Source organism: Sceloporus occidentalis, unplaced genomic scaffold, assembly GCF_023333645.1.
Source record: "Sceloporus occidentalis isolate IW3139 unplaced genomic scaffold, rSceOcc1.0.p SCAF_380, whole genome shotgun sequence".
Lineage (NCBI taxonomy): Eukaryota > Metazoa > Chordata > Lepidosauria > Squamata > Phrynosomatidae > Sceloporus > Sceloporus occidentalis.
In genome coordinates this window covers 287,227-359,315 of record NW_028317360.1, presented here as the reverse complement: position 1 = coordinate 359,315, position 72,089 = coordinate 287,227, and the positions used below count along the sequence as shown (strand labels likewise).

At 40.0% G+C, this 72,089-nt stretch overlaps 3 protein-coding genes across 3 annotated transcripts; all 3 read right to left on the bottom strand.

The window, feature by feature from the left end:
* Positions 1-12,200: 12,200 nt before the first annotated feature.
* On the bottom strand, positions 12,201-24,796 carry LOC149273393 (prostaglandin reductase 1-like). Its single transcript, XM_089506377.1, has 9 exons — positions 24,691-24,796; positions 20,948-20,993; positions 20,128-20,187; positions 18,355-18,522; positions 14,974-15,091; positions 14,142-14,297; positions 12,716-12,821; positions 12,434-12,552; positions 12,201-12,314 (listed from the first exon to the last, which is right to left on the bottom strand). The coding sequence occupies exons 1-9, from the start codon at positions 24,794-24,796 to the stop codon at positions 12,201-12,203; spliced, it is 993 nt and encodes a 330-aa protein (XP_089362503.1).
* Positions 24,797-33,026: 8,230 nt separating this feature from the next.
* On the bottom strand, positions 33,027-39,901 carry LOC149273392 (prostaglandin reductase 1-like). Its single transcript, XM_089506380.1, has 9 exons — positions 39,796-39,901; positions 39,172-39,217; positions 38,606-38,665; positions 37,152-37,319; positions 36,459-36,576; positions 35,266-35,421; positions 34,792-34,897; positions 33,436-33,554; positions 33,027-33,137 (listed from the first exon to the last, which is right to left on the bottom strand). Exons 1-9 carry the CDS (start codon positions 39,899-39,901, stop codon positions 33,027-33,029), a joined length of 990 nt encoding a protein of 329 aa, XP_089362506.1.
* Positions 39,902-46,944: 7,043 nt separating this feature from the next.
* LOC149273391 (prostaglandin reductase 1-like) lies at positions 46,945-56,197 on the bottom strand. Its single transcript, XM_089506379.1, has 9 exons — positions 56,092-56,197; positions 54,998-55,043; positions 53,613-53,672; positions 52,658-52,825; positions 51,760-51,877; positions 50,551-50,706; positions 50,126-50,231; positions 47,876-48,000; positions 46,945-47,055 (listed from the first exon to the last, which is right to left on the bottom strand). Exons 1-9 carry the CDS (start codon positions 56,195-56,197, stop codon positions 46,945-46,947), a joined length of 996 nt encoding a protein of 331 aa, XP_089362505.1.
* Between the last annotated feature and the right edge of the window lie 15,892 nt (positions 56,198-72,089).

The window sequence follows — 72,089 nt, the reverse complement described above, 5'->3', positions numbered from 1 at the left end:
CTGCTGCAACACAGGACCGATACAATGAGGGGACAATGTTCCTGCTGAAAGTGGAACGTGACGGAACTGTATATTGTGGAGCCACAGCCGCCATCAATTGTTTGAAAGGCTCCCCTTCGATCATAGAGAAGGATGCCCCTCCAACAGCAATGAACTGACCAATCAGTCGCGTTACTTTATAGGCCTGCTGTTTGGGCATTGTTCTCTTGGAGTGGAATGCCACAAATTGTTCCAGGGTGGGCTGGACATGCAGTGCTCCAACCTGCCTTGGTCCCTACAAAGGAATGAGATCGCTTTGGTTTGGGACCCCTCTGAGTCTTGCTGCTAATTTGGCTCTGCTTGGTACCTTGTATGCTGCTTGTGGATGGGGAAGATGCTGCTTGGGGCAAAAGGCACTTCTTTTTAATCACTGGGCTGGTACTACTTGTGCTACCCTTTAACTTTAAACGTGCTTCTGGTGCTTTAGGCTTTCCGTAAAAAACCATAGAGCTTGTGGGCCTAGCCGCACTACTACTGCCTGCTTTTGGTGCCTTTCCTTTACTTGATGATCCTTCAAGCAATGCTTCCCCAAATGATAAGCGAGAGCTTGGCCGACTAGACTGACGCAAAGGCTGCATCTTAGAACTGGTGGTGGTGCTGGTGGTGGTGGTGGTAGATGGAGCTTGTCCCTCCTTAGTCCCAAAAGGAAAAACGAATTAAAGACAAAAAAATTAGAGGAAGTTCTCTTCAGTGCTACTGCTTAAAAAGTAAAACTATGCACTACTGCACTGTGCTGTTGTGTGCAATCTGCCAAAGTGCTAAAATTATTTAAATTATTAACTCAAGATTAACTATTTAATAACTAGCAGTATTTTATTTTTAATTTGAATTTACACGGGCCTAAGAGTTTAGCCTACTACTATGCTAGCCTAAAGCTACATTTCCTCTAGGCAGACGCTCTCAAACCCACTAAACTAAAGTGAGGTTAAATCAGATTCAGTATATGATTTATTAATAAATATTAAGTTATATAATATTAATAGATTAGAAATAATTACCTATATTATGTATTATAGATAGAAGAATATAGATTATGAATTAGAATTTAGAATTAGAATTACTTATATTATAGATTATGAATTAGAATTTATATTGTAATATATTATAGATTAAGATTAAAGAAGATTAGAATTATTTTAGTACTACAGCTAGTAGCTTGAAGCTTTGCTTAGTACAGCTCGTCACAGTCAATTTTTCTTGAAAAGAATTAGAAATAAAAGAAAATGTCACAGCAAAACAGTTAGCTTCACTGCTTGCTGAACAAAAACACACAGCAGCACTTATGCGGCTGCACTCACTAGCCCAACAAGTTCACTTCACTGATGGACTGAGGTGAGCAAAACAAATGAAATAAAATGAAAGATTATTCATTATGAAAAATTGACTTGGTCTCTTGCTGTTGCTAAAACAAAGCACAAACTATAGAGCTGCAGCACCAGTACTAATAAGATTAGCTGAACTATACGCTAGTAGTAATTAATTAATATTATTACTTTTATTTATAGCTAATTTAATTAACTATAGTTAGAAGAATTATAGAATTATTTATATTATTGATTTTAGATTAGACACTAGTAGATGTCTTGAATGTCTACAGTACACTCTACACTAGTATACTATTACTAACTATAACTGACAAATATATATATAATTTTATAATGAATTCAATTATTAATTATATTAATATTACTGATTTTAAATTAGACACTAGTAGATGAATGTCTACAGTACACTCTACACTAGTATACTATAGTATATATATATATGACTGACAAATATATATATATATATATATAATATTATAATGAACTATTAAATTATAGATTCTATTAAATTATTATTTATAAATTCTATTTAATTTATTTAAGCAGGACAGGCAGTAGGCACTAGTGCCAGCCCAGGGCAAGGGCACCCCAGTGCCACTGAGACACTGGGTGCACTGTCAACTCAACAGCACTTACACTACAGTTGATGACAAATTAAAAAAAAAAAAATGTAAATTAATCAAATTATTATTATTAATTATATTAAGTAGCACTGAAGTGAGGATGAAGTACACTGTGAGAAATGGCAGGCTAAGGCTTACCAGTCTCACACAGAACAGAACAATCTCTCTCTGTAAGGCTCGGATGCAGCACAGCAGTGTTGCCAAAGCAGTCACAGCGAAAAATGAATGGATCTCTCAGGCAAGCTCTGGTGTTATAAAGGCGCCTTCAGAATTAAAAAAACAGCAGCACAGGCATTGGACGAGACCCTTAGCGTGACGTCACAAGAGTGAGCTGATTGGACAGACGAGATCAGCTCACTCCTGTTTGAAATTTTGGTGGCTGCGCGGCAAAAACGAAGACGAGTCTTGGTTGTGAGTCTTCGTCTTCGCCTACGTTTTGCCGGCACTGTATTCTCTTCGGCGTGTCTTCGGAACGAACAAAAAAACGGCCTCTTCGTGCTCGTTTTCATGTTCGCCCGAAGACGAATGCACAAGTCTAATTGTAACCCTGTCTTCTGCGCAGACAACTCAGTGCTACTTTAGCGTGCAGTCTAGCAGTAATCTGTGGTATACTTGCGGTCTAACGTTAAACTGCCGTGCATTAAAACCGCCGTGCATTCTGTCTAGTACAAGTACTAGTATGAAGTTGCATTTTTAAGTGAATCCAATCTCTTGAATGCACCACAACACACAGAGCCTTGTCACCCATGCGGCAGTGATATGCAAGAAAATAGGGAATGTGACAGAGGTGGGGAATACAGACATGTGGTTGTCAATGTGGTCGTAAATGGTGCCAAATTTTATGTTCTATTTGAAAAGGATGGTCTTCATATGGGAATCTAAATGTCATTGTTTACCATGAACCATCAAGAAAATTATGTGGATCCAGTGACAGGAGCAAACATGCAACCAATTGAACGGTCACGGTTGGATGGCAAAATACGCATTTTGAAGAAAATAAGGCGTTCCCAATGAACTTTTTCAATCACACCATAATCCCATTTGCTGGAAAGTGCTAAGAAAGGAGGCAGAAGATTTGTTTTTGGCATTCCTGAAGCACATACGGTGTGTATATTGTTTAAAGTATTAAAAAGTAAATACATTTTATTTGTATGTCATAAAATTAAATATACATTATCAAACAAAATAAAAAGCAATATTGTTCATTGCTTTTTATGATAAATTTACAGATAGAACACACTCTTAAGTAGAAAGCAAAAACTTTAGACTCTGTGAGCCACACCACCTATTTTACAACAGCCTAAAATGGAGGCGTAGATGAAGAACATTGTCCAAATATTGGACCATCTAGGTCAAAACTGGGTGTCTGGTGGTAACCCAACCTGTGCAATTTTAATTGTGTGTGTTAATGGTTGAGGACAAACTGGCAAGGAATAGCAATTTAAATCATAACAATGAATTCATATTGACACTGTTATAGAGGACAATTATTTTTATTGTTGTTCAGATAAAACATTATCCTAGACTTCCTATCATGGATAAAGAACTGGGAATATTGGATTTACTGGCGAAACGGTGAAACAAATGTATTTAATGGCTCACAGGCACATCTTATACCCTTTATATTAAAGGTTGACATTAACAACCTAAAATGTGAAGCTTAACAGATGTCAAAGGGAAAACAATGGTATGAAATACATCAATATTACTCATCCAGAAATCACTGCATACGCCTACTCTGGTCTTTCCACTCCTGGGGTATAGATGAAGACAGCTCAGATCGGATTTAGTAATACCTAGTCTGCATGCCCCAGGGCCTTTGGAAAGCTCACATAAAGCAGGAGGCAGGCAGGCACAAACTATAGTGCTTGGAAGCCTCTTGTCTGGAAGAGCTGAATCTGAAATCTGGTGAAGATGAGCATGCTCCAGCTCTATGAGGAGGTATTTCTGATTTGTTAATATACAATTACTGTTCTTTATTAGAGAGTTTATTTTTAAAGATCTACGTCTAATGATAATCTGTATTGCTGTTCTGAAATATATATACTTTTAATTATTTTGATTGTTCTCGTAAATTGTTTCGATGTTAGGAAGCTTCTTAAATTATGTATTCAATCTACCTATCTAGGTAAGAAAATGTTAAAACAATTACTGACTTGCTGGAAGAAAAACCTTCCAGTAATCAAATAATATGTTGCAAATCAACAATAGTGGGATAATATTATATATGACAATGCAGCTTCATGCGTTGCTAAAGTACCTAGATCTATTAAATGTTAGTCACTTTTGTAAATTAATGTTTTATTGCATATAAACATTTTAGGAAAACAGTAAAGTATGACCTACAGGGTTTTATGGCAACATTTAAAATAGGCATGTTTTTTAATGCTCAAAAATGGGGAGTGGAAAATGAGGGGCATTAGGTGAATACCTTGGAACTTTCTGGCTTTGGCTACCCTTAGCCCCTCTTTCAGGATGTGGGTAGGAGTCTGAAGTTGTGGTTGGTCCCAACCATGTCAGTGGGCGCTCTTGGCAACGTCAGGGGACACACGCTATTTTTAATGGGGAAGTGGCCAGGAGTGGGGTGTGCCTTATGGCTGCTCCTGCTTCACCCGGAGTCTCTGGGCAAATCCCATAGAGCTCCCAGGTATGATTAGGTGCTCAGGTTGCTACCTCTTGCTCCTTACTTGCTGCAGTGTAATTTATACATTTGCCTGCACTGCAAAGCAGGAACACAGTACATGTTTTGGTGGGTGCTGTTGGGGCCCATACAGGTGCTTACTTGGTCCTTAGGGCCCTTCTTCTACAGAAGGGATATTTGCAGAGACAGACAGACTCCATTTCTGGAGTATGATCAGTGATGACTGAGGTACTAGTTGAGAGTCCCTGTAATCACAGAAGCAGATATACCCTGTACAGGTAGTTGATTGGATCTTTGCGGATGGAAATGTGTGTGTGTGTGTGTGTGATTATGTGAGGATGTCTTTGTATAATGAATGTGTATGCATGTATATAGATTATTCCTTTGTATGTCTATATATATGTCACTTTAACAGCACAATAAATTAAGCAGGCATGACATTTTCCTTTATATACTGTCTTGTCTTAAGAAGTTACTTTGTTGCATTTTGACTTTCAGTGAGCTATTATACCTTTTATATAGCTTTGTAGGAACAAAAACTTTTGCACGACACATCACAGTCCCTCTAGCTTTTCTTGCTGTTCCCTCCGTGTCCTATAAATATGTTTGCTGGTGGCTGAGCTGTGTATCCGTGATAAAACAACTCCAGAAATGGAGAAAGGAAACATAGCATCCCACTGAGCAGCCAATGGCTTGGTAATGCACTGACACCATGGGGTATGTATGTATGTGTGTGTATATATATATATATATATATACTGTAAATACAATATATTGATAATTGGAACTGTGCTGCCCCATGACCCCAATCTTGATCTGCCCCTGGGTATGACATGGTGCAAGATTATACAGTAGGAACCAATAGCCTGAGAGGATGTGCCTATGGTGTAGCCTTCTGTAGCTTTTGCAAGATACCGAGACTATACCCTTTTAACAGGGGTGCACAACTCCAGTCCTTTAGGGCAGCAGCGTGTCATAAAAACATGATGCTTAAGTGTCATGCTATAATTAGATGTATTGCAAAGAAGTTAACTGTTGGCCAGGGGAACATTTTGTAGCTACAACTAGATAAAATACACAGGGGAAATGCAGAGGAAAAGTATAAACTAAGTTTCCCCATTAATTGTAGATATTCCAACTAAACAGGAAAAGGGTTCCAAGTTAACATAATGTGTCCTATCTCTAGGCCAGCCCTCGTGTCCCCATACCTATTCATACAGAATGTCTCTTTCACTTCTTTATTCTATATAAAGCACAATTTATTTGTGAATATATGCAGTTTGACTTTTTTACTAGTAGATTACTCTTATAATGACCACGGTCCTATTGTGACATGATTATAGGCCCCAACTACTGTAGCATGGAGAACTGTAGCAATCATCAAATACAGATCGCAGTTGATCACACCTTGATAATACTACATAGCTTGAAAAATACATGGGATAGCTGAGTCCTTTATGAGATCCGACATGGTGAGCGCATCAGTGGACAAACTAGGTCACCGAAATATTGTCTGTCTGATCTTATCTGGTGCTGTCTTAGAATAGTAATCAGAAATGTATTTTAGCAAATATCTGATAGCGGTTCCATTTATATTTAATATTCTCTAGGTTTGACAACGTATTCCGAAAACACATTTTAAAGATGTGAAAATGAATGGTTAGCTGCTGAGGTGGTTTTTCCATCACACTGCAGAATGCAGATCAGCAAGTGCATGTTGCTTTTTCCTTACCACTAATTTACAGCCAACCAAATCTGCTTATGACAGCATTACTATCAATGTAAATATACATCTTCCGTAGCAAATTTTGGGTGTTCTATTTTTCATTAAGTATGCTAGACCCACAGGAAAACCAGTGTCAAAAACTGAAACAATTGTCAATTTTTTTTCTCTTTTATAGGGTGAGCTGCAAGATGCACTAAGAAGAGCAGGTAGAAGACTTGTAGTTGTTGCTTTCACATCAGGAAAATGCGGACCCTGCAGATTAACAACGCCGTTTCTTGAAGTAAGCTAGAATTAGCTGACCATGTCTGAAAGTATATTAAATAAAGCAATATTTCCACACACACACATAAAAACCGTGTAAACAAACTACACTTTTGAAATATAATGTACAATACTACTGAATGTGTGCTAAAATGATGTAGCTGCCAAACAACACTATAAAGGTTTCACTACATTCTCGTTATATTTATTAACTTGTGAATGCCATAGCATATCAATATGGCTGCCAAGAAGGTTGTGCACAGGTCTGGCCTCTGTCTGCTGGACATTTGGCATAATGATTATTCTAAAGCTGTTTTTGTTCTACCATTTACTAACTGGCCACAGAGTACACAAGATAAATGGCAGTGAGCCACTGGATCTGTTTTTCAGACATACAGGGTACGTGTCACTTGATCTGTGGGAGGCCTAATTTATTTCAGTCTACCACATTGTTACTGGGTGCTTTTGATAATATCATTGTATTTTTGCACTGTACAACCGTGCAGTCTTGATATGAATACAATTTTAATTAGAATTTTAATCATAACAATGTTTTAATGTGATTGGACACATTTGCTAATAAAAACTTTCATTTTACAGGGTCTGTGTCCAAAGATGCCTGATATTATTTTCATCAAAATTGATGTCTCTGATTCTGAGGTGAGTGGTAAGGAATGTATACAAAAAACAGACTGGGACTATTATATAAAAGTATCTTATCTGCCCATAATTGAAAGGATGAACAGATATATTTTTCTTCTCTCTCTAGTCTTCCTTGTTCTCTTCCTCATTATCTCTCTCTTTTTTCTTTTCTCTCCTCCCTGGGGTTTGAGTGGGAGTTGGCAGCAGAACTATAGTTTTGTCTCCATAACTTCACCTTACATTATGAAGGACAAACCCCAGGGGTCCTCCCAGGGCCGGCCCGACAATGGAGCCGAGTGGGGCAACCACTCCAGGCTGCACTTTTGAAGAGGCGGCACTTTTTTTTTTTTTAAAAGCGAAAGAGAGAGAGAGGGGCGCTGAGTGGTTTTCGCTTACCAAACTGTCAGTACCCGCTCGGCGCCCCTCGCTCTCTCCTCTGCAGCGAGTCTTCCTGTTCGGTCTCGGTGCCGGCTTGTAATGCTGAGTGCCGGAAGATTTCCGGCGCTCAGCATTACAAGCCGGCACCGAGACCGAACAGGGAGACTCGCCGCAGGACTGCTGAAAGGTAAGTACAAGGGGGGGGGGACGGAGGGAGAGGAAGGGTAGATAATGGGGGGGTCGGCAGGGACGGAGGGAGAGGAAGGGTAGATAAGGGGGGGGGGCGGCATTTTAAAATTCGCCCCAGGCGGCATTTTGCCTTGGGCCGGCCCTGGGTCCGCCTCTCACCCTCTCTTCTTTCTTTTCTCTACCTCTCTTCATCCTCTAGATATATATTCTCACTTTCTTTATGGAAATCAAGTCCATAGGTATTTTTTCTTCTACTACTGTTTCTCCTCTTTCCTCTTCTCCCATGATGTGAATTATTAGTCATGCTGGCCAGCAAATGCCAAACATGCACTTGGCCAACATATCCACATTAGGAAGGCTTTTATGTATATAGTGAGTAATATTCCTGTTTTTGTTTGTAATGTTTTGGCTTTTACTCTTTTTAGGATTTTGTCGAGCATTTTCAGATCACTGGAATACCAGCCTTCTATTTCTTTAGGAACGGCAATGTGGTATGCATATTCATATTAACAAACCTATTTATCCCTCTGTCACACTCTCTGCCACTCTATTCTGCAGACGTTCCATCGAAACATTAGATAAACTAGGTTAAATATTCATATATATAATCACCTAACTTGTAAGTTAACATATCACTATATAAATCATGCTAATTAATTTTATGTAACTTCTTATTAGTTACAAATACAGTCATTTCTAAAATAACGACAACATTCAATAATCTTTGAACATGTTCGTTGACCTACTGCATTCAGGAGTTAATTTCTCATTATCACTGGTGCAGGCAGCACAAATCAGCACAAATCGACTAGAAGTAGTGTGCAATGATATAGAGCATCTGACATTTCCTGAAACATACTGGAATGTAAAAGTGGGTTCCTCAAATTATTCACGGTAACATTGTCCAATCGTGGGCTTTTTCAGGACTCCGTATTAAATCTACACATGGGTGATACTATATTTAGGGCTGGTTTTCAGGACAATACATCAGTGAGCAATACCCACAATTAAATGAGCTGGTGTCTTTGGCCTTTTGGCCTTGGTGCCTTTGGCCCTGCATACCAACGCTGGTTTTTCTTTTTTTTTTTTTTAAATAGTTTTTCATTGACGTTAATAATTTTTACTGGGCCAATGTAAAAAATGCTTGAGGGTCTCAGAAGTCTCTTCTTCAGATTGAATCAAATGAAAGATATTAGAATCGCAGCACAATGGTGGATTTTGGCAACTCACTCCATTTGGCTTTATATTTTCTTTTTGTTTTTTAGGTATATCACTTTCAAGGTGCCAATACGACATTTCTCGGGAATAAAATTGAGGAACTCAGATTCCAGATATAAGTCATGACGAAGTACTGATTTTACTAGCTTTATAAAGAAATGTTGCTATAATACAAATGTAGCATGAGTATGTTTTTGCAACACTGCTGGACGATCAATTTCAAAACCTTGTTCTTAATTAACGAAATAGTGCAGGAGCATGAAACTGTATGTGTTATAAAAACTACTTTCCACCCAATAAATGACACATATTTTAATTAAATGCAGTATTTGTAACTGAATATTTTTACATAATTTACTTGGATATTTCCAAACTGGCCCATGATCCCCACTGCCCACAAAACTGGGACAAAAGGCTGCTACAAGTGCCAAATTGAGACTGCCCCACAAAAAACCATGACACTTGGGAGCTATGATAAGATCATCACTGATGGTATATTGTCTGTGAAAATTGAAAAGTACAAACTGGAGCCAAATATACTCAGTCCCACTAATGCCTAAATACTAGTCAGTCCTTTAAAACTTGAAAGGACTTTCTATATAGTGTGGATGAGCAAAGCTTGACTCATGTGGCTCATATCTGACTCAGCGTCTGCCTCACCTACATTAACCTGTGATTGTCTGGCAGTATTTGGATACTTAAAATCTGGGTGAGATTCATGTGGATAATGGTTCAAAACTTGTAGAATCCACTTTTATTTTAAATTGTAGACATAAGAGGGTATGATTTATATACTGAAATAAACATTTGGGAAATACTAAAGATTGCTCAGCTGAAATAATGTGGTGTTTTGAAAGATGTGCTGAAGAAATGAGGAGCAAGCTGAGATGAGTAGGCATCTCCTTTGGTTTTTTTTCGTCTTTGTAGGCGTCCATATTGAGATTCCTTAACTTATACAATCAAACATGTAAATAGTCTTTAATAACATTGTATAGAGCAACACAGAAGAAAACCTGTCACATGTACATAAATATGAAAAGCTTTGGTAGATCCAATAACTTCTAGAGACACCAAAATGATCTGGTTATTTGACATTCTTTTATATTTGAGATCACAGTAGAAATTTTTATTTCAATATTAGTTGAAAAACCAAATATATCTATGAAGTGTATGCTTCTACAGAGTACAAGGCCTTTTCATTCCTTTCTTAACCGTGAATGAAATATTTGGGTGTGTCTCAGTTTTGCCCTATGAAAAAATAATTTCTGGAGAACAACCACACCTGACAAGCTGGAACATGGAAGTATAAAACAAAACAAGGTGTGATCGCAAAAGGCCTTAGGTCATGGAACAATAATGACGCGGTGCTGCGAGTTACAACACTAAAAACAAATGTAAAATGTAAAATACATTTTTATGTTATTACTTTAACAGTAGATGAAAATAGTTCAAAATTCAAAATAACAAAGTTTCTCAAGAAATTCATCCCAACTGTTAACGTGCTGTGTGTCATCCTAAGGATAGCCTTGATTTATGATTACCAGTGATGCTGATTACATGTATACACAGAATCAAAGGTTGGAATACAGCACTCAGTAGTGAGATGGTGCACGAGCCAGGGTACCACCAAGTCCTTCAATAATTCCAAAATAAAGAAGCAGAGGCTCAGCACTCAAATGGTAAGGTGAGTTTATTTCACACAGGCAACGTTTCGACACACAGGTCTTTCTAAGGCTTGAGAAAGACCTGTGTGACGAAACGTTGCCTGCGTGAAATAAACTCACCTTACCATTTGAGTGCTGAGCCTCTGCTTCTTTATTTTGGATTTGCTGATTACATGTATTGACAGCTGGTCACATGAAGATTTTTAATAATTCTGCATATTGTTGTGAATTTGGGGCAGGTTGGGCCATATCTTCTCTAAAAATTAATGTGGCCCACGCACCCATATATTTCTGATTAAGTGGCTCACAGCAGAAAAAAAACACTCCTGTTGGTTGGCTAAGTTTCAAAATGATGTTGGCGTTTGTGTGGTCAAGTCGACATGCTTTTAACAGCATAAAGCAAAGGTGCTCACCTTACCCAACAAAAACTACCATTCTATACACATCACATGTTGGCTTTATGGTGATACAAGTGATCACCATAACTAATAAACAGAAACTGAAATAGTGTGAACATACCTAAACTTGCGAGAATCATCAGAAAGCAAGAGATTGCTAAAAGTGGCTGGTGTTAGATCCAAAGCAGTAAGGAGATGACAGCCAGCAGATAGTCTTTTTAGGGAAAACTATACAGCACCATTACGTACATAAGAGAGAGATGTATGAATAGTATCAAAAGGTACTCTCATCAAAAAATATACCTGTCTGTGTAAGCATTATTTATATATTTTGATGAATGGCTGGGAGAAGAAAGACAGAGACTATGGTATGGATTTTGTGAAAATGTAATAAGAATTACACCATGACAACAAAAAAAGGGTGACCTGTGAAGGAGGTCTCAACCATAGCTACTTCTATTGTGAAAAAGAGGCACAACTGGTGCACAGCCCATATAAATGTGGTTCACACCTTGAGTAGTGTTATAAACCAGCTTTGAAATGCATGTTAAGGTGCTACAATAACACTAAACACATCATACTACTTGTTCAATTTAACCATGAAGCACAAAGGATGACAAAGCACCCAGGTGTTGTGCACATAATAAAATGAGAATACTTCCCCTTTAAATAAACACAAAACACTGCTCTTGTCTGTGTATAATATGGTTGCTGATGATCATTATAGGAAACTATACTTAGTTTATAAGGGAATGATTACACTATGATTGTTATACTTATATTTTTTCATGTTTGTTACAAAATGGTTACAGTTCATTTGAAAAGAAAAAGAGGAATTTATGTAAAGGGAAATTATTCCCATTTTTTTTCATAGCTACTTCTACTGTTTACACATTAAAAAGGTGCCATACCTTAACTGGGTGCTACAATGGCATGGGCATACATAGAAATTTGGTACAATTCTAAAATCAACCCAGGCATACTCTGACATAACTAAAATGTGAAGGATTGAAATATTCAACAAAAATGTTGTACAACATGTAATATTTATTTCTGAACAACTCAGGACACATAGGAAAACATTTAATTGAGATATTTATTTAGCTGTTATGATGGCTTTTCCAATGTTATCTCCTTTAAGCATTCCAATAAATGCAGCTGGCATGTTGTCAAATCCTTTAGTAATGTGCTCGTGGTACTTCAACTCTCCCTGTTGGAAACCGGTATATATATTAGTACTGCTGTGTAATCAGTACATACAAGATACAACATATTACATTCTAATAAAGATAAGCAATAGAAATAAGGGGTCAAATTAAACAAATATACCTCTACAACCCACTGCATGAGCTTTTCCAGGCCTTCATTGTATCTGTTTAGCCAACGCTGCACTGTGAATCCTTCCATGCGCAGCTCTTGGAAGATTAAGGGGAAGTGAACATAAGGCCCTGGGGAAACAGAAGAAAGGACATAATGCTCAAAATAATCGTCATAATTCAACTCCAAGGCCCAATGTTTCTCTTTATACTTCTATGATGTAACTGTCTCAGAAGGACCCAGGCATGTGTCATACAGTACAGTAAAGAACAAACTGATGGGATGGATCAGTACCTTTTCTAGTAACAGAATCATTGTATAGGGAAATAGCTCCACAAACAGCAATTCTTCCATATTTTCTCATCTGGAGTAAAGCCACATCTGCAAATTCTCCCCCAACCTGCACGGATACAACAGGACAGACACAGTTATCAGGCACCTTCTGGGGATCTATTTCTTTTAAGCACAATACATCATACTCCTGTACCACTGGTTGAGAAGTACAAGCCAGCCCAATAGAAGAAGTCTAAAAACACACAAAGCGGCCAACTCCACCAAACAGGTGCCAGGAGAGGACCCACAGAAGAAACAGCATCATACAACTATTGGAAGTATGGACTGAGATATGGTAGCCGAGGTTCCTCACGTTTGTATGCACTTTTTCCAGGTGCTCACACAGAAGGTGCCATTAAAGAAACTTGGTGATTAATGTGTTGCGTTAAGGAGGTTTTATGGTTTGCTAGGACGTAATCCTGGTTAAGGACGAGATAAAGAGTGCAAGACTGAACATCACAAGCTGAACATCAACTTGCTTAAGGACTTTTCTATAATTGAAAGAGGAGGCTTAATCTTAGCTCTGTATGTCCTGGTCCCCTTAGTCCTTGAAATTTCGTCATATCCCTTTCCACATATCCCCCACCACCTCTCCAGGTTTCTCTACTGCCGCAATATCGCTATTTTTTGCACCCCCCCCCCCCGTAACGGTTTCATTTTTATTGTTGTTGTGTGATGATTACTGTTGCCCTTTGTACTGTGTTTTGTATATGTATGATTGATCGAAGTCACAGCACTGTTTCAGTTTTTGGACTGCACACAGATTATGTCTGTATATACATATGTATATATGTTTGTATTGAGAGCTGCACTACAGAGTGGCTTGTATATATATATGTAATGTACATTCTGTCTTTTAATAAACTCAGTCAAACATGTTAGGTCTCTGCTTTATGCCTTTGCGTGTTTAAATGTGGGTGTATCAAATTGATATTTTGTCTTCCGCCTCAAATAATGATGCATTCTTTCAGCCCAACCTGAGCTGACAGTTTATGTTCTGAGTTAATTACTGTGAGCTGACTTAGCTGATGTACAATCAAGTTTTGGGATGCATCTGGCTCACTGACCTTTTTATGGTATTCACATTTCATATCTGCATCACTCACCACATTTTTAGTATAGGTATTTTATGCCACATGTATCATCTTGTGTGCTAGAACTTTGCATACATAATATTATGTTTTAACTGTAGTTTCTTGTTGGTAAGCTAAATAAATAGATAACTGTCTTAAATGCTCATAATGGCCCCATTGTTATTTATTTTTATTATAAATCCCTCTATGAAAAGCTCATTCTTAGCAAATACAATGATATCATGCTTAGCCTGATGCAAAAATACTAATTTTGATAATTGTCTTATAAAAAATACCCTGTTATTTGTACCCACATTCTCAAAAAAGCAATCGTATCCTTCAGGAGATGCCTTTTTCAAAGCTTCCTCTAAAGAGCTCACAGTCTTGTAGTTAAAGGCTTCATCAAAACCAATTTCCTTTAAAAATTCAACCTTATCATCTGAGCCAGCAGATCCAACTACTTTGCAGCCCTGGAGAAAAAAAAAACAATGGCTTGAAAACATAGGTATATAGAGATTATAAAATATATATTTGTATTGCTTTTTTGTACCCATTTCTTATTTTTTCTATTTTAGGTTTATTATTTCCCTTCTGCACTCTCTAATTTTAAAAATATATTGGGTAACAATTGCGAAAAATGCACCACTAAATAGTGAATGTCAACTCGATATGTTTGAGTTCCCATGTGTCATTACAAAGCTCTCCATTAGCTCACAAGAGCAATCTAGAACCAAAATGTGAGGGAGTACAAATGCAAAAGAACCAAACCCAGATGTACAGTATCTCACAAAAGTGAAACTGGTGAACTCCATACACACTTTTGTTGCCAAGGTTTAGAAAATAATGGCTGTGTGTTGAGTTATTTCGATGGGACAGCAAATTTACACTGTTATGCAGGCTGTACACTCAATACTTTACATTGTAGCAGAGTGTCATTTCTGCAGTGTTGTCACATGAAAAGATATAATAAAATATTTACAAAAATGTGAGGGGTGTACTCGCTTTTGTGAGATACTTTACATTTAGGCTTCAATGGGCATCATCAGTGAGGTTCAATTGTTATCACACCACGTGCAACAAGCGAAGGCAGCCCGTTATTGACACATCCCAGCACTCCATCAAAAGAATGAAAACAACTATACTCACAATTATTTTTGCAATCTGCCCTACTAAAGAACCAACAGCTCCCGCAGCTCCATTCACAAGAACAATTTCTCCTTTTTTGGCAAAGCAAACTTCTCGTAGACCAAAATAGGCAGTCAAACTGGAAAAAATTAGGTAAGTGATGTTGGCAGTTTCTAGGAAGCAACACTAGTATGCAAATAAACAAAGAATGTTACTAAAATGTAAAAACTGTAGTAAACCCAAGTAGGGAAAAAACATTGTTTCATACTTCATGAGTGTTCTCAAATTACCGTATTTTCCGGCGTATAAAGACGACTGGGCATATAAGACGACCCCCAACTTTTCCAGTTAAAATACAGAGTTTGGGCTATACTCGCCGTATAAGACTACCCCTCTACCCAGTATACAACAACCAGCCAATCACGGCAAGCGATGTACCTTACCGGTGATTGGCTGGTTGTTGTATACAAAGCCTGCTTGGATTGGGTGGATCAGCTCTCCCTAACATATGCCTGTCCACACACATGCATAGACATACACTGCCCTCACACACCCCTGCCTTTACACACATATACATGTACACACCAGCTTACAAACACACATATACACATACACTGCCCTTACACACACCTGTCCATACACATACACTGCCCATACACACACATATATATATATATCTACACTAGGGCTGCAACTAACGATTATTTTCATAATCGATTAGTTGGCCGATTAATCGATTAATCGGATAAAAAAAATGAATGTAAATTTTTCATTTATTTAAAATAATTTAATAAACAAATTGTTAAATACAAACATCAGAATAAAAAAAAACTTTGATAAAATACATTTCTTGTCTTTATTTCCCAACCAGCCCCCCCCCCAATTTATGCATGTTTGAGCCCAGGCTTGCCACGCTGCCTCCCACATATGCCACGCCACGCTGCCTCCCACATATGCCACTCCACGCTGCCTCCCACATATGCCACTCCACGCTGCCCCCCACATATACCACTCCACGCTGCCTCCCACATATACCACTCCACGCTGCCTCCCACATATACCACTCCACGCTGCCTCCCACATATGCCACGCCACGCTGCCTCCCACATATGCCACTCCACGCTGCCTCCCACATATGCCATGCCACGCTGCCTCCCACATGTGCCACGCTGCCTCCCACATGTGCCACGCTGCCTCCCACATGTGCCACTCCACGCTGCCTCCCACATATACCACTCCACTCTGCCTCCCACATATGCCACGCTGCCTCCCACATATACCATTCCACGCTGCCTCCCACATATACCATTCCACGCTGCCTCCCACATATACCACTCCACTCTGCCTCCCACATATGCCACGCTGCCTCCCACATATACCATTCCACGCTGCCTCCCACATATACCATTCCACGCTGCCTCCCACATATGCCACTCCACACTGCCTCCCACATATGCCATTCCACGCTGCATCCCACATATGCCACTCCACGCTGCCTCCCACATATGCCACTCCACCCCCACGTATGCCACTGTGCCTGATACGCCTTATACCCCCTGATACACCACTCCATCCTCCCCAGACATGCCACACTACCTCCCAGACATGCCACGCTGCCCTCCCCACATATGCCACTCCAGTCTACCCCCAGATATGCCACTGTGGCCCCAGATATGCCTTATACACCCTGATACACCACTCCGTCCTCCCCAGACATGCCACACTGCCCTCCCCACATATGCCTTATATACCGTATATGCCTTATACCCCCGGATATGTCTCTCCGTCCTCCCCTGATATGCCTTATACCCCCAGATATCTCATGGTGCCCTCATAGAGTCACAGACCCGTTCACATCACACTGACATCATACTTTTTTAAATAAGTACTGGGTTAATCTTCACTGCCCCCAGGATTTAGATTCCCCTTAGTTTGGCCCCCCTTTATCTCTAACTGCACCTTAAGTTAACTTTATTAAATTAATCAAATTAACCCTCAGTCCTCATCATTAAATTAACCCTAAACACCCCATTAACCATAACTACCCCTAAATACCCCATCAAAACAACTACCCTAAATTAACCCTAAACACCCCATTAACCATAACTGCCCCTAAATTAACCCTAAACACCCCATTAACCACAGCATCCCCTAAATTAACCCTAAAGACCCTGTCAACCACAACAGCCCCTAAATTAACCCTAAACATACCATTAACCACAACTGCCTCAAATTAACCCCAAACACCCCATTAACCACAGCTGCTCCTAAATTAACCCTAAACACCCCATTAACCATAGCTGCCCCTAAACACCCCATTAACCATAACTTCCCCTAAATTAACCCTAAACACCCCATTAACCATAACTGCCCCTAAATTAACTCCCACCTCCCCTAACTTTCAGCAGCCCAAATATTAATTTTATACTTACAGTTAGATGAGTGTCACAGCCATGTGGTTCTGGCCTTCTGGGAGAAGGAAGGGGGCGGGGCAAGTTGTCACAGTGATTACAGGGAGGGGCTGGTAAGTAGGAGCTGCTGCTGTGAGTCAGACTAAACGGATTATATAATGAGGGGTATTTTTCAGAGCGTTATAATCGATAATAATCGATTCAACTAATCGATAATGAAATTCGTTGGCAACGAATTTCATTATCGATTATTATCGATTTTATCGATTAGTTGTTGCAGCCCTAATCTACACATACTAACATACGCCTGTCAATACATACACATTTATACACTGCCCTCACCACACACCCCTGCCTTTACACACACACACATATATATATATATATATATATATATATATATATATATATATATATATATATATATATACACACCACCTTACAAACACACAAATACCTACACTGCTCTTACACACACCTGACCATACACATCCACTGACCTTACACACACATATATACACATACACCCCTTTCTCCCCATCTCTTACCTTTCTCATCTTCTATCTTCCATCCAGTTGTGGGAGCGTGAGGTCTGTCATTTCAGACCTCTGCTTTACTGCTCCCTCATCACTACGCGCCGGCAATTGATGCCGAGCGCCGGGACATGACGTCATCCCCGCGCTCGGCATCAATAGCCGGCGCGTAGTGATTAGGGAGCACGGAAGCCGAGGTCTGAAGTGCCAGACCTCGAGCTCCCTAATGTTGGGCTGGTTAGAGGGAGGTCGTGAACTCCCCAATTCGTGGGGAATCGTGATTCTCCAGTCCGGCTCGGTAAGTTTCAGTACCCCGCGTATAAGACGACCCCCGACTCTTGAGAAGATTTTCACGGGTTAAAAAGTCATCTTTCGCCAGAAAATACGGTATGTTAATATACTAATTCTATAATATCTACATAAGAGTAGTTTGTATGATGAAAATGTAATCCACATACCCAGGCATTCCAATTGTCCCAAGAGCCAATGATTTGGGGATGTGGTCAGGCCAGTTAGGAAGTAGTGGTGTCAATTCTTTACCTTGAGAAATGGAATGGGTTGTCCAGCCAGCACTTGAAACAGCATAACTGCCAACTGGGAAAGCAGGATTGTTACTTTCCAAAACCCTTTAAAAGAAAATACAGAAAACCTAAATATAATGTAATGTCAAGTGGTTTAGCTTGTAGTTTTATAGCTCTCAAGATGTAATTTCCTACAAAAAAACCCCCTCAAATCACAAGCACATCAAGTAAATAAAAAAAGGTTTAATTTCCTCTAAAGTTTATCGCAGTGCTTTTGTTTGTGAGATTTCTGAGTAATCACAACTTTCATCAGCCATGTGACAAAGCATCAAATATACTGAGGTACATGATACCAAATTCTAGGCAAGCATTGAAAGCTACGGGTCTATTCAGTTAAATGAGCAATCAGTCGAGTTATAGGCATTTAATTTATTAAATTATACATACCAAGAACGGACAGCCACTTCATAGCTTCCATCCCTGCTTGGGAGCATCTCAAGTTTTAATTCTCTTGTGCCGTTTCAGAGGAAGAATCACTATCATCTCCATTTCCCTGCACAAGGGATACCAATTGTCCCCCACTGATGAGGCCAGTGTAGGCCAAAACGTACGTCTGAGGTTTCATGGCTCAAATTTTGGTCCTGGACTACGCATTTTGCAGGATCAAACAAGATGATGGAGAGTTTTCCTCAGTAATGGCACAAGCTAAAATTTGAGATGCTCCCAAGCAGGGAAGCACTGTAGGACAAGCTACAAAGCAGCTTGTGACAGGACCAGTGTCACAGGGCCAGGCTAACAGGCTAATATTTTCGTGGAACTCTTAGCCGGGTCATGGAGTACTTTTGTGTCCAGTTTCTGATACAATGACCCGGTAAGAGTTTATAAGAGCCCCAGAGTCTGAATGAGGCTGCAGCTCCGGCCCTTCAAAGCGGCAATCATGTAGCCTGGCTGGAGCTCTTAATCGGCCAGCACAGCCCTGTTTGCCCACATGGCAGCCTCACTACAGGGGGGATAAGACAGGCGGGGAAACCCATTGTATCCCTTATTCCCCTCACCTAATGCATTCCCTGTGTTCTCCCCGAGCTGATTGGATTTGGGGTTGGGTTGTGTGTGGAGAACGTCAATAAATAATAAAAGTAATAAAAGTGGTTCTTGTTTTACTGCACAAATGGTGGTCTGACTGATCCATGAGAGTACTGACTGGTGATTCCTCAGCCCTCAAACAGGGGTACCCAGCCTTGGGAACGGTGACCCTGAAACACCTCAGATACGTGCTTCTTAATAGTATTAGTTGGGTACGCACTGATTCTTTTTTTTAGGAACTTGTTTTGAAGAAGGCAGAGCTTCTGGGACAAAATATGTGTTCTGTACAGCTTGTAACAGCACTGAACTAAGAACGAAGAGCAGCAATGGATAAGTTCCTAGGACGAATGGGGTCTTTTGTTGGATATCGCTGTTCTGGTCCCAACAAAGATATCCTGAGGAAGTCATGGCGCAACATTAATAGCGTAAGATATTAAGTCACTTAACATAAAAAGGTGTTAAAATCTTATCTGACTTTAAATCATACTCCATTAACGTTGATCTATTGAATGACATTGCAAGCTTCTGTGATAAATAGTAGATATGCATTACAAATCTCTGACAAATACACCAGTCAGCAGTAGCACCCTTGTTGTTGTGAAAGCTGAAAAAAGTATTGATATTTACCTGCCAACCTGCGTCCCAATCATGACATCCCCTTCTTTCATCATTCTCTTGCTGTAGGGTCTAGGAGTATGAATAGAAAAAAAAATGACACCAACATATACAGCACTCTAAGAACACTACCTCAGCAGTGCTTCATGTCTTGCAAGTCAAAACTGCTGGCATTCAAGTTATCTGTATTGCAGCTGGACTACTTACAATAATAACACACACATATTTGCTTTTGGAGAACAAGTCTAGGGTGACCAATATCTCCTCTATAGGCAGTTCTTTTTTAAAAGAGTGAACCTCTTATCAGGTTTTGAATAGGTAGGGTTATTATTAAACATTCCTAAAAGCATTCCAAAAGCTTGTTTTGCATGACCCTAAAGCTTGAAAAGATTAGGAGCAGGTTCTGGTCAGCTGAAACACAATCAGGCTTATAAGTTTTAAGTCATACTGTAAATGTAGCATGCTCTTATAGAAATATTATTGGCAGGTTTGGTATATACTGTACCCTGCCAAATTTTTCTTTTTTTCTATGATCATTTTCTTCTAACGTAGAAATAATTCTAATATAAATACTGGTAGTTTGGTGCTAAAGAAAACGTGTGGTTTGTAGTACCTTTTAGCTGACCAAACTATTAATAGAACAAGAAAGAAACACACAAGCTTAGAGATATAACTTTTAGTTGGATCCAATCTTTGAAAGACTCGAATGGATGTGAAGGTCTGCCAATAAGTCATAGTGTTTATCTTGCTATGACTGAAATTTCATGGTTACTCTAAGTACACCTCACTTTTGATATATAAGTTCTATACTTTGTACAGAATTAATGCATACCTCATGTAAGGGTCAACACTGAAATACTCCGCTTCCAATAATACCTCTGCAAATACACAAAATCATAAATGATTAGCATAGAGATATATAAACTGTGCTTGATCTTTATTGTTTGCCCACCTTACACTTAAAAGTATAAACTGAAGGTGTATTTTGGAATCACTGAAATTAGTTTGTGTCACCTATACAAGTTTTAACATAACAACTGTTTATGTTACTTGCATGTAGTTAAATAGCCGCTTAAAAACAGTTTAAATGGTATTCTGCTTATATACAGTTTTTCAGTCATGCAGTTTTTCTACCTATAGTTGGCTGACCTGATTTCTCCACACACATGGGCATTTCTACATGACAGGGTTATATACTATCATTTTTATTATGCCTTTATTAGTGGACACCTGGTCACCTTAGTTTAGAAGTACCAAGCTAAATATACAGACTTCCTGGCAGCAGGAAGTGCCCCGCAGAAATGTACTATTTTTTTTATTTTTTGTTATTACTCAAGTGCTTATCATAACAGTTGTACAAACCTGGCTTTTCATATCAGTGAAGTTTGCTTAATCAATAACATATAACGTCACCATGAGGAACATGCAACTACAATGCATATATTAACGTTTTAAAAGAGTTTAGAAATATTGCCAGTTGTTTTGTCAGCTGTATTCACAATTTACTGCAAACCATTACCACTGCAGTGCACTCTGGTGGTATAGATTAGATAGCAGGGAAATTAATTTCTCCTATCGTTTAACATAAATAATTAGGTTTGTGTTTTATGCATTTTTTTGCATGAAAAAAAAAATGCAGTGAACCTGTAATACTTTTCAAAAGTATTCCCAAATTCAGTGACAGTCCACTTTAGCCAAATTAAAACTAAACCAAGCCTCCTTAGTCACCCCTCCTTCCAGTAGACAAGAATGGATTATTGGGCTCCCACTTTTGAGGTGAGCCCATTGAAGGAAGAGGGGCTATTGTGCTGTTTTCTTTTTCAAAACAGTTCTAGTTTATGCATTATATGATGGTTTTGGGCAGCACTGTATTAGCTATTTGTGTGTGTTCTAGGTCTGCTATCTTAGCCCAATGTACTAGACAAACTCCATGACTCCTTATACTGACTGTGGTAAACAATAGAATGGATCATCCTGCCAGACATTGAAATATCTATGAAAAGTGCACAGACTTCATTAGCTTAGTGTGGTGTTAAGCAGGGAACGTTATCCAAAGGAGGGATGCGTAAATTGTTGGCGCTATATAAATAAAAGTTAATAATAATAATAATATCACGATTAACAACAATGCCACCCTCTAGGTCTACAGATAAAGGATGTTTGCTGGAACAAAATGAGATACATTACAGAATACAGTACAGTTCAGCACTATATTTTATACACAAAGAGAGAAATATTCCATGGGACTTTGGCTTTGAGCTTGCGGCTGAGCTTTATGATTGTAACCAAACATTTTCTAATAATCATTTAGCCTTTTAAATTTACACTTGGATTATCTGACACAACTTGCTATTGGGACACAGGAGTGATGGTTGCCTCTGTACGCTTATTAAGATATGAAGATAATCGGCCATTTCCAGCTACAATAGTCATTAACGACATGTATAGGTTTGTTTGAAAACCAAAATTATCTTACACCCATATTTAAAGCTACTTTTGTTTTTTTTATGTCATACTTCTATTGAGAGAGGTATTTTAGGAACTTTTTGACACTTAAAAAGTTTGCTGTCATTTTTTATTATTGTTGTTTTTAACTTTTTGGCAGCTCGTCAGAGAACAGTGCTACACGACTAGAGATTCTCTTAGGGTCTTTGTAGACCCTAGGGATCTCTCTTGTAATTTATGTGTGATCAGCGACAAGGAGTTATGAATGATCACAGCAGAGGCATGGTGTTGTTGTCCCCGCTGACAAAGAGGACACTAGGATGTCATCGGCCTACTGTCCCTTGCATTGACATTCTTGGTCATTAAAGAACACCTTTTTCAGGCTATCAAAAGACAATCTTATGTCAAAGGGGGAACAATGTATTAAAGCATTTAGGATACATTTTTTGTCTTTCCAAGACTACCTTTAGCGCTGGGGTCCATAGGAGTTTGCTGGAGTTCCCTATCTTATTAATCGTTATGAAAGTCCAATACCTGCAAGAAGGACTGAGCTGCCCCATATAATGTATACATAATGTAAGGGAGATTCTTGAAAGTCATCTTACCGATTTAACGGTAAATTATACAAAGGCAGCTAATCTGGGGGCGCGGTGTCCTGTGGAGAGTTTGTGCTAGCATTAATATGTAAGTGTGTATGAGCATGAATGTTCATGTGTAAGTGTTTGTGTGTTAGATGGTGTGTGTTAGCATGAATGTGGTTGTGTATGTTTCGTGTGTGAGAGTGCGTGTATTAGCATTAATGTGTAGGTGTGTGAACATTAATCTATATGTGTAAGTGTGCTATGGGAGTATGTGTTAACATGAGTATGTAACTGTGTGCTAGTGCAAGAGAGAATGTGTAACTTTGTGTTAGTGTATAAATATGTGTGCCAGTGTATATGTGAGTTAGCGAGTAGGGTACAAGGGGCTGATGGGGCCACTTGGCTGCACCTGCACCCCAAGCCAGAAAGTGCCAGCCCTCCCCTGAGGTAAGGTGGTTTTAGTTGGCCTTATGTAATTCATAGTGACACCTGAATAAAGTTCCACAGACTTCTGTGCCAGTGAATGTGGTATTGATTCCTCTAGACAAATTGCCTATTCTAAAGGTTGAGTGCATGCATAGTGGCAGCAGCAGTAAACTTTCACATGCTGGACAAAATGTTCCAGGTTGCATATTCACTAAATTATGCCTCTATGGACAGAAGATGATTGCTGGATGACAGTAATTGATGACTATATACACTATACAAAACCAAAAGGGATCAGAGCACTGGTGCATATACAGTATCCTCAAACAGGTGACCAGAATGAGAGAGTGTGAGCGTGGTAACACCAAATGTAACACACCTGCTCCCCATTTACACGTGACACCGGGGAGGGGAAATGGCTAATTGGGCCCAATTTGGGCATTCCCACTTATGGGTGTACTCACTTTTGTTGCCAAGGTTTTAGACATTAATGGCTGCGTGTTGAGTTATATTGAGGGGACAACACATTTATACAGGCTGTACACTCACTACTAAATTGTACGAGAGTGTAATTTCTTCAGTGTTGTCACATGAAAATATATAATAAAATATTTACAAAAATGTGAGGGTGTACTCACTTTTGGGAGATACTGTATATATATATATATATATATATATATACATACAGAATAAAAAATGTAAAAACCTGATATATCATCAAAGGAAAGAGACAGTTAGTTCAATATTGTCTTCGATATATTTTTTTTTACTTTGTGTACCAAGATATAGACCAAGATTTTAACTTTTTAATTATTTATTTAGGCATGTAAACCAATGCATCTCACTCATATTTTCTTATATAAAATTATTATTATTAGTAGTAGTAGTAGTAGCTAATCTGTAAGAAGTTGAAAAGAACAGTCAGTAACAGCATAACCATCTTCAGACCATTAGGTTTAATGTAACATTAATATATATGCTGCGTGATCTAGCAAAATTGCTCAGTCATTAATGTGCATTAGTTAAGATCAGGCAATATTCCCAATCGCAATCAATTAAAACATAATTTTGGAAAGTATTAAATCATAATCAAAGGCAGTAAAATGTGAATGTCCCTACTAACCTCCATTTTTAATCTTTGGTAAAGCCACCTCCTTTAACTTGAAATTTGAAAGTTTCGGAGCACCCTCAAAGTGTTTAACCAGGGTCCAGGAGCGAGACAGCACCATTCTGTAATGACTGCAAGACAACAGAACCATGAGCTCACGAATCTGCAAAACTACTGTGCAGGGTGTCCTAATATCCTCCCAACACAAAGGGGGAACCTCCCTGTTTAGAATATCTTTCAATTTATTGGTTCAACTAACAATACTATGAGATGCACATAACCAATCATCCTGCCAGAAATCATGTCCGTATTTGTATTTCATTTTTTCTCTTAGCTAATAGAGTTCATAGTTACTTTTAGAGCAAATATTTGTTAGTACTCCGCACAAAAATCAGAAAAGGATCATTGAAATTATACTGACAATATAAAATACTAATGGAGAAAGACAGCCAACCAGTTAGAAACACTGAAAGAACCTCAAAAGCCTTTCTTGTAATAACTCTATGTAGGGTTTAAGCAAACGTTTTAAATATTTAACTGTAAACGTTTAACTGAACGTACCAAATAACTTAAATTCACATGCCTCACTCTCTTTTTGGATGCAGGCACAACACCGAGTATATAGAAACTGAAATGTCCATTCACTAAGATTCAAGTTATCAGTTAAACTACAGAGATGACTTGGCACTTGAAAAGGACCACTGTAATGTTAACCATACTCGGGATCTTCTTAGCTCCAGACACACGGAGCCTTCCCTTGCGGGATGCGGCCAGGACTGCCCACTGGCGTCAGCTGGCGGTCCTGTTGAGTCGGTGGGCGGCTCCGCTGATGCCGGGGGCGGCTCCGCTGATGCCGGGGGCGGCTCCGCTGATGCCGGGGGCGGATCCGCTGATATGGGAAACTCCCCTTTTAAAGGGGAAATGGGCGGGGAGCGGGGCGTGTCGAAGACCCCGCTCCTATGACCCGGGCGATTCGGGTGCTTCTCCCGGAGATCTCTGGGTACAACCGTGAGAGTGCTTATAATTATTTAGGTGATACACAAAAGAGAGATAAGGATATCCTGCGTATTACCCTCATTTTGATGAGTTGACACATTGATAAACGAAAAGGCTAATATTGTCTGAGGAAAAAATTGTTTTTCATAGCCATACTGTTCCTCTGTACAGTTAATATAATGACTATTAGGGGATGGAGCATCAGCAACATGGAGGCTACCCCATATGATACAACTGAAAGGACATGGAAAAATATAATATAAAATTTGAATAGATATGTAAGACTAATGACTGGGGATTAGAGTTTCTTGTTAAAGAACACTCCATTGTCCGAGTTAGGAGTCTCAGACAGGGGTGGGCTGACACTTTCTGGCCTGTGGGGCAGGTAATTCTTAAGTGGCCCTCTGGCCCCTTACCCCCTGTTAACCAATGTGTACTAGCACATGCACTCTCACACAAAAAAAACATATACACACTGTAACACTCTCTCATGTTAACACCATCATAGACATACACTTGCACACTCACACCAACACATATTTACACATACACACTGACACTAAACATCCTCACTCTATGATCACACCACTACACCTCACCCTTTCACACCCTTAGTTTGCCTTTAACTCTTTATAGCTGGTCACACAATGATATAACCACCTGTCACAGGGCCAGGCTAACAGGCTAATATTGTCGTATGAAGTTTAGCCGGGTCATGGAACGCCTTTGTGTCCAGTTCCTGATACTGTGACCCTGTAGGTTTTTATAGGGTGTTTTATTTTATAACCATCCCAGAGCTCCATCCCTTCAAAGGAACAATCCTGTAATCTGGCTGGAGCTCTTAATTAGTCAGCACAGCCCTGTTTGCCCAGACAGAACTCTCACTACAGGGGGGATAACACAGGCGGGGAAACCCATTGTATCCCATAAGTCCCTCCCCCTGATACATTGCCTGTGTACTGATGGGATTTGTGATGGGATGTGAGTTGATGGGATTGGGGGTTGGCTTCGGTGCACATTTAATTAAGGATCTATATAAATTCTGTGTGGTTTTACTTAAAAGTTGTTTTTTTTACTACAAATGGAGGTCTGACTGTTCCGTGGATGGCACTAGCTATCTGTATGGGGGTACTGACTGGCGATTCCTCAGCCTTCCAACAGGGCTACAGCGCTGCGGAATCTGTCTGCGCTTTATAAATAAAGTATAATAATAATAATAATACCTTGGGTACGGTGACCCTGTTACACCACCAGGTTACGCAAAACGACGTGACTTGTCCCCACTGCCTTCCCATTTTTATACTTCCTGTTTAAAGAATTTTGGACTGGACCAGGGAAACAATTGCCCCAAAAGCAAACGCACATCTCCTTAGTGGTCCAATGATTCTCACAAAATTCCCAGTGCTAAAGCTGACTGGTTGTAAATTGTGACAGGCGATGTATTTGTCGAACATTTGCATATGCGTGTGTACGTATGCAAGGATTTATGAGTTTGCGACAGAACCACACAGATGATTTGGCCGGAGTGTCCCCTTAAGGGTGAAACTGTTAACCAGTCTGGAGACTCTTAGCCTACCCAATGTGTGACCTCAAAGCCTTAGGTTAACATAACAAAATCAAATCTTTTCCAGTGTGTGCCTTTATCTGAGTCCAGATCATGTTGTAATTTGGGAAAAACCACATATAACTGACCACCACCAGCTTTTGTTACAGACAATAGATCTGGATAATTTTCCCATGTATGCATGCCTATTGCGGGCAGTATGTGGGCATACAGTTTTGTTCTCCTGCTGTTCTTGCTGGAGGGAATGGTGGGAAATGTACCTCAACAATGTCAATGAAGAGGGTGAATAACTACAAATGGCAGGGGGATGATGTAACGTAATGGTAGCATAATCATCTATATCCAGTGAACAGGAAGTTAAGATGGCTCATACAATCTTTGCAAAATAAAGGTGACTTTTGTGCTAAATTGACCCAGTATAATCCATAGTTACTGAGGTTAGATGAGAGTCATCCCACTACAACTCCCTGTTTAGTGCATCTACATTGACTAGTAGCCATCACTGCAGTGAAAGTAACAAGGTAAGACTGTTGCTACTGTTAATACATTAAAATCATTCTAAACATAAGTAGAAACATGTTGGATATTAGCCATGATTGTAGTTTACATGTAACCAGACACAGCTCTCTAAGGATTACAGTTCTGTGTTATGTTGTTCTTATGCTGGAGCTATGCCCAGTTGGCTATTCATTACCCTGCCCTACCACTGTTAACAAATATAGTACTATATAGTATACTATAGATATTTATAATATATTGATGACAATATAGGTGGGGGGGTTTGTAAAACAGACTACAATGAAAGCTATTTAGTAGTTTAGCCATACCTTCCAACATTTTCCATGGCCCAAAGGGTGACATTACATTTGAGAATAACTGTAAAATACAAACAAAAACGCAGAAATGTACTTTGGAGAATATGTCTATCATCCAGGACTAGCAGAGTTAAAACAAAGATAAACAGCTCTAGCAAGAGAGCTTGTTATTACGGAATCTGTCCCCAACTGACCTGCTGTCACACAGTAAAGGAAAAACGAAAGTTTTTGTTACATTACAGCACAAAGTAAAAACCCTCTAACAGTTCATGTGGGACATGGAATTGGGACAACTGTTTGTTAAGAATATTTTCCCGAGTATTACCTCATTGTTCAACGAAGAAGATCAAAACCCAGGGTGTTTCTGTATGCAGTTTACAACGTTGTTCATCCCACAGACTCTCTGTGCTTCCCTTATAAGTTGTAATGGGAAGTCTCACTAGAAGAAAATAAACTGGTGTTACATACAGTTTGACCCGTATGGTTCCTGCCAAACCATGGCTTTTCTGTTTTAATCACAAGAGCTATTTTTTTTATATTATCACACCATCAAACAGATGGAATTGCTGGAAGTATTCATCACCAGATTAAATGTTGCCTTGCTTTTGCTGTTGCGAAATAAAGTAAGGTTATAGTGATATAGCCATCTATATACTATATTAGTACAGGACTCTTAAATTGTACTAGTTTTGCTTCACTTGGGCAGTTTAGTATTTGGGAACGGTATCCAGGAAAATGAAATGATGGTTACAACATTACCTTGAACTTGACCAATGTTGGTACTAGGTGTCCACACAAAAGAATACATGTTTCTACAGTTAACCAGAAAATAATAGCTATTTAGAAATATATCCAGAAGTAGTAGTTTTTCATGGAGAGGTAATTTCGAAAGTTCTATAAATCTTTTATGCACAGTTGGTTGGTATGGTATATATATGCCAAGGCGCCCTCTACCTGACGTTCTTCTAGTGCTGCCCTTGCTACCCTCCTCGTCTCTGTTGTCTATCCGCCATCTAGGCTGTCTTGCCAATCCTGCCATCTCTGCCGCTGTCTTCTTTTCTTTAAAGCCCACCTGGGCTATCCTGCCTGGCACCCCCTGTCCGGTTGAGCCTACAGTCCCTTCTCTGAGCCCTGTGATGGGGTGAGCCATGCCGCCAATTGGGGTCATGAATGCAAGGTGCCAGAGTCATCTTGCAAGACCTCAGACCCTGCTGACGACCCAAACAAAGAAATGGACGGGGAAAAGCAAGGTGGGGATGCTTCAGCCAGGCCTCGAAAAAGATTGCATCACTGAAGGGGACCTCTTCTGGGAAGCTGCAGGACTGGACTTCAGGTGTCTCAACAACCTCTGACCATCCAGCTGTTGCTGCTGATCGGAACCGGAAAATGGAGGCCTCAACCACACCGGAGGCCTGGATACATGTCCACTGGAAGATCTTCTGATTTGATCCGCTGCCACCTATTCATCCTGACCACCGCATCAAGCCGAATTTCTTCTGAATTTTCTTGTCCCTACACAGCAACAGCCATTGTCTGCTTCAACCAAAGACATCCTTTACAGTGTTCAGTGTTATCCTCTAGTTGTCGCCAGACCCCTCCACTGAACTTATACCCCCCTGAGATCCGATGACCTCCCCTGACCAGTGTTGCTTCCTCAAGTCTCAACCATACCCTTAAATTGGGTTTTACAGCATAGCCAACGGATTGCAGACATAGTTGTTCATAATTAGAACAACCTTAACTTTGATTTAAGTCCAGATCTGATATCCATATGCCATACAGTTTGAGGATAAGCTGTTATCACATTTTCAGCTAGGTGTGATATTGACATTTGTAACAGTGTTTGATGTAAAACGTTTGCCTACTATAGTCTTGTAGACTTTGGTTTTCCTTAAGTACAACACCTGTACTGGCAAGTCTTCGTGGGTGTGCCATTAGCTAACAAGCAATGGATGAATAATGAAAGTTTTGTATTGCTGAGAAAATCTCTAACATCGCTTCTCAATATTTTGTAGAATATGCTATGGAGAGAGGTAGAATTTATGTAAAAAGCCCTCAACATTTTGCTTCAATAAATAAGACTAAAAAAGAGTCAAATGTATTGGGACACCTAACCATTATACCAACATGGACTTCAATGAGATTGCATTCTAAATTTATTGATATTAATATGTAGTTGGTCCCCCTTTTGCAGTTACAACAGCTTTCTCGCCACAATAATTTGCAGTGTTCCTGTGAATTCAGCACCTCGACAAACTGTTCCCACAAAGTTGGAAACATACAACTGCCTAAAATGTCTTTGTATGCTGTAGCAATAACATTACCCTTTACTGAAACTAAAGGACCTAGCCCACACCCTGAAAAACAGCCCCAGAGCATTATCCTTTCTCCACCAGTCTGCAATAGGCACCATGCATTCCATTAGGTAGCATTGACCTGGCATCCGCCAAACCCAGATTTGTCCATAAAAATTATCTGTTCTCTGTAGGATCACTCACGACAGAGTTCAAGACTGCCTCTGGAAGCAGCATCTGCAAAAGCACTGTCTGTCAGGAACTTGATGAAATGGGTTTCCTCAGCTGAGCAACTGCACACAAGCCGAAGATCACTACGCATAATGCCAAGCATTGTCTGGAGTAGTGTATAGCACACTGCCACTGGAGTAGTGGATATATGTTCTCTGGAATGATCAATCAAGCTTCACCATCTGGCAGTATATATGTATACTGATCAGACATAAAATTATGACCACTGACGGGTGAAGGGAATTACACTGGGTATTAGGCAGCAAGTGAACATTTCATCCTCAGAGTTGATGTGTTAGAAGATGGAAAAATGGGCAAGCGTAAGGTTCTGGGTGACTTTGACCAAATTGTGATAGCTGAATGACTGGGTCATAACATCTCCAAAACTGCAGCTATTGTGGGCTGTTCCCAGTCTGCACTAGTCAGTACCTATCAAAAGTTGTCCAAGGAAGGAAAAACAGTGAACTAGCGACAGGGTCATGGGCAGCCAAGGCTCATTGATGCTCATGGCGGTCAAATCCAACAGAAGCTACTGTAGCTCAAATTGCTGAATACGTTTTAGCTGGTTCTGATAGAAAGGTGTCAGAATACACAGTGCATCGCAGTTTGTTGTGTATGGGGCTGCGGAGCAGCAGACCAGTAAGCCCATGCTGACCAATGTGCACTGCCGAAAGGACCTATAATGGGCACGTGACCAATGAAGCTCACGTGAGAACTGGATCATCGAGCAATAGAAGAAGGTGGCCTGGTTTGATAAACCATGTTTTCTTTTACATCATGTGGATGGCCTGGTGCGTGTGCGTCGCTCACCTGGAGAACACATGGTACCAGAATGCATCCATGGAGGCCCTACCTCGCAACTTACAGGACTTTAAGGATCTGCTGCTAACGTCTTGATGCCAGATACCACAGCACACCTTCAGAGGTCTAGTGGAGTCCATGCCTGGATGAGTCAGGGCATTTTGGCAGCAAACGGGTGATATATTCCAATATAAGTCAGATGGTCATAATGTTATGGCTGTTCAGTGTATATGAATGTTCATTTACAGTTCCTTTGTGATTGATGATCTTCTCCTCCTCTTATAAAATATAACAGAAAATATGTAAGGCATTTGTTTTGTTTCAAATTGTTTAAACTACCAGTGCAGTAAATATTAATACATATTGTATGTAATTTCTAATGTATTCATGCACTGCTATGTTACTCAAATTGAATTGCCACGCTCAGGCAAGTGTTGCTCCTGTCCTGGGCCCTACAACTAGGAGGCCCGTATAGTGCTTTTGCTTACCACTTTACTTAGACACAGAGAAAGTGACAGCAGATGCCTACCTTTAAATCCTCAGAAATAATTACCCCTAAATCCCTTTCCTCGCACATTGAGGTTCGGACAGTATCAAATATTCTATACTCTGCCCTTGGGTTTTTGTGCTCTAGTTTCATTACTTTGCATTTATCCATAAATGCCAGTTGCCACCACTCTTTTTTCCAGTTTACCTAAATCATTTGCCATTTGGCTTCTCCCTCCAGGAACATCAACCATGTTGCAAATCTTTGTGTTGTCAGCAAAAAGACATACCTTTCCATCAAGACCATCTGCAATATCACTAATAAAAATATTAAAGAGAATGGGTCCAAGTACATATCCCTGAGGCACCCCACTGGTAACAAGACCTTGCTCTGAATATATGCCTTTGTTACCCTCTGTTTTCTGTCACTCAGCCGCTGCCTGATCCATTCAACAACATTGGGATCTAAGCTCAGAGATTGCAGTTTATTTATAAGTCTTCTATGTGGGACAGAGCCAGAGGCCTTACTGAAATCCAGATACACAATGTCTAACTTCTTGTTCGTTGTCATGCATTGAGAATATGTCATATCCCAGCTTTCCTCTTCTGTCAGATTTGCAGAGCCCACGAACATTGCTGCCTTTGGTAACATTAGCTGTCCTATATCATGAATATTGCATGCAAATAAAAAAAATGCAATGAATGGCATATGCCTTATGTTGGCCTTTGAATTTGCTAGTTTAATCTAAAAGTCACAAGGTGAAGCACTGCTAGTAGTTTCAATAGGACTTTCACTCTTTGCCCCAGCAAAGCAAATGGCTCTAGACTCCACAGCTAACCCCATCTTTGATCACTGCCATACCTCAAGGAGAGAGGGAAGGATAACCAACTCTGGTGAAGTTCTTAGGTAAGCAGATGTCAATTTGAAACTTTCATATCATAAGACGGTCAATTAACATCTTATCTAAGTTGTCCACTGACACATTATACATAAACATGCAAAATAATAACAATTCAAGGTACAAAATCAGTATGTAGTCACAGTTTTGCATTTATTTCTCCATTACTACTGGTCAACCTTCCAACATAGGGGGCAATATTTAATGTTTCTGACATGTATAAGAAAGAGATTTTCTATGATCCGCAAAAATGTGCTAACTAAAATTAAACTTTTATAATGGCTTTTCCGATATTGTCTCCTTTGAACAACCCGATAAAACCTAGTGGCATGTTTTCAAAACCGTTTATAACATGTTCACGGTACTTCAGTTTGCCCTGGAAAAAACAAAAAATATGCATATTATACTCAATACTTCCATACTAATTCCATAAATGTGTAGATTTTAAAATTTTACATATTTAAACAGACACACATGTTGTAAAAACAAGGATTGTAATACTAATGTGCTTTAATTATATTAGGAATGTTGAAAGCATCCAAATCATAGTAGGAGGTGTATTTTTTATCTTGAAAAGATGTAGTAATACAGTCACACACAAATTTAGTGCACAAAAAACACCAGTGTACATCACGTACATATTTTTTGCATGTAAAAAGTGGTGCAATCATTACCTCTAACACCCACTCCAAGAGGTGTTTCTGTGCCTCAGGATATCTGTCCTCCCAGCGAGTTACTATGAACCCTTCCATGCGGAGTTGTTTAAAGAGAAGATATGGTTGTATGTAGGGACCTGTGAAGAAAAACAGATGACCACTTAAATACACAGTGTTGCATTAATCATAGATCTAACTAAACAAATACAGCCAATATAGGCTTAAAAAAATCCCATAAAAATGTAGAATTAAATGTCAAACTTTTTTTTCAGATCCTGATAAAACAAGTAATGCTGGATAAGCAATCACATATGCTTATATTAACTTAAACAAGTGCTGCAAAGAGAAGATGGCATTTTTAGTCGTAGGAAATAGCCTTTACTGGGACGAGAAAACAATGTAGAGCAACACAAGCTTGCAGGACTCTCCATCTGAGTAAGAGTCATCTGAGGTACCGAAAGGTTATGTTGCTTGGCATCTTTTCTGCATTTGGTGGCTTTCATTTACACTCCCAAATGATACAAAACAATGCCGTTTATTATGCTACTAGGGGTAGAATTGTCTGTCTTCTTCTTCTTTATTACATCCAGAGCTCAAGCGAATCTCCGATCTCATCTTAACTCAATGATATCTCTTTGTTCTTATGCACAAAAGAAAACTCGCTATGACTGATAAATAAAATTGTACTGTCAAGCAGAATGCTTTAATGCTCAACAATCGTCGGTTTGGTTCTTCAAGCCAGTAATCTACTGAATAAGCTTTTACAATGTTTTATTAACTTCTACCAAAAAATCCAAAAGGTAAGCTATACCTGTTGTTTCTTCTGGATCTTTCATCTGTTTTTGAGACAGTTGACCACTACCTTCTCCTTAACACACTCAACTACAGGCATGGATTATCCAACTATCTCTTACACAGCCCATTTTCCTCTCTACTGGTGTAATCTGCTGCTGCTGCACTTTCAAAGAACCAGTAGGTTCTTGTTCTTTCAATAATAAAACAAAATGCTAACTCATATCATGCCCCCTACTTCTTCTCCCTCCCTGTTACCTGCATCTTTCAATCACCCTGATTACCTCTTCCCTTTCCAGCTTATAAATGTTTTCCTAAATTGCCAATATCTCTTTCCAGTATTTATAAATTTCCACAAAAATGCATATGATGTCTGTTATATATTACCATTCATTCAGATGTCAAATCCAAATTCCATAATGATAACAATACTTTTTACTCTCTTCCTACTTTACATTTCACCAGTCTCCTTAACCAGTCTGGAAAATTGATCCTTTTGTTGGTTAGGCTATATCTACATAAACTAAAATTAACCTTTAATTACTCTAAAAATAATGCTTCACTAAAATAATAGTAGCATACCTGTTTGAAGAACTGAGTCATTGTACATGGAGATAGATCCGCACACAGAGACTCTCCCAAAGGTTTTCATTTGAGGCAGGGCAGCATCTGCATACTTTCCACCAACCTTTAAATAAACATATTAAAGTTACATTAAGATTAAATGCTGGAAGACATTAGGATACAACTGGAAACCATATCGGCTAAATGGAAACTATGAGTACAATTTTACATAGCCATACCTCAACATTTTTGAGGGCTGCTTCACCTAAGTTCTTGTAAAAGGGCATGACTGAGAGGAGTAATAGCTGTGCTTATGGCAGGGCTAGCTGCCAGTTGCCTCAAAAATAGAGTAGGCATAACCTGGACGGCGAGAAGGTATAAACAAGGGATAGAGTGGGCTTAACCATCACTCCTCCATGCCAAATATTAAACATGCTGACCCAGAGGCCCAGTACTCACATTTAGAAAATGTGATCTGTGGCTTAGACTTACATTCTCAAAATAACAATCGTATCCCTCTGGAGATGCTTGTTTCAGAGCTTCTGCCAAAGAGCTCACAGTCTTGTAGTTAAAGGCTTCATCAAAACCAATTTCCTTAAGATAGGCAACTTTGTCATCTGAGCCAGCAGATCCAACTGCCTTACAGCCCTGAGCAGGAAAGAAAACGAGAATAGTTTTGAACATTGGATTATTAACGTTACTGGAGATAAATCTAGTATCAATAATAATGATAAACGCATCATTAAATATATTATACATTTATGGTCAACATTATTGGCACCTTTGAATATTCTGTAAATCATACTTTGCATTATCAGAATATTTTAATGGGATGTCCAAAGGTATCCAACAAACAAAATGTCTTTTCACCTGATGTAGTGATTTCACAAAGGAAACAAACTATGACCTGAAAAATGTTTCTTGTAGCTTCTTCCACTTGTCTGCTGACACTCTTCAATTGCAGTTTGTTCAAGCTCTTTAAAATTGCTGGATTCTCTTTCCCAATGGCAGATTTTAGCTCATTAATGGCTAGTCTAAAACAATCCATGTTTCATTTTCAACCATTCTTCTGTACGTTTGGATGTGTGCTTTAAAGCACTGTCCCACTAAAGGCCCTTTATATGGTACATATGGCTGGTCTGCATTACTCTCAGACGGCTCTTATTTCTTCACCATTGTGAAAAAGGAACAGTGAACAACAGTAGTCTTCTTAAACATTAAATACTTCATTGATGGTTGGAATTCGAGCCATATGATCATTGACAATTTGTCACAGGTGAGTCAAATGTCACAGTAATGAAGTGTTTTCATTTTATATATTTTCCTCCCATTTAGTTTTTTTTTAATGGTTATTGTTTTATTCTGTGTGTTCTGTATCAAAATAAGAGTTTATAGACCAAAGCTGTTGACCATAACGGTATATATTCACATTCTTACTACTGTTCGTTGGGTTCTTTGGTAATGCACTCTGCACTTTAATTAGTATTTTCAAAAAATATTAGGACCACACACATACATATATGGCAAAGCTTGTAATTTATCTGTTTTCTGTAATTAATCAGTTTTTTTTGTGATGGTGCTCTGCAGAGGTTTGTGGTTTGTTCACATTTTGGACCAATTCACAGACAAACCAGGCAGCTGTCTGGGACACTTCTATGTGTGAAGGAAATTGCCATTTGGCATACCTTTATCTTTGCAATTTGGCCAACTAGGGATCCAACAGCCCCAGCTGCGCAATTCACTAGAACAACTTCTCCTTCCTTAGGATTGCAGATATCCAACAGACCAAAGTAAGCTGTGTAACTGTAAATAGGATGACATTAAATTACATACACCATATGATCTACTATAGTGGAAAAAGCTCCTCTAATATTATGACTTTTCCTATGGGAAAGCTCAATTCCAAACAAATGTCCCAATTTTAAGGCCTAGTCAGCTTATTCTAAAACAATGGATTCATATTGTTTGCAAAGTGTTGGAAACATTAAGAAGCCTGAGGTGGGTTTGATTAAATACAGGCAGGCTGAAGGATGCAAATAACCCAATGGTCACATAAGTCTGTCAGAGCGCCAGTTTGACAAAAGTTAGTCAGAAGACTCAGAACTATTCATCAACTAACCCTTCTCCTTTAAGGTGATTATAGAGGTGTATTCACTAAAAGGAGAGTTGGAAGGAGGGTCTGCAAGAGAGTTGTGGTAGCTGAAACTAAAATGGGTTGGCTCTTCATAATGTATTCTGTAGTCAGAGATTCATCAACTCAAATTAGTGAATAAACCCCATAGAGTACCATATTTAAGAATTAACTTATGACTTGAATTCACTTGGACTGTTGCTGCCATTCATTTATTAATCTGCACCTCATATGTTTTGCAACTTACCCAGGCATGCCTAATACTCCTAGCGCTAATGATCTGGGTAGACCTTCGGGCCATGTAGGAGGCAAGGCATGAATCCCCTGGCCGTCTGATATGAAGTGAGTTGTCCATCCTGAATTTGCAACATAATAGGCACCTACAGGAATGTTTGGATTTTTGCTTTCCACTACCCTGAAAGTAGAAAGAAAAAAATTAAACATGTGTAACACATAACAAACGCATTGCACAAGGTACGGAATGAGGCTTCAGGGGCAGATACACTCCATCACCAATAATATTTAAGGACTTATAAAGCAGGTTGAATCACATAAATAATAACTATTCAGACAAATGTAAATTCAGCCTAGCGTCCTTGTTTATTGAGACACAGTGGCGGAACTACCAGGGCAACCGATCTTACGCGAGCCGCACCTCAAGCCCTGCTACTTACTTGTGGGAGGGTCTTCTGGACTGCACAGAGGAAGCAGAGTTCACGTGACATCCTACTTCCTCTGTGCTTTAGCAGAGAAGGCAGAGGGAGGCCGCGCCCCCTGCTGAAGTCTGTGAGCGGCATCGAGGAGCTGCAGTGCAGGTAAGGGGGTGGGGAGGGTGTTTGAATGAGTGTGTGTGATTGAGGGAATGAATCTGTGAATGAATGATTATATGAATAAATGAGTGTGTGTGTGTGTGATAGCATGGATGTGTAAGTGCTGGAACCTAGGCATGATGGGACTGTGATTGCTGTTAGCAATCACACTCCTATCATGCCAAGTCAGCCAGTACATGCTGAAACCTGGCCAGCTGCCCCCCTTGTGTAGTGATGCTGCCAGCAGTATGGGGTCTGCACTTACAGCCACCCTGTACCAGCATGTACTGGCTGACTTGGCATGATAGGAGTGTGATTGCTAACAGCAATCACAGTCCCATAATGCCTAGGTTCCAGCATTTACTGGATGGATGTGTAAGTGCTGGAACCTAGGCATGATGGGACTGTGATTGCTGTCAGTACAGTACAGCCAGTACAGATTCTCGCACCCGGGCCCTGAGGCGTCTAGTTACGCCCCTGTTGAGACATACTGGTGGCTATTTGTAGAACTGCTTGCAAAACACACCAAAAACACAAAAGAAAAGAAAATTCCAGATCTTGAATTGAATAGAAAGAAAGAAAAAAAGAAAGAGACCTTGCTCTCCTAAGCATTAGTTTTTATACTCATTTACATTAACAGTTGGGGTACAAGTTCTCACTTATATATGGGCAATATGTTCCTATTGGAACATTCATATGATACACTGGCATTCCAAAGAAGACCCTCCAACAGTTACGTTACGTGATTGAAAACACATGTTCCTAGCATTCTGCATTCAGGCCTAAAGTGTGTGTGTAGATGTATAGGAAAGAATAAAAGCATGAAAATGACTTCTTATCACTGCTAAATCATCATTAAACCGATCACAAAATATACACAGCTGACAATTACCTGGCAACTTGCGATCCCATCATTACATCGCCTTCCTTCAAAAGCTGTCTACTGTAAGGCCTTTTAAGTAAAACAGATGTTATTAATGTACAAACAAAAAATAAATTGGAAAAACCACACATATATGAGTATTTGGGAAGTTTAATATTAAACTATCATATTTATGCTGATTGGTATGGCTTCAGATTACCACAGGCAGTGGCAGTATGTAAGTGTAGAATAAACCCTGGTACGCTTAGGCCAGGGAAAAGTACTGGTAAATCACTTGGATGTGGGGACACACAGAAAACGTGTAGCGTGCAGTCGCATGTACCTAACATATTTCCCTGCCCGGAAAAAAGAAGAAAAGTGATCTATCTGGAGGCAGCGCTTCACCTGGAGACTACGGGGCAACCCGGAGGTACTGTATGTTGACTACAGATACAACATGTCCAAACAAACAGGAGTGCTGCTCATAGCTTGATAATTTATTTGGTCTTTAAACATTGCCATAAGAGAACTCTGCCCCTAAATATTCAATGCAGATGGAGCATTTGATCATTTAATATCATATGATGCCTCTTTACCTCATGTATGGATCCACACTCAAAAACTCGGATTCCAGCAACACCTCTAAAAAAAAGTGCAAAGACGCATATTACATGGGATGCAGCTATGTAACAAAGAACTGTACAACAGATATGTCAACAGACAAAGTAAAACGTGAGAAAACAGTACATAACTATTGTACTTTTGACCTTTGCTTAGAGCATTAGCTACATACCTAGATTCTAGTAGCATCGGTCTCATCATTTGGACAGTACGGGCTTGTGAGAAAGACACAATTTCCATGTGTCCTTATATTCTTAAATAACAGGTTTTTGTTTTAATTGAATGATACCTTTAGTAATAATTAGTCAAAAAAACAAAACATAATTTCATGTAGACAGTCTCTAGCCAACGCAGTGACATTATAGTCATTCTTCATGTCTTCTCATTGATTATACACTTGTGACTAGCTGCATAGAAAGACTGAGCACATACTGCTTTCATGTGTGAGCACATAGTAATCTGGACTAAATACCCTATATTGCAGAAAAGATGCCCCCTTGTAGGGTAAAATTTTTATAAATGTTGCAGGAGTCAACAATTGACAAAAAAACCCTTTATCATCAGTTAGTTAAAATGTAGTTATTTAAAGTGGAACTTACCTCCATCTTTAAGGGGTGGTAGCTCTTTCTCAATTAGTTTGAATTCATCAGGTTTAGGAATAGCTTCAAAGTGTCTTGCCATTGCCCATGATTTAGCTACAACCATCTTTGTTCAGCTCTATGGTTAAAAAACAAACAAAACATAATTCAGGACCAAAGCATTCAATTCTCTGTTTAATACAATTAGACAAACTTGATTATTCAATATAAAGACCACATAAAAAATTGATTACATTAATATTTTTGCAACCTTAGGTTAGTGGCTAAAATACGTGTTTCCAGTTGAGCTGAGTGATTTTTAATTTCCTAGCTTCACAGTTCATTATGAAGGCCCAACTGTAAAGTTTCTCCTGCAAGTACTAAGCTGGTCAACCAGTGAGGGGGCTTAAAGAAACCTCTTTGAGGCAGGTATGAATACATGCTGTAAGAATGCTTTCAAAAATAGGAATATTAATAGCTTGTTTTTATCATTTAACAAAATGTAGATTGAGTGAATAAAAGAGAAAAAAAATTCTAGGTGCACTTGCACACAGTCTTTATTTTTTTAGAACATAGCAGGTAGAATGTTCCAAACAGCTTAAAAAAAACTAACCACATTTCTTCTGTGGGTTGGCAAGCCTCAGTTGCTTTCCTCTCTTCATGCAATCCCAGACAGACTTGAAAATGTTGTTATTATTATTATTATTTATTGTTTTATATAGCCCCATCAAATTCCATAGCGCTGTACAATGGGTATTCAGGGCTTGGTGGGGCCATACCATCACTTCCAGGACTCATCGTTCTTCTTTAACATGAAGATAGTTCGTAATAACTTTGGGGGTTGTTGTCATGCTGCAGAATAAATTTGGGGCCAATCAGATGCCTCCCTGATAGTATCGCATGATGGATAAGTATCTGTCTGTATTTCTCAGCATTAAGGAGATTATTAATCTCGATGCTTCACTGTTGCCTGCAAACACTCATTCTTATACCGTTCTCCAGCCCTTCTGCGAGCAAATTTTTAATCATCACTCCAGAGCACCTGCTGCCATTTTTCTACACGCCTCTTCCATGAAGACAACTTCTGACCAGATCTCTCTAAACAGTAGATGGGTATACCAGTATCTCACTGTTTTTTGTTATGCCAATGTTGAGCTGATGGCACGACTGGACATATTTGAACTTTTGGAGGGAGGTAAGCATGATGCATCTTTCATCTGGTGCACCAAGTTTGCTTGGCCGACCACTGCATCTACACTCCTCAACATTGAGTGTTTCTTTATGTTTCTTCAGATGAGCTTGGACAGAACATCTGGAAACCCTTGTTTGCCTTGTAGTTTCTGCCTGGGAGTATCTTCAGAAACTTCACCTTAGTGCATATACCTAACTATGTTCCTACAAATTCCTTTGTGCAAGTGTACCTAGAATTGATGCTGTTTTGAAGGCAAAGGTTGGTCACACCAAATATTGACTCAATTTACATTTTTCTTATGTTCACTGACTTTGTTAAGTGATACAAATAAACTATTAATTTGTCTATTTTTGAAAGCACTCTCCTTTTTCAGCATTTTTTGACACCTGCCTAAAAAGTATATATATATATAGATATATATATATGATGTCCTGATGAAAGTCTGAAATAAACAAGACTGAAACGTTGACTTGAAAACCGAAGTTGTGTGGTTATTTGGAAAGTCCCTGGAGTGCCGGTAACTATTTTTGGACTTTATATTGTTTACTGCTGCAGCTATTTGGCACCGGGCATAAACTTGGCATTTGGAGTGCAATTGCTAATTTTGGACACTGTGTGTGTTTGGGTGTCAGTGTGGCAGAGCCTATCCTGGTGTGTGTGCTTGGGTGTCAGTGTGGCAGAGCCTACCCTGGTGTGTGTGTGTGTGTTTGGGTGTCGGTGTGACAGAGCCTGTCCTGGTGTGTGTTTGGTGTGTCAGAGCCTGTCCTGGTGTGTATGTTTTGGTGTCAGAGCCTATCCTGGTGTGTGTGTGTGTGTGTGTGTGTGTGCTTGAGTGTTGGTGGGGCAGAGCCTGTCCTGGTGTATGTTTGGGTGTCGGTGTGGGAGAGCCTGTCCTGGTGTGTGTGTGTGTTTGGGTGTTGGTGTGGCAGAGCCTGTCCTGGAGTGTGTGTTTGGGTGTCGGTGTGGCAGAGCCTGTCCTGGTGTGTGTGTGTTTGGGGGTCGGTGTGGCAGAACCTGTCCTGGTGTGTATTTGGTTGTCTGTTTCCTGGCACTTTACTTACTGTAAGAATAAATAGAACTATTCAAAATGCCCTCCTGAATTTGTAGTCACTTCAGAGGACAAAACTTTCTTGGCCCAGAAATCAGTGAGAGGAAAAGTAAAGGCTTTGTGTTATTTACTCTATTTGAATCTGCATATTTTATTAAAAAGGATTAGTGGCACTAAATTGTGGCTTCAGGCGTCCCCTGTATGATGACTTTTTTATGTTTACTGATTACTCCCACATAAGATTCAATCTTGTATTATCTGGCAAGCACTGATGTTCCCTTTATCTAGTACACATTGATGCTGATGAGTTAGGATTCTGTGTATTTTATTTATTTATATAAAATGGCCACCAAAATCCTCAGCACCAGGCCTGTGATGCTCTTAATCTGGCCCTGCATCCAGTGTGTGTCAACCAGCTTAAATCCATCTTGTACCCACAGTGTGCTCCAACCTTGTGCAGTTTTATTTGGCTAAACCTGTTTTAAATGGTTTGTTGACTGACTTTGTTTTACTGTTTAAGTAATTTAGTATTAATAGAATGACATATAAAAGTTGATTAAAAAAACTTTTCCACTGCTTGTTTCATTATCGCCAAATTAACCCAGTATTATTATAAAGCTAAAAGGCCATATTTTCTCTAAGTGAAAAATGAGTGCAGCCCACACATGCGTACATTTCTGATGAAGTGGCCCACTGCAGACAAAACTTGGACACATCTGCTCATAAAAATTAATTGCCATAAATACAACCTCACCTTATCTACCAGTTATACATTCTACTATGACTATCATATGTATCCATCAGGTTTATAATTTTTACACTAGTATCACTGAGTTCACACTGTTAAATGTCATGAATAATCATTACCTTTCCCTTTTATCCATAAATCTTATATATCTCTGGCACAGAGAATGTTATGTTCTAAAAATATAGATTTTTCAAATATCAGAAAACCTGCTGAAATGTTTTCAAACCCTAGCAAAATATTCTGAGACTTAGTGTAATCATTTACCAATGATCCCATAGACATTTTAGGATAGACTATTAAAAGCAAAGGCAGTACCCATGTTTATCTTTCTATGATACACTACAGAATTTGCTGGTGCTATAAAAAAAAAAATAACAATGTAAGAATGAAATTCCTTCCTTGATGTTACCTTATTTACTGAGATCACAAGGAGATGGGAGGTTTCTGGATGTGTTGATGCAAAAAATATAGACCTAGGCTGCACCCCTGCCGCTGTCTGCTCACTTTGAAAGGCTGCAATGTCCAGACTCACAGTTTTATAGTTCCCCTTTACTTGCTAAACTTTTACTCTGCCCTGCCCCCTCCTTTTATGTGCCAATAAACAGGGAAAATGTTCGTGAAGCTGATATTGCTTAAAGGGGAAGTCCTCAGGAAAAACAAATAATTCTACCTGATCATAAAGTATAGTGCGGTATACTGTAATGTAGATTAGCATCGACAAAAATATGGTTTGATCTCATTTTGTTCCAATAAATTATACATTTTTTTGCAGACCTGGTGGCTGCCATTGTTGCCAGTCGTGATATTTTGTGTGACTTTCCCTGCTCAAACACCACACTTAGCCGATTCTTTATGGCAATGCTGATGAAGTCAGTTCCTCCATTGATTGTGATAAAGATGTTGTATTGATTACCACAGGTAGAATGATAAGCATACCTTTGGCATTTGTTGGCTCCAGCTACCCCGAGCCTATCCTTGCCCCATCATGGGAAATGGGCAATTGTTCCTAATTTCCTTGTTGGTCCCAGATCTCAGTACCCTCTCCCATGATGCTTGTTGTTCTGTTTATACTGACAGTAGCAGTCATATATTTAACGAATGTAATACCCAAGGCCTGAACAAGGGCAGCTTTCCTCTGCAACTGAGCAAACTATAGAGTATGGCTTAAGCTCTCTGTAACTTGCTCCTTTGCTGCCCATGTGCCATTTGCCCAAGGCACAGCACTGAAGTGTGACATCTCCACTCTGTGTGATCCACACAAGGATGGAAACAAATAAATGTATCCCCAAGGGTCTATGTTTGAAATTAAATATTTTAACCACTCCCTGCAGTTACACATACTCATGCCCGGTTCCACCTCTGCCCGATCAGTCCACCAGCCTTAGAATGAGATCTCCCTCTCAGGAGCATTGAAAAGAAATATATCCATTCTACAATGTATTCAGCGGATATATACATATTGTATTAATCGATAGGGATCAATGATAACAGCAGCCAGTTGAATATATCTGCTGGTTGGACCTTTCCATTTGTTGCTTTTATGCTTTCTGCTAGAGATACATAATCCCCTTAAAGTATTAGTGGGAACTAACTCGAGTGAAGTGTAGAAACGACCAATGGATTGTTTGTATATGACCCTGCAAGACGTAAGTACTGTCTCTCAGCTAGATAACCATCTTAAAGTCAATAATATTTTACCAGCAGTCCCACTGACTATGTCCAAAGTTTAAGGTTTTTAACTCCCCTAGGTGTGGTAGACTTCGCTATATACTATAGTAATATATAAGGATAATGTGTACTGTCTTGATTCATACAAGTACTTTATGTAGGTTTATTTTAAAAAAAGTCTTGACACTATAAACATGCATATAAAATAATTAAAATACATTAAGTAACCCAAGCATTTTGTACAGTGATTATATATATATATATATATATATATATATACACACACACTTGTTCCTTGTGAACTTATAAATATTAAATCAACATTAAATATTAATAGCAAGCCATTTGGTACTAACTGCACAGGAATATTCCATTCATTAAAGTTTTGCAAGTTATATTAAATTAAGCATTGGCATACAAAGTAAAATATGGAAGCAGGTTCTGCAGTTCAATATTGGGTGAAAGAGTAATTACTCTGGTATCTGTTCCGATTTCAAAAGTGATACGAGAATAAAAAATCGTTAAATTATGGTTTGTTGTGTTAAGGTACAAATGTTGCTCTGATACTGTTTTTGATATACAGCAATATTGTACTCCGTGACTCTGCAAGGCAAAAGCATTGTCTCTAAGCTAGATAAGAATGTTAAAGTCCATAATATTTTACCAGCCGTGACCTGCATATGTCCAAAGGTTCAGGTTTTCAACTCACATGGCTGTGGTGTGCTTTGCTATTATATAACGATAATGTAAAGTGTATTCATGTATACACTTTGTTTCTATAGGTTTATTTGAAAAGAGATTCTTAAAAATACAAAATAACAGTAGGTAAATCAAACACTGGTATCTTTTTAATGTTTAAAATGCAGCAAAGCTTTGAAAAAAAAGAAGCAAGGTGCTGTGTTGTACTGGAGAGAAGAAAGGGGATGTGATAGAAACAAATCTATCTATTTAAATACTTTAAGGGATTTAACAACACACAGGAGGGACCTTTATTTTAAAGGAATAGAAATGTTAGAACAATAGGTCATAACCTAAAACTAGAGGGTCAGAAGCTTAGGCGTAAAGGCAATTTTGATTTACTGTAGGAGTGGTTGAACAATATCCCATCTCTCTCCAGCACCGATAACAATCAATCTTCTGTTTGCTTTTTTTCTCTGTTTTGTATTGGCTCTCATTCATTCTGCTGTCTAACATGGTATCACACATTACAATATAATACACTTCATCCCACAGCAAATTTAGTTAAGTGTCAAATTAATTTAAAGGCTCCAAAACAGTAGCTAAGGCCCAAATATTGTATGATTTAGTGGGTAGTGCCCACACCAGATTGCTACAAACACCAACCTGTTGCTACAAGTACTTTACATGTAAGGCTACCCTAGTTTTCTAACTTTTTTTGCCACCAATACTAGCTTTTCATATTTAGCAAAAGCAGTTAATCAGAAACAAAAAGAATAAAAGTACCAAAAAAAATACCAAATAACGAGGATGGGTAGGATACTGCATATGCAAGAGAGTAATTAAAAAGGAGTATCGACAGTATGATGCACTGAAGGAAGATTAGTGTTGGATTGTGGAAAAACCTAGGTGGTGGTGAACATAGCTGCATCTGGTGATTTGGCCAGAGAAGAAAAGGAGAGAGACAAGAGGAAAAGAGGAAAGACGAGAGACAAGAGGAAAAGAGGAGAGACGAGAGGAAAAGACGAGAGACAAGAGGAAAAGACGAGAGACAAGAGGAAAAGAGGAGAGACGAGAGACAAGAGGAAAAGACGAGAGACAAGAGACAAGAGGAAAAGACGAGAGACAAGAGGAAAAGAGGAGAGACAAGAGGAAAAGAGGAGAGACGAGAGACAGAGAGATAGACAGAGAGAGAGAGAGAGAACTGAAGCCATGACTACATAGAGACGGATCTGTATTGCACAGGGACCCAGTAGCAAGGTATTGGAGGAGCTGAGGAGCAGAGCTTGCTGCTTAGCAACCAGGGCGATGCAGGTTTAGGTTTGCAGAAAGCCAAGAGGGATAAAGGAAAATAACAATGCACGTTTGGTGGTGTTCGCAAAGGATGATGGAGACAGTGCAGTAGAGCAGCAGAGACATATTATACCTGATACTGATGATGTCTGAGTAGCAGCTACAATGTGATGGTTTCCTCTGTATGCCAAGAATCGTTTCCGCAGAATGGCATAAGGCTGGATTGGAGAAGATTAAATAGACTTCCAGACCCTCCCACAAATTCAGGCAATGCCTTTAACACAATAATTTGAATTCCCTATTTCATTGCTCCAAAACAGGACCAATGAATATATGTGAAATTCAACGGTGGTCTAATCCTTCTCATTGACATAGCTTTATGGCACCCCGTAATTGCATTGCCAATACAGACCACTGATACAGGAGAAGTGAGAAGACACAAAATACAGCATACAAGCGTCATGTATTTCTTTATTAAGTGCTTTATTTAGTAGCTCAAAATAAAGTATCTGCCTGCACATTGGTAAAACACAAAGATAATTATTAAACCTTTATAACAGCTTTACCAATGTTTTCTCCTTTAAGCATCCCAATAAACCCAGCTGGCATGTTTTCAAAGCCATTTGTCACGTGTTCATGGTATTTAAGCTTCCCCTGGTTTACAAAAAAGGACAAAAAAAAAATGTAAGCATTAAAAATATGGTATTTATTTGTTATACTTTATTAACATGTGTATTAATTTATGTTTCAATTAATTTAACCATGGCAAACTCCAGTGCAACATTTATAGGTGGGGGTCACTGTTTGATGACTTAAAACCAGGCCTTGTCAACAGGGTATAAAAATATCTATGGGGTCTACTCACTAATACCGTAAGTCAAGGGGTAACTTGACTTCAGTCCCTCATTTATAAGTGCAATTATAAATATTTGCACCTATTGCAAACCCCTATTGGGGTTAAGTGATGGTTAAAAACAAAGAAAACACATAATTTGGGGGCACAAATACAAGATCCATTCTACACCCAATTCCAGCAAATTTTAAAATTGCCCCTTTTGCATGTATGTAGAATACCGATCTCAAGTGGTTAGAAGATGTATCCTCTGTTGACTTTAATGGGACTCCATTGAATAAGTGGTCATATTTATAAAAACCTCAACATATAAGCCAAAAGAAGGCAAAGAAATTGCACTGACAAAACGTCCCGTTGAAAAGGGAAAAGGTATCTAAATATTATGAGAAAATCTGGTTTCCTTGGATCAATGGCACATACATTATCTGTTACGTATTCTAACACTATGAGGGTATTGGCGAAAGCTGACAAAACAACAGTCCTTAGTTCTATCCTATAATGGACAAGTAATCTAAAGTCACGCCACATTAAAGATGTTGTTTTCTCAGTATGGTCCAGAGTATGTGCACAACAGGGATTTTTTAATTATTTATTTACAGAGAAAGAATAGGAAATTATTACCTCCACAACCCACTCCAAGAGTTGTTTTTGGCCTTCCTGATGCTGTGGTTTGTCCTCCCAGCTACTCACTAGAAACCCTTCCATGCGGAGTTGTTTAAAGAGTAAATAAGGTTGTATGAATGGTCCTATAGGGGAAAGATATTCATAAATTCAGTAAATGGAAACTGGATTATACATTGCCGATGTGCATAAGTGCTTCATCAGGTCGGTTTCTTTGTACCCAAGAATGACATGTGGCCACACCCACTCTTTGCCCACATTCCCTCCCACAAAAGGAGGGACTTTTGGGGACTACCCCCACCCCGGTACTAAGCCACTCCCCCAAGAGGGAGGTGCACCAAGTAGCCTGCCCTGTAAAGTTGCTAGGTATGTCGACTTTTAAAAAAAAATAAGCTTGACTAATCTCACTACATTTCCCTATTTTAAGATATAAAATAGTAACGTTCGGTCTAAATTACACAATGTTTATTAAAAACAAATGTTGACTAACTCATTACATTTTACAGTAAATATAGGTTTGAATAACAAACAACTGATGATCATGCAGTTAAGATTAGTGTGAAATGTTGACAAGGTTGAAGTGAAGAAGCTTTAGGGCAGGGGCGTCCAACATGCGGCCCGCGGGCCAAATGCGGCCCGCGAGACCTCGAGGTGCGGCCCGCGTAAGATCGGCAGCCAGGGCAACCGATCTTACACGAGCCGCACCTCAAGCCCTGCTACTTACTTGTGGGAGGGTCTTCTGGACAGCACGGAGGAAGCAGAGTTCACGTGACTTCCTACTTCCTCTGTGCTTTAGCAGAGAAGGCAGAGGGAGGCCGCGCCCCCTGCTGAAGTCTGTGAGCGGCATCGAGGGAGCTGCAGTACAGGTAAGGGGGTGGGGAGGGTGTTTGAATGAGTGTGTGTGATTGAGGGAATGAATCTGTGAATTAATGATTATATGAATAAATGAGTGTGTGTGAGTGTGATAGCATGGATGTGTAAGTGCTGGAACCTAGGCATGATGGGACTGTGATTGCTGTTAGCAATCACACTCCTATCATGCCAAGTCAGCCAGTACATGCTGAAACCTGGCCAGCTGCCCCCCTTGTGTAGTGATAATGCCAGCAGTATGGGGTCTGCACTTACAGCCACCCTGTACCAGCATGTACTGGCTGACTTGGCATGATAGGAGTGTGATTGCTAACAGCAATCACAGTCCCATAATGCCTAGGTTCCAGCATTTACTGGATGGATGTTTAAGTGCTGGAACCTAGGCATGATGGGACTGTGATTGCTGTTAGCAATCACACTCCTATCATGCCAAGTCAGCCAGTACATGCTGAAACCTGGCTAGCTGCCCCCCTTGTGTATTGATGCTGCCAGCAGTATGGGGTCTGCACATCACTTACAGCCATCCTGTACCAGCGTGTATTGGCTGACTTGGCATGATAGGAGTGTGATTGCTAACAGCAATCAGAGTCCCATCATGCCTAGGTTCCAGCATTTACTGGATGGATGTGTAAGTGCTGGAACCTAGGCATGATGGGACTGTGACTACTGTTAGCAATCACACTCCTATCATGCCAAGTCAGCCAGTACATGCTGAAACCTAGCTAGCTGCCCCCCTTGTGTAGTGATGCTGCCAGCAGTATGGGATCTGCACATCACTTACAGCCACCCTGTACCAGCATGTACTGGCTGACTTGGCATGATAGGAGTGTGATTGCTAACAGCAATCACAGCGAGCACAGTCCCATCATGCCTAGGTACCAGCATTTACTGGTTGCCTAGGCTAACAGCAATCACACTCCTATCATGCCAAGTCATATTGCTAATTTTGTCCAATTGCGTGTTACCTACTTTTATTAAACATGTGAGTTTTTATTATTATTTTTAAAGGTGGGGGTCATTTTCGGTTTTGGCTAAGTGAACCCTGAATGTTTTGGTCCAGAATTTTCATTTTAGTTCATCCCTAGAATAAATCTAGGGAATCCTGAATTTGTAGTCGCAAAACTTTCAAGGCCCAGAAATCAGTGAGAGGAAGAGTAAAGGTTTTGTGTCATTTTACTTTATTTTAATCTGCATATTTTATTAAAGGCCATATTTTTTGTCACAGTGAAAAATGAGTGCGGCCCGCGCACGTATACAATTCTGATGAAGTGGCCCACTGCAGAAAAAACTTGGACACCCCTGCTTTAGGGCTTTCTGAATATTTTTAGGCGCATTCAGAAAGGTTTGTTGCCTAACCTACAATGGAGTTTAACCACATACCAGTTTGAGGCACTGAATCGTTGTACATGGAGATAGCCCCGCACACAGCAATTCTTCCAAAGTTTTTCATTTGTTGCAGAGCTGTATCTGCATACGTTCCACCAACCTTAAAAAATAAACAGATATATCGCATTGTAATCACAGTTACACAAAGAGCCAGTGTGACCAATGCCCTATTTTAAATGGTGCAGGAAAATGTCCCGCAGGAGTCAATGGGAGCCCACACAGTGCGAATGCATTCACCCAGTGCGTGTAAACTTATTACATGGTAGCATTTGTAACTGTACCAGTCCCTTCCAGAGGCCTCCAGTACTTTTCCCAATAACAGGGTTTTTTTGTCACTGACCCCTGCCCTTCCTGATTTGCAAACCTATAATGTTGGAGATTAAGGCACTGTTTAAAATGTTTCAAAAATATAAACTTACATTCTCAAAATAACAATCAAATCCCTCTGGAGATGCTTGTTTCAGAGCTTCCTCCAAAGAGCTCACTGTCTTGTAGTTAAAGGCTTCATCAAAACCAATTTCCTTTAGATAGGCAATTTTGTCATCTGAGCCAGCAGATCCAACTGCCTTACAGCCCTGAGCAGGAATACAAGTAGTTCAAATTAGCACAAGCAAAAATGGCTTAATTCAACATTGGAAATTTAATTGTAAAGGTTGTTCACCGCAACATAGTTTTAAGACTTCATGTAATACTTTTCTACCTAATAAAAGTTAGTTGTCCTGGTTATCAAACCACAAATCACAGGGCACGATTGCAGCTGACTCAATGCTATCAGAGGTATGCGAGTTCTCTTATCAACAATACGTTCTTCTTGACCATTATGATTTACTTTGCCGTTTTGTGCATCAGCCAGAAAATCATGTAAGATTGGGATGATTATTGTCATATTAACAACAAAACCAACAAAGTGTTCATTGTATATAACACATTGGATTACAATCAAGCATTTGCTAAGCAAAGTTAACAAAAATGTGGAATTCCACAGAAAATATCCGCTATAAAAATATTTTAGAACAACATGCTCTTACCAAATCATATGATAGATATGAGTTTATATTCCCTTAGTGAAGCATAGTGCCCACAGACAAAAAGAGAGTGAATTCACTAAGGACTTGGTCATCTCACAGTAGTGATGTATCCTGGCTTAGGACGACTAGGTTTAGGGCAGCAAGTTCAGGGAGACAACAGTACCTCTGGTACAAAACTAGGGAGCAGACCATCCTCTCAGATGATCTAGCTCCTCAGTGAAAGTAGATCTTTCTAACCAACATTATGGATGTTGTGTCAGCTCAGCCCAGCCCCCATAGACTTCATTAAAAGACGATGCTCGCCTTTACGATGTGGTGCACAGCGTTATGACATCATATGCCTACGCACAGGCCCTTTTATTGTATTTGGGATGCCTTCTGCAGGGGTTAGAGATTGAAGAAGTGGCCCTAGGCCAACTCCAAAGGAAAACACATCTCATAGTATTTACTATTGAGTGTTAGGAGTTATCTCAAAGAAACTTGTCAGGTCTCTGTGCACCCCCACTTTTCCATCCACTGCTCATGATCATGGATATCTAATGGCAAATGCATAGAAATCATAGTGGTCACAACCTAGTCAGTTGCTCTTAGTTTACTTACCTTGATTTTTGCAATCTGTCCAACTACAGAGCCAACAGCTCCAGCTGCACAGTTGACAAGGACAACTTCCCCGTGTTTTGGCTTGCATATTTCTAACAGGCCAATATAAGCTGTCATTCTATGGAGAATATAAGAAAACATAAAAAATGGTAGATTTCTCTATATTGTTATGTGCAAATTATTTAATATATTAGATGGTCTGGATTTAATATTTAAAATCATTTTTAGCCTTTTCCCTGTTTGGGTAACCTAAGCAGATAGACTGCACGCACAGCCCATGCAGGTGATAATGCACATTGTGGCATATCCAAAGTCAGGTATATAGTAAGAAAATACACATTCACACAAATATGCCATTGATTTCCACCCCTAGCCCACACAAAAGTGTTGAGGGTTATAACTCATCATTATAACTCAAGCTGAGGGCCCTGTGCCAATGACTTGTGGCTGTTGTCCATAAAAGCATATAAGGTAATTTTTATTTAAACAATATTACTTATATAAATGTAAGTGCCAGAATGTGTTTATTTATTCATTTATTTTGGGAAGGAAGGAAGTTTTGACAGTGGGAATTGGGGCACTGCTGACATCACATTGATAGATGCATGCAGAGATCAGACTTTTCTAATCTTTAATTTACATATAGAGAAGCTGTCAGTCAGCCACTGACATCACAGTATTCTCCCAAACTAAGCCTCATATATAAGTCTAAAAGCCTCACTTAAAAACACAAGCCTTCTGTGTGTAGGCAATAGAATGCTGCAGGCCAATTTTTCTGTTATCGCTTTTAGCAGATATGTGGTTGGCACTTTGACCTTGCAGTCAACAGGTTATGATTAATTTATGATTGTAATTTATGCTGGACTATGGACTAATGAGAGTTGCTATTGGAATTTACCCAGGCATGCCTAGTACTCCCAGCGCCAATGACTTGGGAAGATTCTCTGGCCAGTTAGAAGGCAGTGCACGAAGCCCTTTACCATCTGATATGAAGCGAGTTGTCCAGCCAGCATATGCAACAAAATAGCCACCTACAGGGAAGTCAGGATTTTTACTTTCAATAACCCTGAAAACAAGGAGAAAACATGGTCAGCAAAATCAATTAATGCAGCGAAAGCAATAAAATTCATATGGCCATATTTGTAGAAGATCAAGAAACTGGGTAATAGGGACTATCACAGCTTGGCATCAGTGATGTTCCACCTCTACATAGGGATTCTCCATAGCAGAGCCTGGATTATTTTAACATTAACGAATTATACAGTTATTAACAGTTATGTGGATATTAAATACAAACAGCCTTTTGCACCACCCTTTAAGATGGATTTTCAATAATCTATTAATTGCCATAAGATTTGTTTTTAAATGCACCACAAGAGGTTTAATGTTTATAATAACATTGACAATTTTCTGGTAGAACAAAATATACGTGACAGCGTTCTAATCTAATGCAATATTATGACAAGCTATAATGATGTTTGGAGAGTGGGAGAGTCTGGTTATATGCAGTATTTGGTGTGTTGGTGTATAGTGTTAGTAACTGGTCCGAGTAAATGTATGTGTGTTAGAATGTCAGGGATAAGCCTCGACTTATTGGTTCGAGGAAGAGGATGTAGACTTGTGCACGTACTGTGTGCGGAAACGTTAGGGTGAGTGGGTGTTAGAGCAGGTTTGTCCGTTAGTATTAGTGTGTGTTTACGTTATGGGGGATCCAAACGAATGCAGCACCAAGATGTCACTACCCCTAGGCTCGCCTCTGACCTTAGCTATATTAAAAATAAGGAATGTACAATTAAGTGAAAGAAATATAATACAGTTGTTTTATTAAAGACACTAATTCGCTTGAAATTTACCTGGCAACTTGTGATCCCATCATAACATCACCATCCTTCAACTTTAGTTTGCTGTATGGCCTGGTAGAAAAGAAAACTCAGAAAAGTTAAACACACATATTAAAAACAGTATAAATATTAGACTTGGGCACCAGGGGGCTCTTCGTGTTCGTCTTCGGGAAAAAAAACCAATAGGGTCGCTCGTACAGACTGTTAAACTCCTGTGCCAGAGCTGCTGCGGTACGCATTAACCCCGTGGTGCCGTAACTTGTCCAGCAGATACCATTGGTCTCCCTGTTCTATCATTTATTAACTGATAGAACAGGGAGACCAGTGGGATCTGCCGGACAAGTTGCTTCATTAACTTTTTAAAGTCTGTACGAGCGACTCTGTTGGTCGCTCGTACAGACTTTTAGGCTCCTGGTGCTGTAACTTACCCCGCAGATCCCACTGGTCTCCCTGTTCTATTAGTTAAATGTCCGTACGAGCGACCAATAAAGTCGCTCGTACGGACATTTAACTGATAGAACAGGGAGACCAGTGGGATGTGCCGGGTAAGTTGCAGCATTGGGGTTTTAAAAGTCTGTACGAGCGACTCTGTTGGTCGCTCGTACAGACTTTTAAAACCCCAATGCTGCAACTTACCCGGCAGATCCCACTGGTCTCCCTGTTCTATCAGTTAATAAATGATAGAACAGGGAGACCAGTGGGATCTGCCGGACAAGTTGCTTCATTAGGGGTTAACTTTTTAAAGTCTGTACGAGCGACTCTGTTGGTCTTCGTCTGTTGTGTCTTCGCCTACGTTTTACCGCCGCTGTCTTCTCTTCGGCGTGTCTTCGGAACGAACACGAAAATGCACTCTTCGTGTTCGTTTTCATGTTTGCCCGAAGACGAATGCACAAGTCTAATAAATATATTAAAATGGAAAGTAAGACAAAATGGCAAAGAGGTCTATTCACTAAAAAGCTGAGTGGCCAAATGAGTTATGGATTTACTTGACCGACCAGACCCATCTGAGGTGCGAATGCCCTCATATGCTAACACTAACAAAGCAACACACTCATGTTCACAAATAGGATTATGCTCTACTGTATGCACCGGACTTTTTCTGCACCTGGAAGGACTATTGCTGGTCAGTTCTGGAGCCGATCAGGGGCCTACCTTGTGCCACAGAAAAATTTCCTCCGCAATTGAGAGAGCGCTGATTGATTCTGCAGCCATCATGTATGAGGTATGTGGTTGGCTCCTAGGTTTAATTTTTTCCAACAACTTAACATGCATGTTTGCCACTGAAGGGTTATATATGTGATATTTTCCACTTTCTGGTATTTAATATGGTGATTGCTTACATTTACTAAAATGCTTGGAAACATTTTTTCTTTAAATACCATACATTACTGTGTTACCTCATATATGGGTCCACACTCAGAAATTCAGATTCCAGCAACAGCTCTGAAAAAGTTCAAAATAAGGAATATCACATAGGTTTCCACTGCAAAAAACATAATTTTTAACAGTCTACTTAGAGATGCACAGTATTAATTGCTCAACGTTAACTGCAAAATCCGTAAAGTTCAAGCACTGTTACTAAATGTCATGGATTAATTTCAACTATTTTTCTAAATCAACCTCTGCTTATACTATAACCTTATACCAATATAAAATAGCCTTAGTATTCTGAGGAACTATTATAGGCTATACTGTATACAACTTCTTACCCTTGGCTGCTAACATAATAAAAAAAACAAAAACAAAGAATACTTAATATCAGATGTCATTGTGTTTTACTGTAAAGAACTAAAGTGTCACAAAGAATGAAACTAAACCTTTACATTGTGTTCTCCCTAACCTGGCCCCAAAACATGGGTAGCATGACAAATGGTCCAAGAAAGCCTAGTTCCAAGCATGCTCAATTAGTTGAGCAAAGACAATCAGTAGTATGATTGGTGCAAAAGGGGTAATGTTTGTGTATCAGAATAGTTTAATGATTAGTGTTCCTGAGGCTGATGCAGACACATGCACGGAAGTTGTTTGCCACTCCAGTGGCCCTTAAGCTACTGAATTGATGATGGCATCCATCATTAGCCCACAAACAGGTTAAAGCAAACACATTGCCAGCAGCACAAGTAAGAACGAGTAAAAACTTGGTGATCAAAATTTTACAATGTACAGTAGATAGGTAATAATGGTCTTATCTGAATGTTCCATGTGTTGTCTTCTTGATATTACTATAGACAGTTTTTTTTAAAGAACCCAAAAGACTTTACTGTGCAAAGAAACTGCAGGGTGATTATTACTATAGTGAGAACCGGTAGACACAGTTTTACCGTACTTTATTGCGTAAAGTATTACAGTGTTCTTGTTTATATACAGTCTGATATTGTTTGATTGTTTGACATATTATGGAGGCATAAAAATGTAACACGTGTAATTTTATCACCTGCCTAAAATTGCTAAATTCTTGCTACACAACTTATACATAAATTGGTTCTAATTTCACCTCCGTCTTTAAGGGATGGTAGTTCGTTCTCTGTCAATTTGAAGTCCTCAAGTTTAGGAGCACCCTCAAAATGTCTCACCATAGTCCATGATTTTGCGACAACCATTTTGCCTCCCTGGAACAAACAAACATAAACACAAAAACAATGTGGTATCCAATAAGATATGTTTTCACTGGTCATATTACTCCTGTTAAGTGTATCGCATATTAAAGAACTTTATATTGCCACAATACTACTGATACGACAAAAGCCCAGAAACAATGATCCAGGGAATATGTCATAAGGATTCATAAATGCTATAAAAGGAACAGTTGTGGGGTTTTGTTCGTATTCAACAATACTTATGTAGCGATTTCCAACACCATACAACCTTACTGTATGATCTGAGCAGCAGTGGTACCTGGAGGCCTTCATAATTTCTCTTATAGCAACCTATGCATCTTTTTTTTTTTTTACCTCTGTGGGGTCAAAGAGGAGGAGAAGAAAATATGGAATGTATAACATGTAAATTTATTTTTGCAAGCTCTCTAGTTCATCAAATACCTGAAATATGCATAGATACAAACACAATGTTTGTAATCACTAGCTTTCGTAACATAACCTGTATATTACAGGCAATGGTTTTGAGTGAAAACATTCAAAAGTCGTTCTGTATTTTAGAAACATTGGAACAGAAATAATAGCATTTCAAAACACTAGCGAGAAATGTTCTGCATAAAAAATAATTATGCTAATATATGAAATTACTGATACATTATTAACTGAGAAACCTGGGTCATGTTGCAGTTTAGAAAATTTTTTAATTTATTGTGGCACCTTTGGGAAAGCTGGTAATTCCTGTATCTGCCCTTTGGGATGTAGTTGGATCACTACAGCTGGATTTCAGTTTATTTCTTAAAGGATCACCGTCAAGTTAAGTAGCCGGTAAACTGCAAATACCTTTTGCACACTAATTTCTGACACTTTGAAATAATTAACTTCAAAAGTTCCTGAAATACCACAAAACACAAAAAAATTATAGTTGCACAGTTGTAATAATTAACTAAAATGTAATTAGCAATATCAGAAAGATGTTTATTTTTTAGGTTTTGAAACAGATATGTAATGATTCAAATCTTGCCTAGGATATCCTAATAAGTTCAACTCATGATGTTCCCAAACCTGCAGGCCTTTAACGTTCCTAATCTTTGATGAAAATACAGGTACTATTAACGTATAAAAACATACAAATGATGACCTCACGCATAAGTATAAAGCAATATGATCAGACTGCTTATTTCCCAATGAAACCACAATCCAAGTGGTAAATAATGGTTTGAGGATTATATTAAGGATATATTTCTTCTCTTTGGCTGATTAAAAAATGAAATATATTGGTTTACCTTATTAAATGTGCTTCTTACGAAAGAATATGTTACTGAACTCAAGGGGCCAGCAGTTGTGCTTCTTAGCAGACCTATACACTTCCCTTCACTCTGCAAAGTTATTCACTCCCTTCCCCCCACCTCAACTTCATACAATAGCCATAGAAAAAAGCAAGTGAAATACCAAACCATCTTAACCCCTTCGTGACAAAGGCTGATTTTGCTTTTTGTACCCTTCGTGACAATGGCCGTTTTAACATTTCTGCGCTGCTCGTGTTTAGTTGTAATTTTATTCTTTCCCGTTTACTGAACCCACACACATTAGATATTGTTTTTTTCAGGACAAGAAGGTCTTTCTTTAGATGACATTGTTTTGATTGTATCATATTATTTACTATTAAAAAAAGTATAAAATATGGTGAAAAATTTAGAAAAAAATGACTTTCTAACTTTTAGTTGAAAAATCTTTTACTCATCTATAAAAGGTAATGCAAAAACCTGCTAAATAGATTCTACTATTTGTCCTGAGTTAAGAAATACCCAATGTTTTTATGTTTTTTTGCTTTTTTCTACACATTATGGGGCAAAAAGTACAGGTAGTGTTTTGCTATTTCAAAGCCATTTTTTCCAAATATGGTAATTCTTCCCCCCATGTGCCATTTCGGGTGTCTTTGAAGCCGGCCAATGCAATTTACCCCATCAAGTCATATATTTTTGAAAACTAGACAGCCCAGGGTATTCCAAGTGCTAGTATTTTAACCCTTTCCAAGCACTAATTCTACCATCAGCCTTTGTCAAACTTTATGGTAGTCATTTTTTTTGCATTTGTTTTTTCACACACTTTACTTTAGGTATGAATAAACAGGTTCTGGTATATGTCACTATCACAAAACACCCCAATATGTGTTTAGCAACATCTCCTGAGTACAGCGATACCTCACATGAATGATTTTGCCTGGGTGTTTGGGGGCAAAAGGGCCACATTTGGGGCATGCGCATTTTCAATGTTGAACTTTGGCATTTGGGGATCCACTGCCCATGCCCTATTTGGCACATCTTTGAGCCGGGCCATTTCAGTGTGCCCAATAAAGCCATATATTTTTGAAAACTAGACACCCCAGGGTATTTCAAATGCTAGTATTTTAACTCTTTCCATGCACCATATCTACCACCAGTCTTTGTCAAACTTTGTGGTAGTCATTTTTTTGCATTTGTTTTGTCACACACATTTTACTTCAGGTATGAATTAAAAAGTTCTCGTATATGTCACTATCATTTGGGGATCCACTGCCCATGCCCTATTTGGTACATCTTTGAGCCGGGCCATTTCAGTGTGCCCAATAAAACCATATATTTTTGAAAACTAGACACCACAGGGTATTTTAAATGCTGGTATTTTAACTCTTTGCATGCACACATTTTACCACCAGCATTTTTTCAAAGTTTGCAGTAGTATTTTTGTGTGTGTATTTTTCCCACACACACCTACTTTATGTATGAATTTACAGCTCCTGGTATATGCCGCTGTCACACGACACCCCAATATGTGTTCAGCAACATCCCCTGAGTACAGTGATACCCCACATGCATGGGTTTGTCATTTTTGGGGGGAACTAAAAGGCCACATTTGGTACGTGTGCATTTTTCTAATTGGAAATTAGATGTGTGGCCATCCTTCCCCCCGTGTTAATTGGGACGTTGTTGAATCCGGCCAATTCAATTTACCCCATCAAATCATACATTTTTGTTCATTCACACCCCATGGGCATTTAATATGCCAGTATTTTAACTCTTTCCATGCGAGAATTGTTTTAAGCTAATGTGCTAATTTTAGGACTTGCTCACAAAAATATATTTTTTATATATATAATTACATTTTTTTTTGCCTTTTTTAAAACATTTTTAAGATTTTTTTTCAACTTGAAGGTTCCCCTGATAGTGACATCAGTGGGAAATTATTTTTACATTTTACTGTTTTTTTACTATTTTTTTCTAATGATTATTAATTTTATTTTATTTTTAATTAATTTTTTTCTAATCACACTGCAATTAGAAAGCTGAGCTCCATTGACTTGCATGGTTGAATGCAGTACCTGTATTCAACCTGCAAGTGGAGCCAGAGTTCTCTAGAGGGTCAGGAGACCGTCTAGCGAACTTTTTCGTCTTTATTATTTTTTTTCCCGGGTCGCCGCCATCTTGCTGAGCGGTCACAGTCCATCAAGAGGTAAGTGTTTGGTGTCGCTGGATGCCTCCTGATCGAGGCATTCCAGCGACACCATTTAAGTTTAGGAGGTGATCGTTGATCGCCTCCTAAACGCTTTTAAAACGGGCGTATGGCGGATGTTGACGCCCCGGGGAGGGGCCAGACATGGCCCCTGATTCGGATCATGGCGTTGCTGAATGCCTCGAGGTCGAGGCATTACAGCAACGCCGTTTGGGTAAAAAAATCGATCACGGATCCTGGCACGTAATTTGTCGTTAACGACATGTTTTTCCGTGATGTGCCCGGACCGGCAATTGTCATAAAGGGACATTTACACCAACGTTAAGCCTCAGCAATGTTCATGGAGTTGGAACAAATGAAATAAAAAAAATAATTTAAAAGAAAACAAACAACAAAAAATCATGTGGGGGTCATCATTAGATCTTTCAATATAAAGAAAGAAGGGGACCTGAAACACAGGCCGGTTTATTCACTAAAAAGATGAGCAGTTTGTCTAGTTAACTCAACTGAAAAGACTTGATTGAAGTTGCATTATGTCCCGTGCCAATAATAATAACAATCATGTTACTTGTTGGTGCATGTCGCCGTATGTACATTTTACAAATAACAACATTTTCAAATGATAACTACCATGTCTTCCCTTGCATATATATGAAAAGTAGAAACCAAAGTCCCCATGTAGAATACTTGGAAAAGAAATGTAATGAATTAGTAACTAACAACCAGTTAACCAAAAGGATTGTGTAAACATTCACCACCCCATGTGAAGTGTAGTAAAGAGTAACCAGTGGGGGTTAACAGCCCACCAAGTTCTGCCACCATAGGCCTTGGCTCACTAGAACATGCTACTGCTCACTGAGTGCTCTACCATGCATTTTTTCTTTAGTTAGAGGTGTCAGGGAACATGTACTGTCCCTTTAAGAAAAAGCTTGTTGCAAGGTATGAGGAAGATTTTGTGCCTCTTAACTTGACAGAACGAGAAACAGCTGGAATGTAAACAGCCTATTTTTAATGCCTTGATACATTATACGGATTCATGGTCAAAACATGTAGATGACTACGAAGATTTTGCTTTCTTACTTTATGCCAAACTTGTCTGAACGGTCAGAAATTGATAAGTCCGTTGAACTTCTGAAATACCCAAACGCAAGGTGCTTCTTCAAAGGATTAAAATAGGTTCAGAATGGAATGCGTCACTAGTTGCCATGTCTGTCCCTACATGGAATCCATGTTTCGCACACAAAGAAAACATGGAAAAGCCTAATATTAAACTTCAAAAACCTGCAGAAGTACTACAATGCTTGCCTTTAGAAAAAATCTTTTTTTGAAAACAATTTATGAAATAAATTATGATTTTCAGCGCAAACATTAAATGGTTGAGTTTAGAGTTTTTGAAAAAGTTCTCGAAGCATAAAACTATTCCCGCGTAGATTAATTCCTCTAACAAATACAATAGTTAATACCTGATGCTGCATCCGAGACACAGATACATGTACCAATGTGGATGCATAAATAATCAGGACCATTACTAATGATAATGGCAGCCTGGGAACCAGGGGCGTAACACTCATGGTCACAAGGGTAGCAACTTGGACAATTGATGGGAGATTATGCAATCTAGACAGTAGAGAAAAGTCATTTTCTTAATTGGACTATATATAAGGACTGTTGAAGGGGCAGGGTTTAAGCACCTGAGGAAGCCCATTGGGCGAAATGTGTAGTGCACCAGGAAGTAAACATTAACCAGAAGTCTTGTGGGACGCTGTACCACACGGCTGGAGGCTGGAAGTACACGGTGCTATCGGCAGCGTAAGGCCAGGTTCTTCCCTCTGGAGCATGTCTTCATTTGTTGTAAATGTAAGATGTGGATTGTTGTTTTGGGAATAAAACTTGTTATACCTTTTTAACCCCGGCCACTTTGGTCTGGTTGTCATTTTGAGCCATTGATTTGGCTGATACTGTGCCTGTGGTGATCCTGGTCTCTTGTGGGGTTTCCCTATGGCCAGAAGCTATTTATATGGTCACCTATAAATCCATACTTAAACATTGTTGCACTATATGTATATGCAGGCCCGAACTGGCCATCGGGCAAACCGGGCCCGATGGGCCGGGCCGGATTGACTTAGGGGCTAATGGAGCTGCAGCTCCAGGCAGTTGCTGCTTGCTCCGGCAACAAGGTAAGTAGGGTGAGGGAGGGGGGTGCAGTGAGAAGGGGCAAAGGGGGGTTAGATAGTGAGAAATGGGGAGAGGGGATAGATAGTGAGAGGGGTACATAGTGAAAAAGGGGAACAGTAAGAAGGGGCAGATAAGATGGGGAGAGGGGGTAGTGTGAATGCGTATGAGAATGAATGAATAAATGTGTGGATGAATTGTGTGAATGCGTATGACAATTAATGAATTCATGTGTGGATGAATTGCTTGAATGATTTGTGAGACTGCATTAATGAATGTGTTAATGATTTGTGTGAATGAGTAAATGCAAAGATGGTACATGAAGGGTGGGCAATAAATAAATAAATAAATATGGGCTGCTCGGGCTTAAATGCCCGGGCCTATTTTTTGTCCCAGTCCGGGCCTGTGTGTATGGGTTTATATATATTAAGACAAACCCTGTAGCAGGAGGGCCATACATGTCACTTTTAGGGGTCCTAAGCACAGTACTCCAGGGCAATCAGTCTCGGGAACACCAGCTTGTAACAAAACAGATTTTTATTTTTAATCGCTGAAACCACAAAAACCAAATCATAAAAAGAAAACCTAGCTCCCATTTGGAGCCCTCTCTAACTGAACTATGCTGGTCCAGACTGACCAGCCTAATCACCCACTAACTCAACCTCCCAGCCAGACCCAGATACGCCAGGCTCTGCAAAACCTCCCATAGACAGCACACAAATGTCCAGGCAGGTATTGCCTCACTTGGCTCAGGGATTGTCTTCTTCAGGGCCTCTCCTTGCCCTGGGAGCACAGGGAACTTCCGCTTCCCCCAACAGTCTCTCTGAGTATCAAGCTCCAGGGGTTTTTAATGTCTAGCACCTGTGCCTGATGCCGGCCCCATAGGAATCCTGGACCGGATCCTGCAGGTTTCTTGCCTCCTGGAAAACCCGACATGGAATTTCCACAGCATGGGCCCACCCTGCTCTCCAATTGCTCCACCCCAGGGACCCATATTGAAGATCTGGATAGCACCTGTACCCAAATGCCACACTAAGCATCTCCCTGGGGTTTACACTGTCACAAGATATATATATATATATATATATATATATATATATATATATATATATATATATACACACACACACTACTGGAATCAAGCTGCATATAGAATTTTTTTTTATATAACTTCACCCTTGGTAGACACTAAGATGTACATTTTGTCACATATGTAATGTCTCTCTAGGGGGCCCGGGTGACCACCCCTTTAAAAGCCGCTAGCTGTACCTGAAATTTGTTTTTACACTGGGGCCCTAGTGTTTCTAGTTACAACACAGCTGGGAACCCTCCTGTCATGGGTTACACAGCCCAGTTAGTCTGGCATACTGTATTCTTTAACAATGCACAGGTAAGCTGTAAAAAAAAAAAACAAAAAAAAAAACTGCAGTGCCCATACCCCCCCCATAAGTTGACCTTTTTGCCCCTACTTAACCCTATAAAAAAAGTGATGGAACCCTTCTGTCATTTGTGTTTAAAAAATCTAGAGGAAAATCTTAGGCATATGAAGTGTTTCTAAACTCAAGACAATATATATATTCCGTACTTTGAATGAGCTGTGTACAGTTTTTAATGGATAAAACTGTGGAAAATGTCTAATTTTCCCCATTCTCTCTTTTAAAAATAAAGTGTGTTATATAGTATAATATAATATAGTGTTGTACAGTATATATAAATATGATTTCAAATGAATGATTCACTTTTCCGGAAAACTATATACGGTAATTTGCGTGGGTAACCTAAATGTGAGAGTAAATTTCTGGTTGAATAAAAAGACAAAGTTAAAATGCTGAAAATGTTTCCAACTTTATGAGTAAAAAGATATGTCTGTTTAGTTACTAATCCAAATAGCGAGTATTTGCAGCTTCATTCCATTGACGTCGCCCCTGTAATATTTGATTAGTAAACATGCCAGCTAACAGAAGCACAAGGTGTGGGCCAGACTCTGCTGTGTGTGTGCTGTGTCATGCTGACTCTGTAATGACTCCTCATGCAACCAAACACAGGCGGCATAACTTCCACGAAAGGAGTGTATTGTGAAAATACGTTGCTGACTGTAACAAGCAGACATTGAGATTTATAAGCATTGCACATAGGGTTTTTTGTTTGCTTTTTAATTTTTGAACTGTAAGCTACCCTAACAAGTGACGGAAAAGGGACCACACTTGTCTCTCCAGGCCCTCCTGAAAACTCTGGCTCCCCGTGCAGGTTGAATAGGTTGCCCAGCTTTCTAATCACAATGTAACATGTAAACATGTAAAAATAATTTCCCACCGATGTCGCCATCAGGAGAACCTTCCAGTTCCAAAAAATGGTTTAAAAAAAAAAAAAAGACCAAAAAAGTAAATATTTTTATGAGCAAGTCCTAAAATTAGCGCTTTATTTTCTCACATAGAAAGAGTTAAAATACTGGCATGTTAAATGCCCATGAGGTGTCTACTTTTAAAAAATGAATGATCTGAGGGGCTAAATTGAATTGGACGGATTCAACAATGTCCCAATTAACACACGGGGAAGGATGGCCCCATGTCTAATTTTCAATTAGAAAAATGCACACGTCCTAAATGTGGCTTTTTAACCCCCAAGCAACCCAACAAACCCATGAATGGGTGGTATCACTGTACTCAGGAGATGGTACTGAACACATATAGGGGTGTTGTGTGACATATACCAGGACCTGTTAATTCATACATGAAGTAAAATGTGTGTGAAAAAAAAATGCAAAAAATGACTACCACAAAGTTTGCAAAGACTGGTTGTAGAATTAGTGCATGGAAAGAGTTAAAATAATAGCATTTGAAATACCCTGGGGTGTCTATTCTTCAAAAATATATGGTTTGTTGGGGTAAATTGCATTGGCCAGCTTCAAAGATACCTAAAATGGCACATGGGGGAAGAATTACCAGATTTGGAAAAAATGGTTGTACTTATTGCCCCATAACCATACCTGCGAACTCTCTGGATTTGGCCGGAGATCTCCGGGTGAAGCTCCGCTTCTCTGGTTCTCCGGGCCAAGACCCAAATCCTCTGGGTTGCGGGAGCAGTGTCTTCACACGCCCCGCTCCCCACCCATTTTCCCTTTAAATGGGGGTATTTCCCACTGCCGTCAGGGGGAACGCCCCCAATGTCAGGGGGACCTCCCACCGATGTCACGGGACCGCCCATTGACATCAGTGAGCAGTCCTGGCCGCGCCCCGCAAGGGAAGGCTCCAGGTAGCCGGAGCCCAGACGTTCCCAGGTATGCCCATAACGTGCATAAAAAAGCAACAAAACATAAAAACAGTGGGTAATTTTAAACTCAGGACAAAAAATAGAATCTATTTAGTAGGTTTTTTCGTTAGCTTTTATAGACAAGTAAAAGATCTTTCAAGTATTTTATACTTTTTTTTTTTTTTTAATAGTAAATGATATGATACAATCCAAATAAAGAAAGCCCTGCTTGCCCTAAAAAAACCCAATATATATATAACTTGTGTGGGTTTAGTAAATGGGGAAGAAGAAAATTACATGATTTTGCTATTACCATCCAAGTCCATGATCCAAGTCCCTAGCCACGCACCAAGCAGACCAAATTCGCCAGGCAGCCCCGTAGGCTTTCCTGGTCCCTGGAGCCCAAGATTCCGTCAGAAGTCGATTAGTCGTATCAAATACGCCATGGATTGTGCAAGGTCCCCGGAAATTAGCCATGCTATCAACTGCAGAGAACCGTCCTGAATCAAAGGGTGGGGGAAGACCGTCCGGGTTCTGCAGAAGAAGAGGCAACGTCGGCAACAACCTTGGGTTGTCGATGGACATCTCCAATAGGGGAGGGAATCAAGGTTGCGACCTCCATAGCGGAGTAATGAGTACCAATTGAACCCCCTGGCGTCTGACGTGAAGTAAGGTCCGTGGAATCATGGAAAAGGGAGGAAACGCGTAGTGAGTACCTCCGGTCCAATCCTGGGCGAATGCATCCACTGCCAGTGCTTCTGGGTCTGGTCGCCAGCTGAAGTACCTCTGAAGTTGTGTGTTGAGCCTGGAGGCGAACAGGTCTGTATGCAGTGGACCCCAAAGGGAAAAAATAGAAAGGAATACCTGCGGATGCAATCTCCAATCGCTGGAATCCCGAAAATGTCTGGAGTTCCAATCGGCAATAGTATTGTGTAAACCTGGTAAGTATTCTGCTTGGATCGTAATGTTTTTGTGCAGGCAGTAAGTCCAAAAGTCCAGCGTCAAGTCTGCTAGAGCCTTGGATTGGGTACCTACCAAATGGTTGATGTACCGTACTGCAGAAATATTGTCCATCCTGAGTCGGATACAGATGTTGGCATGTTCCTTTGAAAAACTCCGAACAGCAAACGAGCCCGCTAGAAGTTCCAGACAGTTGATGTGAAGTCTGGCTTCCTCTGGAGACCATCTGCCTCCCGTAGCGAATCCCTCGCAATGAGCCCCCCAACCATGCAAGCTGGCGTCCGAATCTATGGTGAATTCCGGTTGAGGTCCTATGAGGGCCTTGCCGTTCCACGCTTCCAGATTCTTTATCCACCATTGCAACTCGTCTTTCGTTTCTGCATCCAACGCAATAAGGTCCGCGTATGAAGCTCCTTCGCGGAGATGAGCTATTTTCAAGCGTTGAAGGGCCCGGTAATGGAGTGGGGCAGGAAAGATCGCCTGAATTGATGATGGTAATAGCCCCACGATTCTGGCAAGAAAGAGTATGGAGATGAGAGGACGCGTGAGAGCACGGGTCAGTTCCTTGCGAATGGCACGAACCTTCGAGGTCGGAAGGCTGAGGGTCTCTGAGACTGCGTCCACCAGGAACCCTAGAAACTCCATTTTGTGGGATGGTTCCATCCTGGATTTCTCCTAGTTTATGAGGAAACCTAGGTCTGAGAGGAGTGAAATCGTCAAGTGAAGGTGGGACAATAGGGTCTGTCGATCCTGGGCCATGATCAGGAGATCGTCCAGGTAAATGATGAGTCTTACCCCCTGCGTGCGAAGCCAAGTCACCACCGGGCGTAGTAGCTTGGTGAAACATCATGGAGCTGACAAGAGCCCGAACGGAAGACAGGTAAAACGCCATCTTTGTGTATTCCAATAAAATTGCAGGAGGTTTCGTGATTTTTTCCCCCATAGGGATAGTGAGGTATGCGTCCTGCAAATCTAACTTCACCATCCAATCGCCCTGTAACAACAGGTCCCGCAGGAGACGAATCCCCTCCATCTTGAAGTGCCTGTAACGCACCAGGGTATTGAGCGACCTTAGATTGATCACCGGTCGGAAACTGCCTCCTTTCTTTTGAACCAGAAATATGTTGCTGACATAACCCGTAGCCACGTCTGTGGCCAGTTCTATAGCCCCCTTTTTCCATAACACAATCAATTCTTGATCTATCAACGCTCGGTTTTGTTGGGAAAATGCGATAGGGGTAGGGAGAACCGTCTGATGAGGGGATCCCACCAATTCTATCTCGTAACCCCTGACGCAATCGAGGACCCATACGTCTGTCGTGAGATGCTCCCAAACATGGAAAAAATGTCGGAGACGTCCTCCCACGGGAAGATGGAAAGAAAGGGTGGTTAGATTGGTACTCACCGTACGGTCGTCGATGAGCCCGTCCTGATCCTCTGGAACGCCAAGGTCTCGCCCTTGCGGCGAAGAAAGGCGAATACTGCCGGAATTCCCGGGTGTCATCCATCCTGGGTGGAATGGAGTGAGCGAAGGAGCCTCTGGAGGTTCGTGATGAACTGGAAGCATTGCGGCCGGCCACACGGCCCCTGAATCTGCCGGCCCTGGTGGAAACCCGGTTCTGAAACACCCGTCTCATGGATGATTGGGCCTTATCCAAGGCGGTGAAGGCACCAACAAATTTTCCGAGTTCTTTGATGAAGGAGTCTCCAAATAAGAGACCCTGAGCATCCTTGCCTGCTTCTGTCAGAGCAAGGTTGACCACCTTGAAAAGTATTGCTTTGCACCTTTCAATGCAAAAGGAAATATTGACATTTCCCGCTATGCATATAGCCCGCTGAATACACCCTAAGAGGGTATCGGGGTCAATTGGTTCGGCCGTCTCTTTGGCATGAGATGCCAACTCAAATAATTTGGTCAAAGGACCAAACACATCTAGGTGTTTGTCCTGACAGGACTTAAGGGCCGATTCTAATCCTGGGGTTCCATCCTGATTTGGCTAAATATTGGGCCATTTTAGGATCTACTGTAGGAGTCTCGCAAACCTTATTGGGGACAATAGGCCTCGGACATTCAGCCCTGAGTTTGTTTCTGGCGGTCTTACTGAGAGGCCGTCTGACCCACTTTTCTAGGTACTGGGCGATATGAACCGCCGGAACCCATTCTGCCGATCTCGGGTGATGGAGGTCCTCCGGGTCGAAAAGAGATTCACCCTGGGGGTCCAGAATTCCCTCTGAGGTCGGAGTGATGTGAGAGACCCGTTGGTCCTCCTGCTTGGCGGAACCAGGTTCCGAGGAATGCAAAGGTTCCTCATCCAAATCCTCATCTGCGTCAGAGGACACGTCCGACCCTGGCCAAACCTCCTCTGTGGAGTCAATCTCAGAATCAGAATCCTCGGGGAGCGCCTTTGCGCATTTCCACCACCGCGCCCGTTCTGCCTGGCACGGATAGGCTCTTTTGCGTGCTGGGTCCACGCCATCTAGGGCGGCATGTACATCGCCAATCTTATCATTTCTGGAGGTTGGAGGATTAATATGTTTCTGCTTGGTCAGCGCTTTCTTATGCGTTGCCTCAGCAGTTAAAGTTGAGGAGCGTGGGTCAGATTAAGAGAGAGGGACGTTGTTAAACTCTCCCTGTTGACAAGATGTGAGGGCCTGTGCAATGGAATGGGATAAGGTGGAGGTCATGGAGCCCATGGCTGCCAAAATGGCCTCATACACTGATTTTTGGAAATCCCTATGATGTGCTGAATAGGATTCACCTCCCTCAAGATCCATAGACAGCATGTGTTGTGGATCTTCCCCAGTAGGGGAAAAAACCTTCTCTGCCTGCTGAGGTATATCCTGGGACTTAGGCATGATTAATGCAGGGAGTAAATCCTCAGACACTAGGGAAAATATGCCAGGGAGGAAAATGCACCAGGATGGGAATTTACCCCTACCTGGGAGATAAAGAAACTAGACAGATAAATCACTGAGCTGTGGAATAAATCGAACTGACAGGTTCACCAAGGTACCGGCAAAGATTAAAGCAATTTGGCGCGAAGAACCGCGAGGCCGGCCGCATACGACAGGACTCGAGTGTTTAGAACTCCAAGCTCCTGAATGTATGCAGCGGTAACGCGCATGCGTCGGAAAACAAACACATACGGAAGTGGTATAGAGCGGAAACAGTCGTTGGTAAAGTAAAATAGCAATTTATATCCTAATTTCCGTAATGCTGCGGCGGTGTCGCCGCCCGGGGGGGGGTGCTACCGAAGGGTCTGAGGAGCCACAAGAGAGACAAATCCAATTCAAGCAGAAAAAAACTCTACAAAGAGAAATTCACCTAAATAAATTTAACTGAAATAAATTATATATACATAAATTTGATATGAACAAATATAAGACAAATGCACTGGATGTACTTATCTGATCCAGTGAGCAGCAAAGAAAGAGGAAGTTTTGGAGGAGGAGTTTACTATTATAATGGATACTGTGTAGGGATTGGCTGTTCGGGCCACATGTTAAAATTTTTCCTTTTACCTTTATTCATATTTTGCTGCTATTTTGTTTCAGTAAAGAAAGAGTTAAAGCAATAGGAGCCTCTGTGTCTTGTTATAAAATTACAGCTAAACACGAGCGACGCAGCTCGTTAAAATAGCCATTGTCACGAAGGGTACATAAAATAAAATCAGCCATTGTCACGAAGTCACTATGTTTAAATATAAATTAATAAATGTAAAAGATACACCTTACCTACATTTTTGTCAAATTATTATTTTTTCCTTCAGCTGATATGGGGCATATACACATATGTAAAACAATCCAAGAACACATGCACTGCAAATACCTTAGGCGTAAATGTTAAGGATTCAGTCACGCTATTTGGCCATATTGCGTTGCCTGCCACTACGTCAAAATACTTGAATTTTTTGCGAGTTCATTCATCAGAGTACAATTTAAGGATTAATCCATTAATGTCCGATCTCCTCTTCCCAAAACAAAATAAGTCAAATATAGTTACTGCTAAATTTATCAAGTATATATAATTGCCTATGGTTGCAGAAATATCTCTCCATGCAGAACTAATTCATGTGCTTTTTAAACTCCTAGTCTCCCCTCTCGTATAACCTATGTGTGTACACATAAGTATTCAATGTTTATCATGAATGGTATATATGGAGCATCAACGTGACAGTGATCAAACAGAAACAATCTCTCCTCGGGCCGTTTGCTCCAAACCCTAGTATAAATTACTACTTAATTTTCCATTTACAAAATGGCACCTAAGTCCATTGATCTCTCCCTGCACACTATTCACAGTGTACTTGTATAATATAATTTGTGCACAAATTCATAATGAGCTTTCAGATTTTCAAATATGTAGTATCATGATTCCATATTACTTCTGCTTGCTTTGATTTTGGAATAAAAAGTTACTATAGAAAAATAGAATGGCATATACCGTATTTGCTCGATTATAAGACGACCCTGATTATAAGACGACCCCCCAAATCTGAATGTTAATTTAGGAAAAAAAGAAAAAGCCTGAATATAAGACGACCCTATAGGAAAAAAGTTTTACCAGTAAAGGTTAATTCATCTAGACTATTTTTTTTTTAATAAAAGCTATGATTGAGAAAAATATTTTGGTTTTATTTCCTTCTATTTTCCAACCTGCCCCCCAGTTATGCACATCTGCCCCAGAAATGCCTTATACCCCCTATATGCCACTGTGCCCCATGATATGCCTTTTAACCCTCTAAATGCCACTGTGCCCCATGATATGCCTTTTAACCCTATATGCCACTGTGCCCCATGATATGCCTTTTGACCCCCTATATGCCACTCTGCCTCCAGAAATGCCTTATACCCCTATATGCCACTCTGGCATTTAGAGGGTTAAAAGGCATATTATGGGGAAGAGTGGCATATAGGGAGGTTTAAGGCATTCAGGAGGCAGAGTGGCGTATAGACGGTTAAAAAGGCATTTCTGGATGCAGAGTGGCATTAAGGGGGTTAAAAGCCATTTCACAGAGCACTCTGCCTCCAGAAATGCCTTATGCCCCCCATTTAACACTCCCCCGCCCCTCCCCCCCCAAACTTACCAGTGATTCTGATTTTCCTGTCATGTAGCCGGGGCAGCGTGTAGGTGCGGCCCTGGCACCGGTGCAGGGAACTCTGATCTCTGACAGCCGGGGAAGGTCTGCGCGATGGACGCAGACAACCCCCACTGCTAGCCACACCTCCTTCCTGCTGCAGCGGAAATTGTCTACGCGAATCGCGTAGACATCTACACGCTGCCCCAACTACACACTCAGAAGTACCGGTAAGTGGGGCGGGGGGGGGGGGAGACAGGAGGATCCAGGTCCCCTGCAGCTGCGGGGGATCTGGATCTTAGTCGTCTCATAGTCAGACCTATTTGAGGTCTGATTATAAGACGACCCCGATTATAAGACGAGGGGTATTTTTCAGAGCATTTGCTCTGAAAAAAACCTCGTCTTATAATTGAGCAAATACGGTAATATTTTTTTTTTCCAAAAGTGTAGTTAAGGTGAAAATTAGTCATGCACATCAGCCATCTCACCACCAGAGGGCAGGCTTCCTGCTCATTCACCAGATATAGCAGAAATGTAAATAAGCCTGTTGTCTTTGAGATACACTATATGGACAAAAGTATTGGGACCATTACACTAATAGGGACGTTTATAATATTGCATTTAGATGTTGGATGTTGGATGTTGGATGAGAAGGCCCGGCTTGCAATCTCTGTTCCAGTTCATCCCAAAGGTGCTCAATGGGGTTGAAGTCAGCTGCTTTGTGCAGCCAGTCAAGTTCTTCCACACAAAACCAATCTAACCATCTCTATGGACCTGTGAGTTGGGATATATGTATAAGTGTTTGTGTGTGTGTATATATTTATATATATATATGCATGAATGTGTATTTGTGTGCGTGTGAGCATGGATGTGTATGTGCGTGTGTGTGTGCGTGAGCTTGGATGTGTACGTGTGTGTGAAAGCATGGATGTGTATGTGTGTGTGTGTGT

Bases quoted from the DNA above. Each gene is read 5' to 3' on its own strand.
- LOC149273393 (XM_089506377.1), bottom strand. From the start codon at position 24,796: ATGGTGCTGTCTCGCTCCTGGACCCTGGTTAAACACTTTGAGGGTGCT. The intron at 18,523-20,127 runs GTAAATATCAAT...TTTCTTTTAAAG, and splicing joins ATTGGGACGCAGGTTGGCAG to GGTTTTGGAAAGTAACAATC. The intron at 12,822-14,141 runs GTGGGTACAAAT...GTATCCGTGCAG, and splicing joins ACGATTGCTTTTTTGAGAAT to GTTGGGGGAGAATTTGCAGA.
- LOC149273392 (XM_089506380.1), bottom strand. From the start codon at position 39,901: ATGGTTGTAGCTAAATCATGGGCAATGGCAAGACACTTTGAAGCTATT. The intron at 38,666-39,171 runs GTAAAGAGGCAT...TTTACTTAAAAG, and splicing joins AGTGTGGATCCATACATGAG to GCCTTACAGTAGACAGCTTT. The intron at 33,138-33,435 runs GTAATGATTGCA...TGTTTTTTCCAG, and splicing joins TCTTGGAGTGGGTGTTAGAG to GGCAAACTGAAGTACCGTGA.
- LOC149273391 (XM_089506379.1), bottom strand. From the start codon at position 56,197: ATGGTTGTCGCAAAATCATGGACTATGGTGAGACATTTTGAGGGTGCT. The intron at 55,044-56,091 runs GTGAAATTAGAA...GAACTTTTTCAG, and splicing joins ACCATCCCTTAAAGACGGAG to AGCTGTTGCTGGAATCTGAA. The intron at 48,001-50,125 runs GTATGTGGTTAA...TTTCCCCTATAG, and splicing joins CGATTCAGTGCCTCAAACTG to GACCATTCATACAACCTTAT.